Below are 72,089 nucleotides of genomic sequence, written 5' to 3' on the forward strand. Positions count from 1 at the left end.
TTAACCTTTGTTAGAAAACATGACATTGGCTCACTATTCTCCCACCATGAGTATGCCAAGATTTAGAGTTATGAATAGATTTCATTGGGTGAAAGGGAGTTCATGGTGGAATACTTCAAAGAATGATTTATGTATTGCTTATCTCCAAAAATGAAAGTAAGTAGACATTGTACTGTCAAAGGGGAACTATCCAAATCTCGTATGCTTGCATATGGATCCTTTGTTATAAGGGTGCTTTCTCTAAGCATCCCAACATCCAAACCTTTGCTGCTCATCTCTTTCTCTTTCTCAATTGACATCTATTCTTCAACATCCTCATCTCAGTAGTAGTAGAGTATGACAAAGCTGGTACAATTGGAAGGTTTTGTGATACCTCACCTATCTCATAATCATGTTCATGGTCATCTTTATCTTTGCCAATGATGTACAAGTAGCATATGATGCCGACATCCTCTCTAGCTAGCTTCTCTAAAAGTAGCTTGACTTTGTTCCAATCGTGTTATGGACAACTTTGATAAAGTAGCTTTTCTCTATCATCAAGAATATTGTACTTCTTATTGATTTTCCTCTTGTCATTTGGTATTGCTACTAAGTCAAGAGATATACCAAACAATGAGCGAGTGGGAATGAGCGAAATAAAGAATGAGCAAATCTCGTCAATACATTCCCAAAAAGAAAAGACAATGCCATCTGTTGGAGAGAGTAATCCATGGAAGTAACATATAGAGGCCTTGGTATATTGGCAGCATGGAAATATCTTTTATTGGTGAAGCTAGATTTGGAGAGAATCTAGATTGAAAATAATTGAAAAAACTTTGCAATATTGTTGACCATACATTGTTTTGATGCACGTATAAGCACAGGTAATGGACACACTTTTACACGAGATCACGTCACTTTGGCACAAAAAAAGGTTGAGATTTCATTTACTTAATTAGACCAACATTCCATTTATAAATGGCATAAGGAGCCACAAACCAACTACGATAGTGCAAACATAGCTACTAGTTAATTGCTTGTGCTCCATTGGATTACACAGTCGCACTCATCATCAAACAAGTTGCATTTATGTTGGTGCTCTCAACATCCCTGATCGTATGGAGGATCACCTACCAAGCATCTTGTAATTATCTAAGCATACTCTAGTGGCAACATACTTCACATAGACAAAAATCACAAGAAATTTTAGGCCAAGTCATTGTCTATGCAAAAAATAACAAGAAGAAATTGTAGGCCAAGTAAATGAAAATATACATCTCCCTTCAAAGCATCTTTCCATCAACCACCAACCAAAAAATGTTGATATATAAATCAACGGTGAAAAAACAAAAAGCATTCAAAAGTGCCAAACACAATAAAATATCACAACTACACCTAAGACATAGTAGCCAATATTCCCATGAAATTCACAAATCCATACCAATACAGTCACGGTAATCCACCCAAAAATATCATATAGTAAAGAAATAGTAATAATAGAGCCAATGAATACAAGGTGAAGGTTGAGCACTCACTAGTCATACGGATTGTTCCTGCTACTGGTACATCCACCATATCATCGCCAATATGTGAAGTATTGGCCTTCTCACCTCCAGCTTTATTATTGCTATATGAAGAAGAGGCTACGCATAAGACGTGATAACCCTATCGCCCACATCCATCGAAATACACATGCAACCAATGTGAAGGCATGCCCTCAAGATTAGGGCTATGCCGCAACCCAACTCCACTGCTATATCACCATGATGGCACAAGAGATCCAAATAGAAAGCCATGAATGTATGGCAAATCTCCATGCTCCCATGCCACTTAGCACCATCAGGTCCCCTAGCCCTTGACTGCTGTGCACGTGGCAAATGATGGTATGCAACGGACTCCAATGGCCACATCTGAAGGGATTCAAATAGAGGCATACTGTCTAACAAGTAGACATGTGGATCCATCCCCCGTATGTGAATCATAAACAATGTAGATGTACTATATTGCAAGGACCTAAAACAAGACAAAAAACATATTCAATAGTGAATGTATGAAAAAGTACAAAGCATCATTAAACACGAAAATAAGAGCGGACATACCTCTATCACATCGATCTCGCAAGATCCACATAGCCATAGACAGAGTGATGCTACATCACAATAAGTCGATGCCAAATCTCAAGATCAGATACATGACAATACCGCTTAATCCACCCTATGGCATGCCCTAAAAGCAGCAAAAAGCAAAGCACCTAAGTTATAATTTGATTCTTTGAACCACACCAAGGTTCTCCATGCCAACAAGAAAAAAAGATCAATCATACCTCCACTGGATTGTTGCCATATATATATAGGCAGTGATGTGTGTGAACACACTTAGGACCGTCGGGGCACTTTTTCCCTCTTTAGGAGGTTTTTTCCCCCGGCTTGTATATACGCCCATCCTTCTAGGGCTAACTTATCTTTTGTACATTGACACAATCTAATACATTGTGTGTTGTGTGCATTCTTGCTTCTTCTTCTCCAAGCTTTGTGTGCTTTCCTGCAACCCTAATTCCAACAATTGGTATCAGAGCAGGCATCAGCTCCCAGAGCTATACCGCCAGCACCCTCCGACTCATGTTCTCCGATTGAGGTGAGCTTTCACAAGCACTTGTAGGTCCCTATACTCTACAAGTTAGCCCGTAGGCCTTCGCGCTCTAATAAATCGCATCTGAGGTCGTTTCGGGCTCCGTTTTTGCATTGCAAGTTCTGCACAAGTGTTTTTGTCATTTTCTGCAGAAATTTCGACAGTGCAGTTTTCTGCAAAACAGGCATACGTATTCTATTGTGGACCGTGCTACATAGCACGAGTTGTTCTCTGTTCAGTCTTTGCTTCATTACAGGTAGCTTTTGCATCAGTTTCAGTCAGTGGCCATGGCTGATAACAGCAATGATGTATTTCGCATGTTGTCTGCTGAAGACAAACTGGATGGAGACAGCAACTACCCACTTTGGGCATACATGATGCAGCATGTTTTGGTTGCAAAAGGAGTGTGGAACATTATGCAGGGTATGGATCTACGTCCAGGTTCTTTGGATGTAGGATCTATTGAGGATGTTGCAGGTTCTAGCAGCTCTACTGTTGCTGCTATTTTACCCACTGCTGAACAAGCTCGTTGTGGGATGGTAAAGATGCGCAGGCTCATGCCTTGATTGCACTTTTTGTCAAACGTAACATCACCCCACATATTTGTTCAGCTAAAACAGCAAAACAGGCTTGGGATATTCTAGCTGGTTTGTATGTAGGTCGTAAACGAGGCAAAAATCTCTTACCTACGTAAAGAGCTAGAATTGAAGATTATGCAGGAAGATGATGATATGAATGTTTTTCTTGCTGAGATTAAAGATCTCAAAGAACAGTTGATTTCTGCAGGTGAGATTATTCCTGATCATTCTCTTGTGTAGACTGTTCTTGATGCTTTACTTGAGACATATCAGACTTTTGCTTCCACGTGGAGACTTCTTACTGCTGATGCTGTCAAGTATGATACTTTAGTCAATAAGCTCTTGCAAGAAGCGTAGTCCAGGCAAAATAGGGCCAGGCAGCGTGCAGTTGATTAAGCATTTATTGCTGCCCAGCAGCAGTAGAGAAGAAGTGGCAAGGCAGTCCCTTCCACTGTTTCTTCTCCTATTAGTAGGTCTGCAACTTCTTCTCCTTCCACAGGTAGCAACAATAAGTTTGAGAAGGCTCTTGATAAAGGCAAGAAAAAGATCAGGTGCAACTATTGTAAGGCAACTGATCATGTCATTAAGAATTGCCCTAAGCTAAAGGCTAAAGAGGCAAAGAAGAAAGAGTCAAATGCAGCCACAATAGCGGATGCTTCTACAAATGCAGATTCTACAAATGTTGTGCAGGATACAGAATGGGCGTTTAGCGTGTATTGCCAGTATGACCCATCTGTACATGATGCATATTTGGTAGTTTCTGTTGACTCTCATGTATGGTATTTTGACAGTGGTGCTATAAAGCACATTACCTCGCATCGTGATATGTTCACTTCTCTTGAGGCTGTCCCTCATGGGAATACTGTCACATGTGCCAATAATGCTTCTTACCCAGTGAAGGGCATTGGTAAAATTATGCTTACTGCTGCAAATGGCAGCACTTTCACACTTTCAGATACTTTGTATGTGCCAGGGATAAAGAAGAATCTATTTTCTATCTCTATGCTTGCTAGACTTGGACTTGTAGTCAAATTTGTGGATGACAGATGTACTGTTCATGATTTGACTTCTGGTGATACGATTATTGTATCTGGCACCTTGTTTCGTGGGCTGTATAGGCTCAATTCTTATGACAAGTGTGTGGAAGATTCAGCAAATGTAGTTTCTGATGAAAAGGCAGTTTCAGATGCAAAACTATAGCATGCTCGTTTTGGTCATCTGAACTTTGCTAGTTTGCTGCGTTTGCAGAAATTTGATATGGTTGCTTCATTGCCCCCTCTTGAGACACCATTGAAACATGTTTGTGAAGGCTGTATTTTGGGCAAAATACGGCATTCTGCGTTTCCAAAGGATGGTTCTGTGTGGGCCAATTGCAAATTGCAACTTGTACATAGTGATGTATGTGGGCCTATGCAAACTCCGTCATTTGGTAAACACTTGTACTTCGTGACTTTCATTGATGATTACTCAAGGCATGCATGGGTATATCCACTGAAGGCAAAGTCCAAAGTGTTTTTGTGCTTCAAACAATTTTTGCTTATGGTTGAAAATGTATCCAATTGTAATGTGGGCACCCTCTGTTCTGATCGAGGGGGGGAGTACATGTCTAAAGAGTTTGATGCATTTCTGGCTAGTCATGGGATAAAACACCAATGTACAGTGCCGTATACCCCTCAGCAAAATGGTGTTGCTGAGAGGAAAAATAGGTCACTTATGGAGATGGCACGATGTATGGTCAAGAGCCAAGCTTTGCCACATGCGTTTTGGCTTGAGGTTGTCATGTGTGCTGCATATGTACTCAATAGGTGTCCCACGAAGGCCTTGCAGTCTATTACTCCATACGAAGCTTGGCATGGTAGGAAGCCTTCTATTGGTCACTTGCGTGTCTTTGGTTGCTTGGCCTATGCTTTAGTGCCTGTGCAACAACGCAGAAAATTGGATGATAAGGCTGTCAAATGTATTTTTGTTGGCTACAGTGCTGAGAGCAAGGGTTACAGATTGTAACATTCGCAATCAAGGCGTATCTTGATTAGTCGAGATGTTGTTTTTGTGGAAGATGTTGTGCAGCCTTTGTTATCATGTACCAAAGAGACAGGTGTGAGCTCACGGGATGTATTTGATACGTTGTTGCCTCTATTTACAGGTGAGAATTCAAATGTAAGTCCTAATGAGGCAAATACTCAGCTTATGCAGATTTCAAACGACATCATAGATCAGCCTATTTCTAATGCAGATTTATAGGATGTAATTCATGAGGATAGAGGGCTGAAAATGAGTAGGCTAGAGGTATGCCTAAATGGCTGGTGCAAACCTTACATAATAGTAAAATTGATGCACCTATATCTAGTCGTACTCGTTCAGGTTTTCAGTATGCTTCTTATGCATCAGATTGTTATGCTTTGGCTGTGTCTAGTATGTGTGAAGAGGAAGAACCTCTTTCATTTGATGAGGCATAAAAATCAAAAAATTGGTTGGCTGCAATGCAAAGTGAATATGATGCTATAATGAAGAATGGTACATGGTCTTTGTGTGATTTGCCTATTGGTAAAAAGGCCATTGGATGTAAGTGGGTTTTTAAGTTGAAACGAAAGCCAGATGGTAGTGTTGATCGCTATAAGGCTAGACTTGTTGCAAAGGGTTATGCTCAAGAAAAGGGCATTGATTTTGATGAGACCTTTGCTCCCACTTGTCGTATGACTACCATTCGTAGCATTTGTGCATTGGCAGCTTATAATGATTAGAATGTACATCAGCTGGACATAAAGACTGCGTTCTTGAATGGAGATTTGAATGAGGAGGTGTATGTATCACAGCCTCGTGGTTTTGTTCAAAGAGGGCAGGAAAACAAAGTGTGCAGGTTGAAAAAGGCTTTATATGGTTTAAAGCAAGCTCCATGAGCTTGGTATGAAAAGATACATGCATATTTGACTGCACATGGTTTTCAGAATAGTCCAACAGAAAGCATTTTATATGTTAAACCTGTGGATAATGTACATCTAATCATTGCTCTCTATGTCGATGACATGCTGCTCACAGGACCAAATGAGAGTCATATTGCTGATTTTAAGGCTGATTTGAATGCCTCTTTTGAGATGTCAGATTTGGGGCATTTGCATCATTATTTGGGGATACAATTTAAGCAGTGTGATGGAGGTATTGCTTTGTGTCAGACAAAGTATATTGAGACATTGTTGCGGAGATTTGGCCTTGAAGACTACAAGCCTATTGCTACTCCAATGGAGACAGGCTTGAAGTTGAGTCTTCATGATGCTGGAGATCACTTTGATGTCACACTCTATCAGACAGCTGGTGGTTGCCTCATTTATGTATGCATTACGAGGCCGGACATTCAGTTTGTAGTCTCACAGGTGAGCAGGTTTATGCATAGCCCAGGGTCTCAGCATTGGAAGGCAGTTAAACGCATCTTTCGCTACTTGAGTGGCACCATACATCTTGGGTTGTTTTATCCCAAGGGGGGATCGTTGCCGCCAGATTTACGTGCTTTTTTGGACTCAGATTGGGCTGGTTGCTATGACACAAGAGTGTCCACAAGTGGTTTTTGTTTCATGCTCGGTAGCTCATGCATATCTTGGTTGAGCAAGAAGCAACCTACTGTGGCCACTTCTAGTTGTGAAGCTGAGTACAGGGTAGCTTTCACAGCTACGGTTGAGTGTGTGTGGCTCAGACGACTTATGGCTGACTTGGGTGTTGGACAGGAGTCTGCCACCTCTATCTTCACTGACAGTCAGAGCGCATTGGCAGTTGCGCAAGAAACCCAATTTTTCATGCTCGCACAAAGCACATTGAGGTGCATTATCACTATGTCAGGGAGAGACTCTCAGAGCAGGAGAGATCAGCTTGGCCTATGTGCCAACACAGGACAACCTCGCCGATCTTTTCACAAAGGCGCTTCCTCATGAGAAGTTTGAAGCTTTCTGCAAAGCTTTGGGCTTGCTCCCCTTTTTATGGACTGATCTACTTCGGGCATGGCACTCCCCTATACATGAGTGCCAGCTCTCGTTCACACCATCACTCCCAGGGGGGATTTGTTGCTATATATATATATAGGCAGTGATGTGTGTGAACACACTTAGGACCGTCGGGGCACTTTTTCCCTCTTTAGGAGGTTTTTCCCCCTGGCTTATATATACGCCCATCCTTCTAGGGCTAACTTATCTTTTGTACATTGACACAATCTAATACATTGTGTGTTGTGTGCATTCTTGCTTCTTCTTCTCCAAGCTTTGTGTGCTTTCCTGCAACCCTAATTCCAACATGGATGCCATAATGAGTAGCCATCCATGATCAGAAAGCAAAGAGGCTACCACCACTGATATCCCATATTGCATATGCTCCTTTGTGATCATATCCCATGCAAGTTAAGGCAAAGAACCATAAAGAAATCCACCAAAGGGGAGATCAATAAAAATAAAATGAGTTACCCACCCGACAAGTTTTCCCTTCCTCACACACTCTCTACCTTGAGGCTGATATCTCATGACGTGTTCATGATTCTTTATGTACACGACAATGGAATCACTAACAATGGCTATACACTAGTGGTCCAACCCAATAGAGGCAATGAATCCATGCTATGGTTAAGAACATAGATAAGAGGGATTCTTTTCTTAGAAAGCACTCGCCGCCGCGGCAAGTGTTGTCTGCACTCTCTTCCAAACATAAAAAACAAAAGAGTCACCTCATTTTAACCTACACCAAACCTATATAATTAAGATGCATATGAGATGAAATGGCTTCTTACCAAGAAATAAACTATCATCCTCTAAATAAATAGTGTTAGATTCCTCCCCAACCTCTCAGGATGTCCAGTATCTTCCCCTATAGTCGAATCCCTCTTCAGAAATATAAAAGATCTTGTTTCTACCAATTTTGGCCTAGAGAGAGAAATCTTCTAGAGAGTGGTAATTCAGTTTTTAAATATTTTTGGATGGAAAAATATCTTTTCTTATTAAAATAAGTTCCCCCGAAACAGAAGTTCAAAAAGATTTTCAGAAGGTGCATTAGAAATCAAGTATAATCTGTTCAAGATGTCTTATCCTAAGGGTCAAGATTTTTTCGAAATTTTAAATTAAGGTTCTATGGGCCAATAAGATCAATCCATGTGTGGGGAGAAGATAAATCCAATTTGTAAAAGAAAAATACCCAAAAATGAGTAAATGCTCACATAAGATGAAGAGTTGACTATGTACAAGGGTTATTAGTAAAAAACTATGAGTATTACTTTAAAAAAATGAGATATTTTGGGTATAATGATTCCATTTTAACACATGTGTGAGGAAGGGGAGTCCCTTCAAGGAGGCGCCTACTTCACATGCTTGAATGATTTTTAAACTAAAAAATAATGTGATATTTTTATCTCTCCTCTCCCTTGGATCAAACCGAATCAAAAAGGAACCAAACCAGGTCCAAATCTAGTCCAAATTCAACCAAACTAAATCTGGAAAATTATAGAAATCAGTTGGTCTTGGTTAGAGCCTCCCTCTCCTTCTCCTATAAATAGAACCTGAGCCCTTTGTTAAAAAATAAGAGAATTATACTATGCCAGAATTATGCTGAAATAAAAAAATAGGAGAATAATGCTGAAATAATGATAATTTTTACTATTCTCAAATTCTCTCCAAATTGAAGAAATTGGAGCTTCCCTCCTTCTTCCATCTCCATTGGTGGTTCCCTCCTTCTTCAATCTCCATTGGTGGCTCCATCAACATACCAAACCAATTGATTGGTTGGGGGCCTCTACCGTGATCAAAGAATCAAGCAATTTGTAAGGTAAAGGGTGAATTTTGATCTTTTTCTATAATTTCTCAATGTTTCTCTCTTCTCAACCCCTCTCAAGCTTGAGAAGCTTAATTGGAATGGCTTTTTAATGCTATTGAAGTTAATTGATGAATGGTAGTAAGGAAATACATAAATTTCCATTTATGCTTAATTTTACTGGTTTTTATGATTTTTGTCTTCTCTAAAATGATTATGATATTATGCCTCATTGAAAAAAGGCATTCCCCTCTCTTCTTTAGTAAATCCAACCATTCATTATCCTAGATGAATGATTAATGGATAAAATCAAGTTTTTCATAATGTTTCTCTTTGATAAGTAGAAAATGTTTACATTAGAATGATTTAAATACTCTTAGTGAACTTCTAATTAATTTTAGAGAATTAAAAATTAAAAAATGGTCAGCCATATAAAGGAGGTTATGGAGAAATTTTCTAAAATTGTGTAAAATAAGTTTTATTTTTTAATTCAAAAAGAGTAATTCCCATCGTATATGTATTCTTAAAGTGTTAATTTTCATCCTAGGTATAAGAAAATGCATACTAAAAATATTTTATTAAAAAAGTGTTACTTTCTTTAGAATTAAATTCTATGCATAGAAGGAAGCATATTGAAATTGTTATTTTGATTATAAAAGTGTGATTTTCATCATAAATGATTTTTATGCATAAATGGATGCATAAAAGAAATTCTTTTATATTAAAAGAGTGATTTTCATCATAAATGATTTGTATGCATAAACATATGCATAAAAGATATTTTTTAATATTAAAAGTATGACTTTCATCATAAATGATTTTTATGTGTAAATGGATGCATAAAAGAAATTCTTTTATAATCAAAGAGTGATTTTCATCATAAATGAATTGTATGCATAAATATATGCATAAAATATATATTTTTATATTAAAAGCGTGATTTTCATCATAAATGATTTTATGCATAAATTAGATGCATAAAAGAAATTCTTTTATATTAAAAGAGTGATTTTCATCATAAATGATTTGTATGCATAAACATATACATAAAAGATATTTTTTTATATTAAAAGTATGACTTTCATCATAAATGATTTTTATGCGTAAATGGATGCATAAAAGAAATTCTTTTATATTAAAAGAGTGATTTTCATCATAAATGATTTGTATGCATAAACATATGCATAAAAGATTTTTTTTATATATTAAAAGTGTGATTTTCATCATAAATGGATTTTATGCATAAATTAGACGCATAAGAGAAATTGTTTTATTCTAAAAGTGTAATTCCTACTAAATTGGATTTATGCATGAAAAGATGCATAAAGAATTTATTTTAATCCAAAAGTGTTATTCTCATCAATTTTAATTTTATGCATAGAATGATGCATAAAGAAATCTATTTTTAGTTCAAAAGAGTTATTTTCATCAATTTTGATTTTATGCATAGGAAGATGCATAAAAGATTGATTTTTAACTCAAAAGTGTCATTCTCATTTAAAATGAATTTATGCATTGGAAAATGCCTAAAAGATTGAATTTTATTTTGAAAGTGTTATTCTCATTAAAATGGAATTTATGCATAGTAAAATGCATCAAAGATTTATTTTTATTTTGAAAGTGTTATTCTCATTAAAATGAAATTTATGCATAGTAAAATGCATAAAAGATTTATTTTTATTTTGAAGTGTTATTCTCATTAAAATGAAATTTATGCATAGTAAAATGCATAAAAGGTTTATTTTTAATTCAAAAGTGTTATTCTCCTTAAAATTAAATTTATGCCTAAATAGATGCATATAAAAGGATTTTTATAAAAGTGTTATTCCTACTAAAGTTGTCTTTATGCTAATTAGATGCGTAAAGAATCTTTATATCCAAAAAAATAGAATTCTATTACATCCTATAAATAGATGTGATGAGATGTGATAGGAATCGGATAGATGTAAATGGATGGATGGAAGTGATATGAATCAGATAAATGAAATTGGATGAATGGATGTGATGTCCTGTGAATTAGGATGTGAATGAATGGTATAAGATGTGAAGGAATGTGATGGCATGTGAATCGTGATATGAATGAATGATAACGGATGTGAATGGATGATGTGGTTTGATGTGTGAATGAATGTAGATGTGGATGTGGATGTATGAATGTGAATGTGGATGTGGATGTATGAATGTAGATGTGGATATGGATGTATGGATGTGGATGTGGATGTGGATGTATGAATGTGGATGTGGATGTATGGATGTGGATGTGGATGTGGATGTATGAATGTGGATGTGAAAATGGATGTGGATGTGGATGTGTATGTATGAATGTGGATGTGGATGTGGATGTATGAATGTGGATGTGGATGTATGAATGTGGATGTGAAAATGGATGTATGGATGTGGATGTGGATGTGGAAATGGATGTGGATGTGGATGTGTATGCATGAATATGGATGTGGATGTGGATGTATGAATGTGGATGTGGATGTGGAAATGGATGTATGGATGTGGGAATGAATGTGAATGTGGATGTGGATGTATGAATGTAGATGTGGAAATTGATGTATGGATGTGGATGTGGATGTGGATGTGTATGTATGAATATGGATGTGGATGTGATGTATGAATGTGGATGTGGATGTGTGAATGAATGTAGATGTGGATGTGGATGTATGAATGTGAATGTGGATGTGGATGTATGAATGTAGATATGGATATGGATGTATGGATGTGAATGTGGATGTGGATGTGGATGTGGATGTGGATGTATGAATGTGGATGTGGAAATGGATGTATGGATGTGGATGTGGATGTGTATGTATGAATGTAGATGTGGATGTATGAATGTGAATGTGGATGTGGATGTATGGATGTGGATGTGGATGTGGATGTGGATGTGGATGTGGAAATGGATGTATGGATGTGGATGTGGATGTGGAAATGGATGTGGATGTGGATGTGTATGTATGAATGTGGATGTGGATGTGGATGTATGGATGTAGATATGGAATGTGGATGTGTATGTATAAATGCGGATATGGATGTGGATGTATGAATGCGGATATGGATATGGATGTGGATATATGGATGTAGATATGGAATGTGGATGTGTATGTATGAATGTGGATATGGATGTGGATGTACGAATGTGGATGTGTATGTGGAATAATGAATACGAATGTGTATGTGAAATGATGTGACGATGATATGAATGAATCTGATGTGATGAGATGAAATTGATGTGATTGGATGAGAATGGGTACACATATGAATTGAATGTGGAATAAGTAATGTGGACTGATGAGGGATAATGTGGAAAGACAAGAGTTCATTATAGAAACTGTATTATGACCTGTTTGTAAATGACTGTTTTATGTCAAGAATGCTGGGGAAGCATTTTGACCGTCTTGTGATTAAGGTCGCGTAGCATGGTCGGCCAAGGTCTTGGCCAGCCTCGGCTTGATTTAAATGGTGAGCTTCCGGTATGGTGGATGAGGGACCAAGGAAGCGGCCTATGAGTGAAACACTAGGTGACCTGCGAAGGATCCTAGAGGGTGCTGACCATACGGTGCTCGGGCTCTGGGTCGCCGAAGATACCCACACGTGCGTCGTGGAAGATATTGAATCAAGGAGTAAGAGTTGTTTTCTGAAACCGGGCATGGATCTGGTTGATTGACCTTGCTGGTCCTCCCAACGGATGAGTCCATGACTCTTTTATATGGATCTGTTAGTTGATCTTGATGATCTTCCACGGAGATTCCATTTTGTTATGTGAATATATTGCCAGTTACTATGAGCTAGGAACTATCGAAAAGGCCCTTGTGTGAACAGGTGGTGAGCGTTCTGGTTGCCAATGATGCCATAAGTACACCGATGAAAGAATGATTGGAAATAAGGATTCAACCAGAGATTTTGAGGATTGTGATCAGTCACACAATGGTTTCATTAAAGGATTGTTTTAAAGATAGCTGATGCTGAGAAAAAGGCAATTTCATATTGGGTGTGTAAGTGGTGTGACTAGTTTTATGTTGCATGAACATCCGGCTAGGGGGCCTGGGAACTCTTTTCCCTAGTACATCCCCGGGACAAAACCTAACCAAATTCCTAATCGGATCCCATCACTACAGTGGTTGGGCGGTTGGCTAACCCATGGGACTGCTGGATGGGGTTAGTAGGCTGGACTGATGGATCCGTAAAATGAGACTCAATTTTTGTTTAGTTCGATAGATGAAGTAAATCCCAAACAAAAATTGTTCTATGGAAAAGAATCAACGGCTCTGCTTCTCAATGAGGAAAAAAGCGTTGGTCTCTATGATCTAAGTACAGTATTTTTCCCTGATCTGACTATGGGACTTACGGGTTCGGTCAGATGAGTTCAGTTAGTTAAGGCTTTTGACTACGTTAAAGAAAAGTTATCCTGGTGGAATCGTCCGTGCTTTCCGGGCAAGGGAAGTTTTTCCGGGTTCGGTTTTGGAAGAACCGATGGTTTAGTCTCTTGTCTGGATATCCGTGGGCGAGGCCCCGAGTGTGGGACCCTACCCCACGTAAGAAGTGCTATTTCCGCTGCTAGCACCCCAGAATTCATTGCGTAGTGGGGTCGGGGATCTTACAAATAAGCTCCCTATCCTCTGAAAGTTTAAGGCTCCTTAACTCGATGTCAACGTTTCTGCACAACCTACCAAAACCATTACATAGGCCTATCCTCAATACATATTGTCAATTTGTATCCAAAACAAAACACATTGATCCTACCATGCACTTAAGTCTATAGATGTGTCCCTCCTACCACCTCCTTTTTGAATTGTGCATGCTTCTCCTTTTCTCACTCTAGTACTTCACCACTATCCATATCAATCCACCATGGATAGTTATCTAACTCCCACTTTGAAAGGGAATGCATATAAAGAGGACACATTGTGGTAGCCTCATTATAGTGATCGACAACCATTGCCTAGCCCTTAGAGCTAGAGAAATAATGTGTCCATTCTCCTTCAAAGATAGTGAAAACCTGCATAATTTCAAACACATGCTACCCAGAGCAACTTAGAAAACAACCAACAACAATAGAGTTGCCTATACAAGAGACCACCCCAAAATAGTATACCTGTGCACTAATCTCTGAGCAGCCATCTGAATCAAGTCAAGCTTTTGTAGAGTTTTGAGATCAACTCCTTCTCTTTTCCCTCCACACACCTAACCATATGAAGCAAGAACTTTCTTCCCTCAATCCTCACCTCCTCGTATCAAGAAAAGGGTACTCGACAGGAACTACAATTCCACTAGGCACATCGATGAAATCCTTAATCACATCTTGAGCTCTCAAGAAAATCTTCTCCAACACAATCTCTCTTTGAATCCAACTACTACAAAAGGATAACATTTCTTATATTACGTGATATTTGTTTATTTATATACTCATTTCGTGTTCTTCAAAACATGACAAAGTACTCATAATAGAGAGAAAGAAAGAGGCTTACTTTTTGTAGTCATGGTCCCCTCTTGGAAGGGAAAACATGGGCTTAGTAGCCTTGTTTGCCTCAAATAGAGACAACCAGTATAACTTTGTCTCATTGGAAATATCACACATTGCAAGCAAGTTTAGCTTCTCTAATGTGGCGAAGCTTTCACCCAGCCACTTCAGCTAAGACTCTCTTCCAACCATTCTTCCCCAATAGAGGGGGATCAACAATATTCAAAATCTATCCACAATAAAAACAATGGAAAAAAAAAATATGCTAGAGCAATGAAAAAAAGGGAGCATATTGTTGAAAGACATGATTTCCAAGATATTTGTAGAAAGTTACATTTCCAATCTTGTCATTATACTTTTTTAGTCAATTCATCCATTTCCTTAATCTCTACCTTTCTCAACTATTCCTTCGATAAAGAAGACCTCATTTGGTTTCAACTTCTTATGTAAATCTTTAAGGAAATGAACCTATGGAAATCACATTATGCTCTCACCAACACAAAATATGAAATTCATAGGACACTTGATGCTTGTTACTTATGCCCTTGTCTTATTGCATATTAAAACATTTTAAATGCTAAAGTTATACACGTAAAAATGTCTTATTAAATATTAAATAACTTACATTAGATACCAATCTACACAAGTATCTCTGTGTGAGTGGAAACCAAGGCTCAGCTCCCTTAGTGTATTTCTTTCAAATTTTATAATGAGCTTGGCATCCTCATTTGGGAAAATCTTTCAAATAATCTTCTAGATTTGTCGAACAAATGTTGGTTGTGTTCACCAATTCATCCCTCAAATAGGTGGCGACCAATGTATGTAGGTTAAGGCTACATCAATCTAGAAACACCAACCCTTTAAAAGTTTTTCATCAACACTTTAATCAAAACATAAAAAGCTCTTTGTTAATACTTTAATCAACATAAAAAAAGTAAGGAATCTCAAGTTTAAACACCAAAGAAAAAAGGTAAGGACTTCCAAGTTCATTCTTTGTAAACATGAGAGAAGCGCAACTCGCTAACTCGAAGGATCAATAATGGTGTGGACAACACTCGGACATGCTTGTCTCTTTTGCTAGTAAATCTTTCGCATATTGCCTCAATCCATGCCATTGTTATGTGGTTGCCCTCCCATACATAAAGCATATGCCGTGTAAGCATTTGAGGATTAGGTTTGGTTACTATCTCTTCCTCAAAGTCCCGATTCATGTTACGCCATATCAGATCCCAGCTTGCCATTATGTCCTCACACGAACTAAAGCTTCACCTCTGTCACATGTTAACACTGAACAATGAAGACACCTTTCTCTGGCACATAACTCTCTCTCTCCCAAAAGAGATCATCAAACCAGAAATATTATCTCTCAAACCTTTTACTTTAGCAGATGGAATCATCCGACAAAGCGAAATTGGAGGACATTCAAAAAGCAACTCACTATTCTGACCTTCTTGCGAATATCTTCACCTTGGAACATGGAAATGCTACTCTCATCCCTGATTGTATCCTCTTTCAACACCTCCGGACATGAGACATAGGGCACAATTTGAAATCTTGCCTCTTGCTCATTCAACTACTCCTCTTCGTCATCATTGTTGTCTGTAGCCCCATCTTCTCTCATGCCCAGATCAACTCTTTCATTATTTTCAGAGCCTTCCATGTTATCCTCCAAATACTATTAAATCAAATCTGCCTTACTTTGTCTTGGCCCCTTCTACCTCCCCCTCTCTTTGAAGACTCAACAACATGTTTGCTAGAAAAAAAAACATCATGGTAATCTAATAAATTAGTAAAACATAGAGGGTTTAATGTTATCAAAATGCGAAGGAGAGGGTTCCCATGGTATGTGAATTTTATTCATTTTCACCACACACACACACACACACACACAACACACACACACACACACAACAACAACAACAACAACAACAACAACAACAACAACAACAACAAAATTCAACTAAAATGCCAGACAAAAAGGGTTTAATTCTAAAAAAAAATGGAGGATGCCCATTTCACTAGCAACCGCAAACAAGCCAAGCCCTGCCTTGAGCAAGTGCAAAAGGAAAACTGTGCATGTCACCATGCATTATTGTTCTTCACTCTTCTATATTATTAGATAGGCAAAGAAGCATTAAAAGAGACATGAAAGTGCTGGACAAGTGAAGTTTGAACCAAATTCCAAAAGAAAGCTTTCAATATTTTTAACACTCTTTAAAGCAGATTTTATCTTTGCGGTCTTTTCCATCCCAATCTTCTTACACATGAACATTGTTAAATTGTCTATGCACCCTAAGCAAAGAAAAAGACACTTGCTTGGAAAGAATCCACCAAGGAAAGAACACAGGAGGTATTATATCATAGCATGCTTACCAAAATTCCATAATTATATTTTTGTCGACAAACAGAAGCAACCATTCTGCTTTAATTACGATAAAGCTCCAACCCTAGATAGCAAACAATACCAACCAAAACTTGGAAAGGCACCCCCCATGCGCCATGCCCAGGCAGAAGAAAAATTTGGAGGTATAGGGTTATATGGCATCTCCTAATCTAGTCAAAGCTTGCAATCAAGGGATAATATCTTGTGGCACACTGAGGTTTGCATGGTAACAACAACCAAAAAGTTCCTAGAATAACTCTACCTTTGTCAAGGCTGCTTGGTGCATGAATTCGCAGATAGATGCATATAGATTCAAAACCTATAAGTACACATAATACATGTGTTTGTAGGGGAGGTATGCTTCATGTTTTGCTTCCCTCTTCTGAAAATCAGGACATGAGCAAGCTGGAAACTCTACGAGTGTCACCACATAATGCACCCCAGCTACACGGGACCCCTCAGTGCTCACATGAAATAGGTGAAACTCATTACATATGACAATATCTTCTCTTGCAATGGTAGAGCAACAACAAGTGAGCGTCCCTTTTGCACATTCTCCTGAAATTCTTTAGTAACCTTTGCACCTTGATACTTAGGTTGAAATGAGCTTAGGACCTTCAATGTTGATCCCACACTCGCTATCACCCTTGTACTCATTTTGGTAGTGGCTTTATTTGTTTCCAACAAGAAGCCGACCCTTTCAAGACTGGCCACCTCAACCAATGAGATATTTGTTCCTTCAGCAAAACAGGCCACAATCCAGGTGCTAGACCATGTTGTGTCCACATTCCAACAATGTGTGCTTGTAGAAGCACAAAACCATACAAACCCGTCTCACGCACTCCACTAGGTGAAATTGTGGATTCAAGGTAGTAGACACGACGCCCCCAGAAGCATGGTGCTAGTTTACCTCTCTCAGGAGTCACTTCTGAATGATTAATTAATGCACCACATCGTTGTTTTGTTTCTTCGAGCAGGCCAAACAAGTGACCTTGGACTTGGCATCCACAATACGAATAGCCCACAATGTTCTTGCTATTTCTCTCTCCTTCATAATGGTTACTGGGCTTTCTGGCACATTCACACTTTGCTCCGTCTTTTGTTCACCGTGCATGTCACATTTTATGGCCTATGGCTATCATTGTCAAAGGAGGCCATTTACATTGCACTGACTCCCAATGTTGACAAAGGAGGCCATTTACGTTGCACTGACCTCTGCTCTTGCATAGCCTTCTCACCTTTGAATACCAGCTTCATCCATTGCAACATGTGTCAAGTCAATCAACCTCTTTGCAGAGGATGACCCTGCTTGTCTCATGAGAAATCAATCCTTAATCTCTTGCACTCCAGGTCCACTTCTTGTGTACCCTCCCAGCAAGTGAGCGTTACTATGGGCACTCTGAAGCATAGCCATAGTAAGATCCACTGCACTTGCTTCGTACAATGACAACTGTTTTCTATTTCCAACAACAACTCTCATGCTCGAGTGTTTGATCTCTGCACGATTTGTTGTTGGCAAGAATGGGCCATCTTGTTCCTGAGTCAGAAACCATGAACTCCAATGTGTTTGTCTCAGACCTCCCACCAAGCAATCCATGTTTGAAGTGATGCCAATTCACTCTCAATAGCATGTCCCTTCCTCCACCACTATTGGTAGGCTGCCACTTTTGAACAAGCATTTCTCCACTTTCTACATAATGTGTGTGTGTGTGTGTGTGTGTGTATATATATATATATATATATAATATAGCAGTTTGTCTGGGCCACCATGCTTTGCTCCTAATGAAACACACATGAGTTTCCTCTGTTTGGACACGGTCTCCCTCCAAAATACACAAAGCGGACAACAACCCAGTTTGCACTTGTCTCATTTGCCATAAATCCTTGAAACACAGGCTTGTCAAAACCACAATTTTGCACCACTTCGTTCAACATCTTCCAAAATTCTATTTGGGCAAATCTGTCCTCAACTTTGAATTCATAGGTGGCAATGGTTAGCAACTCTTGTAGAAAAGGATCATAAACATGAGCACCTATAATGGACCAACCAGCAACCCTATGAACGTGGTCAAAGTGCACCCACGTCTCTTTCAAGTTTCCATAGGAGGGGGACACCCATGTTGATACACCTAGATGCATGTATGGTTTGATTTACGATGAATGCAATCCCACCTTTCCACTACAGCCTAGATTTTTCGTTCTTCCAAGACCTCACCCATGTAGAGCAGACTATCTCTTGGCCCTCTTTTCCTCTTGGGAACCCTATCTCTCTCCCTATTTTCCTCTTGGGAACCCTAGCAACTCTTCTACTCTTTATTCTCTCTCCCTTCTCCCTCCCTCTCTGCTTGTCCATCTCTACTCATCCGCACCGTGCCTCCTGCTCATCCCTGTTCATCGGCTCATTTGTCTTCGCCCCCACACCTCACGACTCTAAATCTACGCCTCTACTCTACATCCGTGACTCCATTGGTCCCGGGTTAGTGCCCATTGTTGTCTACATTTGAAGTGCTATTGTGCTCTCTCTCTCTCTCTCTCTCTCTCTCTCTCTCTCTCTCTCTCTGCTTGCTCGAAAGGACTTGCATCGGCGCAGACTCTTTCGAGCAGGCAGAGAGAGAGAGAGAGAGAGAGAGAGAGAGAGAGAGAGAGAGAGAGAGAGAGAGAGGCTATCGAAGAGAACCTCCTCCTCCTCTTTGTTGGAATTAGGGTTGCAGGAAAGCACACAAATCTTGGAGAAGAAGAAGCAAGAATGCACACATGGGACCAGTTTTCCACCCCAGGTCCTGCACCATCTTGTACAGATATGTCTACGTGGCATTCAAGTGCAGGTCTCACATAAGATGAAGAGTTGACTATGTACAAAGTTTATTAGTAAAAAACTATGAGCAATATTAAAAATATGAGATATTTTGGGTATCCAAAAAGGAGTAAATGCTCACATAAGATGAAGAGTTGAAAATGTACAAGGTTTATTAGTAAAAAACTATGAGCAATATTAAAAATATGAGATATTTTGGGTATAATCATTCCATTTTGACACATATGTAAGGAAGGGGAGTCCATTAAAGGAGGTGCATATTTCACATGCTTGAATGAGTTTTAAACTCAAAGATAATGTGATATTTTTATCTCTCCTCTCTCTTGAACCAAACCAAATCAAAAAGGAACCAAACCGAATCAGAAAGTAACCAAACTAGGTCCAAATCTAGTCCAACTTCAACCAAACTGAAATTTGGAAAATTCTAGAAATCAGTTGGTCTTGGTTAGAGCCTCCCTCTCCTATAAATAGAACATGAGTCCTTTGAAAAAAAAGAAAAAGGAAGGAGGAGAATTTTACTATACTAGAACTATGCTGAAATAATACTAATTTTTACTATTCTCTAAAATTCTCTCCAATTTGTAAGAAATTGGAGCTTTCCTCTTTCTTCAATCCCCATTGGTGGCTCCATCAACATACTAAACCAATTGATTGGTTGGGGGCCTCTACCATGAACAAAGAATCAAGCAATTTGTAAAGTAAGTGGTGAATTTTGATCTTTTCTATAATTTCTCAATGTTTCTCTCTTCTCAACCCCTCTCAAGCTTTTCATGAGGGGGAATCCCGACTCTGAGGTGTCAAAAAATCATTTTTTTAGTATTTTCTTTGGTCCTTAGTCCACTCTTCATCTTATGTGAGTATTTACTCATTTTTGGGGGGATTTCCTTTATTTCTTCAATTTACCTCCTCCCTACATTTGGATTAATCTTATTGGCCCCTCAGAACCTTAATCTAAAATTTTCAAAAAATCTGGACCCTTGAACAGATTATAATTTGTTTCTGGAGGTGACAGTAAGTCACCTCGCGAGATTTCAGTACGTCCAGTCTAGCCTGGCGAGGGTACCGTCTCTCTTCCTCTCTCTAGGCTAACTTTTTGAAGTACCCCAGCTTCACTAAGACGTTGCTATGGTGGCAAATATGGAGGTGGTGTACTGGACAGTAGGGCATAGCACGTTTGGACGTTAGGTGGTAGACTAGCTAGTAGGTGCAACATGTTTAAACAGTCTTCTTCATATCCTCAAAATGCTATTTGGGGCTTTATTGCCTTCTTTGGGTTCAACATAATTAATAAGCGTGGGCAGCCAGTGCGTGTTTCTCTCATCGTTAGCATAGTCGTACACAAGAAGCAGCGTTTACAAGAACAAGCTTAATCAAGGCTCAGTGAAATGGAGTGACCGTAAGCTGAGATTTGGGACAAATCATTATGTTGATTAACATGCAATTAGCAAGAAATCATACATAATGCCTAAGTGATTTAGCCTTTCACCAAAGGATGGAAATAGTCTTTCATAAGCCAAATTATGGTAGCTCTAGGTTCTAATGTACATTCCAAGAGTCATATGATTAAAAGTATCAAAAGGTTCCAATAGTGGGATATCCATGAGCCCCATTTTATACTTGAGCCCATGAACATGGTCTTTGACCTAATCTAAAGTTGTTGCTTCATTACATACCATCGCCTCCTATAATGATTGCATCCTCGAAATCAAAGGGTGGTCATGCAAAAATACACATAAAGGCTATATACAAACCATCCCCCTCTTATGTAAGATTCCCCCCTTCCAAAAATAGGGGAAACACTTAAGATAGTCCACTAAGTCTTATCTTGGAGAAAATTTCCTACTCATCGACACCTTGACCATGCAGAGATTCAAGGATACGATTCATTGGTAAGACCTAGTTCTATCCCGCAGGGAGAGCATGGTCTTCTAAAAATCAAATCACCCATAGGGTAATTGATCATAAATTTGGGCAACTACTAGTCTTGATTCCTAGAGACAACGCTTTTTTCCTCATCCATGCAAGGCACAGCCTAGAATAGAATTGCCCGAGAACCTATTTATCTAACGTAGGGCTTTCACTTAATATGTTGGAAAGCTACCCGACTAATCGGGTCCACCCGTCCGTAGGATGGTGCCGTCGGGGCATTCCATCCTCCCACTTTCCACCCTACTCACGCGTCAATTTGTTTTCTAATTAATCCTACCACACTGTTTGACATAAATAAACATGTTCCTTAATTAAGACCCTTTTCACAGGGTTTGTTAAAACAGCCTTTTTTCACAATACAATAATGCCAAAGATAAGATTTATAAAAAAAGTTTATACATGAATCAATTCCATACAAGCCAAACTGGCTCTCTTATTCTTTTCCTTTATACTGCCGATGATCTAGAATTTGGTCTTCCAGCCTCTACATGCTAGGCAAAACCCTACGGGACCATACACCTCATCGTCGGCCGCTGGTGAGGACTCAAGCCGGCCTGTCCCCCTCTCAGGCTCCATCGCTCGATCCTCCCGCCCCTCAGAGGGATGTCTGCGCACTAGGGTGGGCTAATTCACCACACTAGCCTGGGCCCTCAGAACTAGGCAGCATCACAATCACTTGCCTCAATCGGCGAACCTCATTCTCCCAATGGTATGAGGGATACCATGGGCCAACTCCGGGCCTTGCTAACGTCTCCGCCGTCTGGCTATACAAGCACAAGAATGGGACAGCATCAAGGCAGGGAGAGTTGTATCTGTATCTTAATTCAACCAAGATAACAATCCATTTACTCACTAAACCATAGGACTAGAATCCATGTTACCTTCTAAGAAAACAATCCTTTTCACAAAGATTTTAGCATTTCAACTTGAGATTGCGATAAGACATTCTTTATTAAGGCATAAGCTGTTATTTAAAAGAATACAAACTTTAAATAGTAAATCAATCAAATAGATCACTATAATCAATAGAGAAGCCGGGGCCATACCTCAACCCCTAAGAATGATATATAATTGAAAAACAAAATATGTATATACCTTATAGAAATTTGTCGTTTATCGTTGCCTTTGCTCGTTAACAAGAGCTTTAGAACTTGACATATGAGAATAGAGTCTTCTAATACCTTCTCTTACTATTGAAATCATTCGATCATCCCCAAGCTTCATCTCCTCTTACTGGTACTGTGACTCTTCTCTCTTTCTAAGGTCTATGGCAAAATAGCCTTCTCTTACTACAGGACTACGGCATACTATTCTTTCTCTAAAAGAAAAGCTATGGAGTTTTGGTCTCTTCCTCCGAAAGACCATAGCAATCTAAGCTTCTTTTCTAAGATATTAGATAAGAATGAAGGGATATATACATCTTAAACTCTAGGATTACCTTGAGGCTACTTGCTGCCTTCTCACAGTTTTCTCTGTGTAGAGACCCTGACAAAAGCAGCAAATTGTTTTGGCCATAACTCTCTGATAAAAACTCAGAATATGGTTATATAACCAATCAAAAGAACGGGAAGGCATCTGGTCTACAAGCTTTCGCGAGCAGAATAGGCAAAAACGTCTGTATATAGCCACAAATGCACCATCTTTAGAAACGCGTTGTTTTTTCACATTTTTAGTATGCATGGACTCTAAATGTGTAAAAGTACTCTAAATATGACCTCTTATCACCTAAATTCGAAATTCTATTTTTGGAGATACTTATCTCTTAATAGAACTATTCTTATGTTCTTATTTCTTTTAGGATTTTTGGAGCTAATATTTTTATTCTAACACTTTCCTAATGTTTCTAGCCTTGTTGTCTCACTCTTCTCTAATTACACTCTCTTTCCTTATTGAAATCTATATTAAAAGAGACACATACATACACGGCTTGGGAGGGACCTTACATCTTATAATGATTTTGTCCTTGAAATCAAAGGGTGGTCGTGCAAAAATCAAACACAAAGGCTATATACAACAACCAAAAAAAGTCACACCCATGCCACAATGTCGATGTCGCAGAAGACCCAAATATGAATACAATAGTTATATGATCCCTAGGGTCAAATGGAAAGAATAAGGAACTCTCGTCCGATGATGAGGCTAGTCAAGTATCCTCCAAGATCAAATGGAAAAGATACTAGTGTTGCCCTGAAGATGAGGTAATTCATACGAGTGTGACCATATAGATGGAATGTAAATCCAAATCATGTAGGCTCCAAAGTAATGGCTCTCAAACCAAAGCCAATGTCAGTGTCGTGGTTTGCCAATCCTCCTGGATCAAATGGATAGTCACGTTTGTCAATAATGTAACTCATTATATTTGTGCATGGGTCAAATGGATAGCCAAAGTGTAAACCATCTAACCATGGAACAAATGTATGACCACCTAGATTGAGAAGGAAGTATCCAAGCTTCTCGTCCTCCAAAGTGAAATAAACACTAGAAATATCATCAAATCCATGGCCCAAATAACTGCTCATGGGAAAATCTGGATGTAATGCATGTAAATCCACAGAATGTGCCACATAATTAGATACCATGCATCCCAAATGACATATACTACATCCAAAAGTAAATGTCTTGGATCCAAAGAAAATAGGATTGTGTCGACACTGGTAGAAGCCAAAAGAACATATCTCAAAGTCAGCATCATGCGAGGGTACGCCTCATTGATGAGGGGGGGAATCCCTATTGTGAGGTGTCAAAAATCTATTTTTTTAGTTTTTCCTTTGGTCCTTAGTCCACTCTTCATCTTATGTGAGTATTTACTCATTTTTGGGCGGATTCTCTTTATTTCTTCTATTTATCTTCTCCACACATTTGGATGAATCTGATTGGCCCCTTAAAATCTTAATTTAATTTTTTTTTTAAAAATCTAGATCCCTAGGATATGTAAATAATGTTCTTGTTGATGGTAGTTCCTTAGTTCATGTAATTTTTAAAGGGTTAATGGAAACATTGGGACTTAAGAACAATCATCTTGTAAGTCTAATGCGATTTCCAAATCATGAAGAGGACTCAAAATTCATATCCTATACTTGGAAGCCCTTGGCTGAAGAGGTTCTACGCAAGGCAATGCTAGAGTGAAGAGTGCATGACCATTTGTAAGGTTCCCCATAAAATGAAGATCTTTATTTCTCGTAATAGTGTTTGTAAGATTCCTCCCCAGCCTCTCAAGATGTCCAGCATCTTTCCCTGTAATCAATTCCCTCTTTAGAAATATAAAAGATCTTGTTTCTACCTATTTTGGCCTAGAGAGAGAAAATGTTCTAGAGAGAGAAAATTCAGATTTTGAATATTTTTGGATGGAAACATATCTCTTATTATTAAAATAAGTTCCCCCGAAACAGAAGTTCAAAAAGATTTTCAGAAGGTGCATTAGAAATTAAGTATAATCTGCTCATGAGGCCTTATCCTAGGGGTCCAGAGTTTAAAAAATTCTAAATTAAGGTTTTGATAGGCCAATCAAATTCATCCAAGTGTGTGGAGAAGATTAACAGAAGAAATAAAGGAAATCACCCCCAAAAATGAGTAAATACTCACATAAGATGAAGAGTGGACTAAGGACCAAAGGAAAAGTAAAAAAAATGAAATTTTGACACCTCACAATGGGGATTCCCCCCTCATGAATGAGGCGCCTAATTCACATGTGCAATTGAGTTTTAAATCTTCAAAATTTAAGATATTTCATCTCTCCTCTCTCCTAATTCAAGTCTAGTTCCAAAAAGTTAGCTCAACTAACCTAAAAATGGTCAAAAATTGACCAAACTGATTTGGAATATTCTAGAATCAGTTTGTTTGGTTAGGAGCTCAATTTTTCCTATAAATAGAAGCCTCCCTCTTTGTTGAAAAACAATAGTGTTTATGCACTGTTACTCTACTCCTCCCAAGCCAAGAACTGTGAATTTATTAATAATTCACTAGTTTTTGACATTTCCCTCTTCCAAAGATTAGTGGCCACTCTTGTTACAAACAAGAGTAGAACCCTCAAACCATCAAGCCAAAGGAAAGCTCCAAGAAATTATGTAAGTAGAGATCTTGTAATTTTCTTTAGTGAATTTTATGCTTTCCTAATTTTTATGATTGTTTGAAATGATAAATGGACGCTATGCCTTGATCGAAAGGCTTTTCCCCTCTCTCTTCTTAGAATCAACCCTTCTTTATCCTAGTTAAGTGATAATTGTTGGAATTAAACTTTTTATAATGTTTCCTCTTTTATAAGTGAATTTTGATTAGTCTAGATTACTTTAAATCAATTAGAGTTAATTTTTAAGACAAATTAAGAAGGAAAATTTGAAAAAATGGTCAGCCATACAAAGGAGGTTATGGCAAAATTTTTGAAAATAAGTATTATCTTTTATTATGCTAAAAGAGTAATCCCTATCATTTCTATACTCTAAAAGTGTCATTTTCATGCATAGAAGATGCATATTGGTTATTATTTTTATTATGAAAGTGTTACTTTCATAAAAATAGATTTTTATACATAAGAGAATAATTTTTACGTATAAAAGAATAATTTTTATGCATAAAAGATGCATATTGATTATTATTTTTATTATGAAAGTGTTACTTTCATCAAAATAGATTTTTATACATAAAAGAATATTTTTTTAATTATGAAAGTGTTACTTTCATCAAAATAGATTTTTATGCATAAAAGAATAATTTTTTTATTATGAAAGTGTTACTTTCATCAAAATAGATTTTTATGCATAAAAGAATATTTTTTCTATTATGAAAGTGTTACTTTCATCAAAATGCATTTTTATACTACATGAAAGAATAATTGTTTTTATTATGAAAGTGTTACTTTCATCAAAATAGATTTTTATGCATGAAAGAATATTTTTTCTATTATGAAAGTGTTACTTTCATCAAAATGGATTTTTATGCATAAAAGAATATTTTTATTATTATAAAAGTGTTACTTTTATCATTATTGATTTTTATGCATAAAAGTATGCATGAAAGAATATTTTTTATTATGAAAGTGTTACTTTCATCAAAATAGATTTTTGTGCATAAAAGAATATTTTTTAATTATAAAAGTGTTACTTTTATCATTATTGATTTTTATGCATAAAAGTATGCATGAAAGAATAATTTTTATTATGAAAGTGTTACTTTCATCAAAATAGATTTTTGTGCATAAAAGAATATTTTTTATAAAAGTTTTACTTTTATCATTATTGATTTTTATGCATAAAAGGATGCATAGAAGAAATTTTTTTATTGTGAAAGTGTTACTTTCACTAATATCGATTTTTATGCAAAAAAAAAATGATGCATAAAAGAATTTTTATATCAAGATAGGAATTCTCTTAATCCTATGACTAATTCCCATGAATATTAGTAAATGATTAGTTTTAAATTTAGTAAAGTAGTAATTGAAGTATTACCATTTGATAAAGATAGTTCAAGAAGAACCGTTCCAGACTCAAAAACCTGAATCAGACTTTGACCAAGACGGAATTCCTTCGTCAGTTTCAAGAAATGATGATGCGACTAGTTCCTGAATCTATACTCAAATCATCCACCGAATCTGAAACTAAGTTGAGACCTTTGATTTTGATCTAAGGTTAAGAATTCAGAATTCGAGGAATTCTGCTTGAGAATCCAATCTTGTGATCTAGAAATCTTGGATACGGAATTAAGATATACTCATTGTATTCAAAAAGAAAATCAAAACTGAAAACTTGCATAGAAATCCTGTTTTCTTAAAAGGACTGTCTTACGCCAGAATGCTGGAGGGAGCATTTGGCATTTATGTTTTATAAGGGAAGCTCGGTTGCAACAGTTAGCGGGGAGTGTTCAAGGGATAGCTCACGCGGCAAAGCCTGCCCAGGTCTTGACCAGCTTCGGTATGGTTAAAATGGTGTGCTTCTGGTACGATGGACGAGGGCCAATGAAGCGGTCCCTGAGTGAAGTACCAGGACACCTAAGGAGGATCCTGGAGGGTTCTAACCAGGAGATGCATTCACTGTCATAATGGAACCATTTCCTTTCGTGACCTTCACGAAAACAAAGTTCAAGGAACCAAAATTTCAAGATCCCCAAGTCTACAATTAGTAAAGGCTTCTAAGTTACTAAAAGGACTTAGAAAGAAGCAGCACATTTATCTTGTCAAAATGAATCCGGTAGACTCAAAGTTAAAAGCTAAAGAGCCTGAATGGTTAAGTGAATATGATGATTTATTCCCAACAGAATTAACAGAGATGCCTCCAATTCGAGAAGTAGATCATGTGATAGAATTGACCCCTAGAGCTCAGCCAGCAGCCCTCCGCACGTACAAAATGCCAGTTCTTGAAGCCATCGAACTCAAGGAACAACTTAGACAGCTGTTGGAACAAGGGTTTGTAAGGCCCAGTGTTTCACCTTACGGAGCGCCAGTTCTCTTTCAAAAAAAGAAAGATGGAACGCTTAGACTTTGTGTGGACTACAGAGGTCTAAATCAATTGACAGTTAAGAATAAGTATCCTATCCCCAGAATTGATGAGCTTCTGGACATGCTAAGTGGAGCCCAGATCTTCACAAAGATATATCTCAAATCAGGATATTATCAGATCAGGATTAATGAGCAAGATATCCCGAAGACAGCCATCAATACTCGGTATGGGCATTATGAATTCACTGTCATGCCGTTTGGATTGACAAATGCCCCAGCTACATTCAATCGCTTAATGCAAGACATTCTCAGAGAATACTTGGATGATTTTGTTCTTGTTTTCTTTGATGATATTTTGATTTACTCAAAGAATGCAGCTGACCATGAAACTCATGTCAGAAAAGTTCTTGAGATTCTAAGGAAGCACCAACTCTTTGCCAAAAAGAGCAAATGCACTTTCTCTGCCGACCATGTTGAATACTTAGGCTTTTTGGTATTAAAAGATGGAATTTCTCCAGATTTCGCAAAAGTCCAAGCAGTCATAGATTGGCCTGAACCAAAGACAGTGAAAGAAGTCAGAGGATTCTTGGGATTGCCTGGTTGTTTGGTATAGAACTTTTATACCAAAGTATGCTCTCATAGCTTCCCCCTAACTAATCTTCTCAAGAAGAATATTCTGTTTCAATGGTCTGCCAGGTGCCAGAGTGCTTTTGATAAGCTGAAGATCGCCTTGGTAACCAATCCCGTTCTGAAGCTACCAAATTTCTCTCTACCCTTTGAAGTAGTAACTGATGCCAGTGGTTTTGCCTTGGGAGGTGCACTCATGCAGGAAGGTCATGCAGTGGCCTATGAATCTCAAAAACTCAGAACTCATGAGAGGAATTATGCTGTCCAACGACTTGGAACTACTTTCAGTAGTATATGCCCTGAAGTTGTGGAGACATTATCTACTGGGTCAAAGATTCACTTTGATGACAGATCATCAGAGCTTAAAGTGGATCTTCACTCTCGCGTTTTTCAAGTGGGAGAGAATGTAAGATTCCTCCCCAGCCTCTCTCTCAAGATGTCCAGCATCTTCCCCTGTAATCAATTTCCTCTTTAGAAATATAAAAGATCTTGTTTCTACCTAGAGAGAGAAAATATTCTAGAGAGAGAATATTTAGATTTTGAATATTTTTGGATGAAAAAATATCTCTTCTTATTAAAATAAGTTCCCCCGAAACAGAAGTTCAAAAAGATTTTCAGAAGGTGCATTAGAAATTAAGTATAATCTGCTCATGAGGCCTTATCCTAGGGGTCCAGATTTTTGAAAAATTCCAAATTAAGGTTTTGATGGGCCAATCAAATTCATCCAAATTTTTGGAGAATATTAATAGAAGAAATAAAGGAAATCACCCCTAAAAATGAGTAAATACTCACATAAGATGAAGAGTGGACTAAGGACCAAAGGAAAAGTAAAAAAAATGAAATTTTGACACCTCACAATGGGGATTCCCCCCTCATGAATGAGGCGCCTACTTCACATGTGCAATTGAGTTTTAAATCTTCAAAATTTGAGATATTTCATCTCTCCTCTCTCCTAATTCAAGTCTAGTTCCAAAAAGTTAGCTCAACTAACCTAAAAGCCTCCCTCTTTGTTGAAAAACAATAGTGTTTATGCACTGTTACTCTACTCCTCCCAAGCCAAGAACTATGAATTTATTAATAATTCACTAGTTTTTGACATTTCCCTCTTCCAAAGATTGGTGGCCACTCTTGTTATAAACAAGAGTAGAACCCTCAAACCATCAAGCCAAAGGAAAGCTCCAAGAAATTATGTAAGTAGAGATCTTGTAATTTTCTTTAGTGATTTTTATGCTTTCCTAATTTTTATGATTGTTTGAAGTGATAAATGGATGCTATGCCTTGATCAAAAGGCTTTTTTCCTCTCTCTTCTTAGAATCAACCCTTCTTTATCCGGTTAAGTGATAATTGTTGGAATTAAACTTTTTATAATGTTTCCTCTTTTATAAGTGAATTTTGATTAGTCTAGATTACTTTAACTCAATTAGAGTTAATTTTTAAGACAAATTAAGAAGGAAAATTTGAAAAAATGGTCAGCCATACAAAGGAGGTTATGGCAAAATTTTTGAAAATAAGTATTATCTTTTATTATGCTAAAAGAGTAATCCCTATCATTTCTATACTCTAAAAGTGTCATTTTCATGCATAGAAGATGCATATTGGTTATTATTTTTATTATGAAAGTGTTACTTTCATAAAAATAGATTTTTATACATAAGAGAATAATTTTTACGTATAAAAGAATAATTTTTATGCATAAAAGATGCATATTGATTATTATTTTTATTATGAAAGTGTTACTTTCATCAAAATAGATTTTTATACATAAAAGAATATTTTTTTAATTATGAAAGTGTTACTTTCATCAAAATAGATTTTTATGCATAAAAGAATAATTTTTTTATTATGAAAGTGTTACTTTCATCAAAATAGATTTTTATGCATAAAAGAATATTTTTTCTATTATGAAAGTGTTACTTTCATCAAAATGCATTTTTATACTACATGAAAGAATAATTGTTTTTATTATGAAAGTGTTACTTTCATCAAAATAGATTTTTATGCATGAAAGAATATTTTTTCTATTATGAAAGTGTTACTTTCATCAAAATGGATTTTTATGCATAAAAGAATATTTTTATTATTATAAAAGTGTTACTTTTATCATTATTGATTTTTATGCATAAAAGTATGCATGAAAGAATATTTTTTATTATGAAAGTGTTACTTTCATCAAAATAGATTTTTGTGCATAAAAGAATATTTTTTAATTATAAAAGTGTTACTTTTATCATTATTGATTTTTATGCATAAAAGTATGCATGAAAGAATAATTTTTATTATGAAAGTGTTACTTTCATCAAAATAGATTTTTGTGCATAAAAGAATATTTTTTATAAAAGTTTTACTTTTATCATTATTGATTTTTATGCATAAAAGGATGCATATAAGAAATTTTTTTATTGTGAAAGTGTTACTTTCACTAATATCGATTTTTATGCAAAAAAAAAAAATGATGCATAAAAGAATTTTTATATCAAGATAGGAATTCTCTTAATCCTATGACTAATTCCCATGAATATTAGTAAATGATTAGTTTTAAATTTAGTAAAGTAGTAATTGAAGTATTACCATTTGATAAAGATAGTTCAAGAAGAACCGTTCCAGACTCAAAAACCTGAATCAGACTTTGACCAAGACGGAATTCCTTCGTCAGTTTCAAGAAATGATGATGCGACTAGTTCCTGAATCTATACTCAAATCATCCACCGAATCTGAAACTAAGTTGAGACCTTTGATTTTGATCTAAGGTTAAGAATTCAGAATTCGAGGAATTCTGCTTGAGAATCCAATCTTGTGATCTAGAAATCTTGGATACGGAATTAAGATATACTCATTGTATTCAAAAAGAAAATCAAAACCGAAAACTTGCATAGAAACGCTGTTTTCTTAAAAGGACTGCATTATGCTAGAATGCTGGAGGGAGCATTTGGCATTTATGTTTTCTAAGGGAAGCTCAGTTGCAACAGCTTGCGGGGAGTGTTCAAGGGATAGCTCACGCGGCAAAGCTTGCCCAGGTCTTGACCAGCCTCGGTATGGTTAAAATGGTGTGCTTCCGGTACGATGGACGAGGGCCGACAAAGCGGTCCCTAAGTGAAGTGCCAGGACACCTAAGGAGGATCCTGGAGGGTTCTAACTAGGAGATGCACGGGCTCGCTGAGTGAAGTGCTAGGACACCTAAAGAGGATCCTGGAGGGTTCTGACCAGGAGATGCATGGGCTCGCAGTGCCGAGGACATCTATGCGTATGTCGAGGAAGATATTATATGATGGACCTATGTTTATTGTAATCTATTACTGGATCTCGTTGTTGACCCGCTGGTCTCAACGGGGAGTCCAGAGTGATACTGTTTTGTGAGAAACAAGAACTCAATGGAAATTTTGAGTTATGACATGTGTAACCTTGTCAATGGATTGTTTTAAAAATTAAAGTATAAAGAGGAGTGTGTGCATATCTGTTTTCTAAAGCAAAAGTTAAGAAAGGCATTCAATTATGGGTGGGTGAGTACTTGTCTGGTTCTACTATTGTAGTGGTTGGGCGGTGGCTAACCCATGGGCCGGATGGGGTTAGGCTGGAATCAGTAGAGTTTTAATAATAAAATTGATTAATAGGAATACGATTAGAACTAGAGTAGTTAATTACAATCCTGAAGACTTCTCTAAAGGCTGTGCCTGATTCAATCACAAAAAAAGCGTTGATTCCTTCAAGATTAAGTTTGTAATAGTTTCCCCTTCTATCTGGTTTAATCAGATAAAGGTTAGTCTAATATCTTGACCTCGTTAGAAAAATTCATTAAGAATATAAAATTGGAGGAATCGTCCCCGCTTTTCGGGCATGGGAAATTTTCTCGATTTCGGTTTTCGGAAGGACCACCAGCCTAGTTTTGTGCCCGGACATTCTAGGGCGAGGCCCCGAGTGTGAGAAACGGTACCCTGCCCCGCGCATGAGGGGGCTGCTTTCGCTGTAAGCTACCGGGAGTCCGGTCCGTGGAGGGGGCAGCGGGACCTCACAGTGTTGATTTGCAAATGTTGATTTGCAAAGTGAGAAAAGTGAGGAAGAAGAGTATGTACACTCTTTAGGCATATATTAGTGAAAGTGACTTGAACACAAAAATGGATAAAGACACTGAGGTAGACTTGCATGCACTTTATGTAACTCCAAAGGTGGGGCCTCCAAATTATAGGCATTGTCTAATGAAAATATTAAGAATGATTTTGGGCTATTTAGTTAGAGAATGTGATCTCACTAACTATGAAAGGAAAAGGTTTCTTTCTCTTTTTCATTGTTATGCTCATTTTTTTGCAACAACTGGTTATAAACATCATCAAGTCACAATGGTGGAGCACTGAGTGGATTTGGTGGATGGGGCATAACCAGTAAGGCAATGACCCTACCACATGAACCCTAACTTCTCATTATTGGTAAAGTAAGAAAATAATAATCTTCTTTAGTGGTAAAGGAAGAAATTGATAAGCTTCTTGAAGTTGGGTTTATTTTTCTTTCATAAGGGTTTAATTTAATTTCTCCTATTGTAATCTTTGTTTAGAAGAATGGAAAGCTAACGATATGTGTGGATTTCAAAAAGTTGATTTTTCTAGACCATTCTTTGTAGTAGTAACTGATGCTAGCGGACATGGTATTGGTGTTGTACTTACGTACGATAATCATTTGCTTTTGAACATCCAAAATTGAAACCATTTAAGCTTAAGCATAGTACTTTGATAAAGAACTCATTGATGTTATTCATGCATTGAAATTTTGGAAACATTATCTTAAGGGATCTGAGAGTGTATCATTAAAATTGATCAAAGTATTAAACATTTACTTTTACAGCCTTTAATATTAAATAGACATGTTAAGTGTGCATCTTTTATTCAAAGTTTTTAGCCAATATTACATATAAGCCTGGACATGAAAATTTTGTTACTGATGCTTTGAGTAGGAGACCCACCATTACTAATATATCTGCTATTGAAGGAGTTTCTTTTAATACCATTAATAATATATCTGCTATTATAGACATTTCTTTTGATAACATGAAGAAACATATAAAATTTATTTTGATTTTTATGTTGCATATAACAAGATGAAAGATTATTATTGGCTATCTTATTTTGATTATTCTTATGATGATGGTTTTCTTTTCTTTCCAAAGAGATTATACATTACTAAACCATTTAGGCAAGCTATTATTGAAAAATAGCATCATCTACTTTGCAAATAGTTAACAAATACCCTAATTCCCAATGTCACATGGATGATTTGCTGTATTGTTTCCAACACCCTCCCTCAACAAAATATCCATGGCTACTAAGATGACAATGCTACATAGTAGTTACTATTTACAACTCTAGTTATGATGACCAACCAAGTGCCTGTAGGTCTTACTCATGGTAGTTTACAATGCTAGAAGTTGATGACAGATGCTAGGATACTAGTTATGTTTACATTTCGTTAGGATAAAGGGGTGACCACCAACCACAGGTGGGCAGATCCTAAATGGTTTAAAAAGCCCAATCATCTTCGATGAAGTTAGCCTCCATTGAGGCTCCTTCCTTTTTGTTGTCGTTTATGTCTTCGCTCTTGAGGTATCAGTTGTTCCTGCAAGTAGAGCTTTCTGAGATTTGTTTCTATAGAAACAATCTTTTTTTTCGTGCCTTGGTTTTCCACAAAAGTTCCATGACTTTTGGGGAACTCTTTCTTTGGATTTGATCTGAATCCTCTCCTGTTCTTCTTGTAGCTGCCTTCATTGAAGAAAGCACTATCTGTATTACCTTGAGTATTACCTTGTCTTTTCTTAATTTTTGCATCTTCTTCTAGAAGAAATGCTTGCACATCCATAAGTTTGGTGAGTGCAAGTTAGTGAGAGTGGTAACTATGTTACCATACTCCTCTTGAGGTAAACTTTTTAGGAGGACAGCTATGATTACATCTTCTTCAATAGTCTTCTTGATCCCAGCCGGCTTTGTGAGAATACTTTTCATGTAGTTCAGATGGGTCGGGAGCGACTCCCCTGAAATGAATTTTAGCTTGAAAATTTTGATTAGGAGGCTGATTTTTGAGTTCTTTGACTATGCTCCAAAAAGAGAATCTAGGGTATTCCAAGCCTCATTGGATGAGTCTTTTTCATCTATGTGACGGATATAGGTATCATTTAGTCCCAAGGCTATGATGGCCAAAGCCTTCTCATCCTTGTCAATCCATAGAGTTTTCTCATCCCTGGTGTTTGGCATTTTTTCTTTCCCATGTTATACCCCATAGCCCTTTTCTCAAGAGAGTAAATTTAACCTTTGTCTACCATGTATGAAAGTTATACCCTTCAAACTTATCTACTTTATATGTACTCCTTATGATTGGGTAGGTCTTATATCTTGGCACACTAGAGACCAAAAGACAGTGTCTAAACCCTTACGTGAAGTGGAGATGCAAGAGGCTAGAAACCCCCCATCACCATAGAGATGCATATTGGAGGACAAAACCTTGAAAACCCATGATCTCTTGCAAGATGATAGTACAATGTCCTTTTTGCTAAGGGAGCTATACCCTTCAAACTTATCTACTTTATATATACTAGTAGCCATTATGATTGGGTAGGTCTTACCTCTTGGCACTAGAGAGACCAAGTGGGAAAATACCAGCAAAGGCCTTGCATAGCTCTGGGGGAAAGGTACGGTGTCGGTTTAACAGGGAAAGGAGTGGTACGCATGCACCTTAGCTGGTCAGGGGCGGCATGGGTGTCCACGTAGCAGTACGTGTGGACCACACAGTGGGTGGCCGTCCTTTGGTTCTTGTGCGGCCATCATACGGGCACCCTGGTAAGTGTGTACGGTCCAAATTTTTGGAGCGGGGTCCGCAAATTTGGGGCACCGACCTCAATTTGCATGCCGGACTGCCCCGGGGTGATTTTTTTTTTTCGAGATGTTCTCTTGATCATTGGGGTGCAGACCGTTCATCAATCGAATGCCCGATCGTGCATTTATTAAGGTTTAAAGGTCGTCGCTTTTTAACTAAAAATGACAGAAATTTTCGTATAAGCTTGATCCGGTGTCCATTTTGGATGCTGTAAAATCCTATATTAGGGTAAAATCACGCACAGATTCTAAATTTGGGCTCAGAATTTGAAGATTCTAAGTAGAAATGACTCATTTAATAAAATCATTGATTTTTATATAAAAACTCATAAATTTATCTTTTACATGGACATTTCTTTATTAGTGAAGATGGGTATGTTACATCCTTCCCCCCTTAAAGAAATCGAGATGTCCTCATCTCGTCATGAATTGGGGATAATCCTTTAAGAGTGTAGCTTCATCTTCCCAAGTTGCATCCTCTTCAGGGTAATCTTTCCACATAACTAGATGTTCTACAAGAGTTCTATTTCGGAGTTGCCTTTCCCTAGAATCTATGATGCTACTGGGTTGTAATTCAAGGACTCCTTGAGTAGGGATTACAACTTGTTCATTATCAAGAATATGATCGAGACTAGGTACATAAGGTTTTAACAAACTTACATGAAATACATTGTGGACTTTGATATGGGCTGGGAGTTGGAGTTTATAGGCACTTTTACCTAGACACACTTGATAACTATATAGGGACCACAATACCTAGGGCTGAGCTTCTTATATTTCCCAAGTGATAGAGACCTTTGTTTGGGTCGCACTCATATAGAGAAGAACTTTGTCTCCTTCCTTGAAGATTCTTTCAAACCTCTTGGTGTCAATATAATGCTTTTGTTGATCTTGGGCAACTTTAATATCCTTTTAGATTGCCTTGGTTTGTTCCTCCATCTCTTTGAGCATTTTCCTGGATGCCTCAACTCTTATGGTCGGATCAGAGAAATTTAGAGGAGACAAGCATTCTTGCCCATAAAGTGCTTTGAATGGTGACATTCCTATGCTCTGATGATAAGATGCATTGTAGGTAAATTCTACCAGAGGAAGGTATTGAATCCACCTTCTTGGTTCCTGTCCATAATATGCTCTGAGAATGTCTTCAATTACTTGATTGACTCTCTCAGTCTGGCCATCGGTCTCTGGATGATAAGCTATGCTAAAGCAAAGTTGAGTTCCCAGGGCTTGAAATAAGGACTGCCAGAACTTTGAAGTGAAGTCAGAACCCCAGTCACTTACTATCCTTTTTGGGAGACCATGAAGTTTGAGAACTTCCTTGATGAATATTTGAGCAACATCAGAAGCTTTGAAGGTCTTCTTTGCTGGTATAAGGTGAGCTACTTTGGTAAGTAAGTCTACTACTACCAAAATGGAGTCATATCCTCCTTGAATGGGAAGACTTGTGACAAAATCCATACTAATGCACTCCCACTTCATTTGGGGAATATCCAAGGGTTGAAGTTTCCCAGGCATCTTGACCCTTTCAGCTTTGATCCTTTGGCATGAGAGACATTGCTTCAAGTACCGAAGGACATCATTTTTGAAGCCTACCCAATGAAAGCTCCTTTATGGCATTTAATGTTTTTGTATAGCTTAGGTGTCCTGCAGAGCAGGACTATCATGAGCTTCATGGAGGATTAGTTTCTTTAAAGCAAGATCCTTAGGGATACATAGCATGTGATTGAAGTAGAGGCTTCCTTCATGAGTGGAGTATCCCTTGATTAGATTCTTCTCTTTCTCTGAATTTCCCCCTTCTTCTACTAACTTCATCATCCTCTGATAATCTAGATCATGAGATGAGACTTCTTCCACCTTGACTATGGGATTATTTGGCATTGAAATTACACTCAAGAAAGATTTCGGCTAAGTGCATCTGCTACCACATTATCTTTCCCAGGGCAGAATTTGATGTAGAGGTCATATTCTTGCAGAATTTCAATCCATCTCCTTTGTCGCATGTTGAGGTTAGGCTGGGTGAAGATCTACTTCAGACTTTTGTGGTCAGTTACAAGCTGGAATTCGCTCCCCAAGAGATAATGTCTCCATAATTTGAGGCAATGAACAACTGCTAAGAGCTCCAAATCATGGGTGGCATAATTTGCTTCATATTGCTTCAACTTGTGGGAAGTATAAGCGACTGGTCTTCCTTCTTGGCCTAAGACACCACCAAGTGCTAGACTACTTGCATCAGTAACCACTTCAAATTCCTTGGTGAAATCATGAAGTTTCAGGACTGGGGCAGAAGTAATAATGACCTTGAGTTGATCAAAACTATTTTGATGGATTGGCAGCCACACTATTTTGCAATCCTTCTTAAGAAGATCCGTCAAAGGTGTAGCTACCAAGGCATAATCTTTGATAAAAATCCTATACCATCCTGTGATTCCCAAAAACCCACAAACTTCATGAACTGATTTAGGGGGTGGCCACTCCAGAATATCTTTGACCTTAGCGGGGTCCACTAAAATGCCATCTTTGGAAATGATGAACCTAAGATACTCAACTTGATGAGTAAAGAAGGTACATTTGCTCTTCTTGGCATAGAGTTTGTGTCTGCGCAACAATTGCAGAACTCTATGCACGTGCTCCTCATGCTCTTCCATTGATTTGGAGTAGATTAAGATGTCATAAAAAAAACAAGCACAAATTCATCCAAGTAAGGATGGAATATATCTTGCATTAGGCAGTTGAAGGTTGAAGGAGCATTGGTTAACCCAGATGACATTACAGTAAACTCATAGTGGCCATAACGAGTATTGAAGGCTGTCTTGGGTATATCTGCTTCCTTGACTTTGATCTGATAGTAACCAGACCTCAAATCTATTTTTGAGAAGACTTTGGTCCCATGAAGCCTATCAAGAAGTTTGTCGATGTGAGGGATAGGATACTTATTCTTGACAGTGACTTGATTTAGTCCTCGATAATCTATGCAGAGGCGGAGAGTTTCGTCCTTCTTTTTTTGGAAAAAAGATAAATTTAGGAATTTTGGGAATTATTCGAGTCCCATTTCTTATAGGATTGGTTGGAAACTCGGTATTTTTGTGTAGTTTAAGCTAACGTCTATTTGTTGGTGCACTCTTTGTGCCATTAGATTATATCTTGACACAACTATTTGGCGTATTTGTTTGTAGTTGTATAGATACATACGTCAATGCAACAATATTGGAAGGACAAGGGAAACATGACACTAAACTTAATTGAGATTATACAACACCTTTCATATGAAGAAGATAATGTTAAATACTATCTCCACTTTGAGACATTGAAGTAAAAACATGGGCTTTATTTAATTTGCCAAAAGAATTCTAAATATCACTTAAAAAGGAACCTTAGAAATGAGAGATCTCTAAAGGTGTGGTGTTAGAAACAACAAAACAAAAAGTAAATCTCAATGACAGTAACAATGTGCTAAGTTTACGATTGATCCACAGATAAAAACCCATCTTAGACACTATATCAAGATTATAAATCATGATATATATGCTCAAATTTGAGGGACATTGAAGTAAAAACATGGGATAATAATGCCAAAGAACACTTGGAAAAGGAACCTTAGAATTGAGGGATCTCCAAAGAGTGTGGTGTTTAGAAACACCAGAAGCAATCAAATTTCAATGAGATTGTTACATTTAAGTTTACAATTCATCCAAAGACAAAAACCCTTCGTAGACACTTTGTCAAGATAATAATTGAGTACAAATTGTATCTCAAACATAGCGTTTTCTCATGTATTGCTCCAATACATACAAAGTTTCTCTATCATAAGCTTCATTTACTAAAGTGTTGCAAGTATACTCCCGTTTGTTCTTTGCATAAATCCAACCAAGTAACCATGCGTTGATTGTTGTCTCCAAAAAACTATGAAGCTCCTCTATATTTTGATTCCACATCTTTGGAAAAATCAAGTAGGTTCCGGGCATATTCCACATTCATTGTAGAGGGTATCATAAAAAATTAGCGTGTTATTTCCATCTAGGTCATAAAAAATTCTCCATGCTACATCCAAGTTTTTGTGGTATACAAATCGATATCCAATTAGAAGATCCGTCTTTTGACATGCTGCCTGCCCTGCTACGACCTTAAACTTTTGATGGTGCCGAGGAAAGCACAACTCAAGAATGCGTCGAGTCCTTTGTAGTCTATTAGTACTCCAGATCCATACCTCAAACCATTGCATACAAAAATCAAGGAAAGTGAATGCATCTTTATGAATCAAATGCCAAACACTTGTATTCTCTTCCACAAGATGCATATGTTTGGCCCAGTCTGGACATACATCACCATGTTGCATCTTAATGGTCTTAAGTAAAACACCATTGAGTTCAAGTATCAATACTCTTCTTTGTTTCCTTATTGTATCTGGGGGTGGTGGAACTCTTTTGCTTCTAGGTACATGAGTCACCAATGATTGGTGCCACCTCAATAGTAAGTTTTATATGTACACTTGAAATCAAAGCTATATGCTTCAACATATCCTGTTGAAAACAAAATGTATGGTTAATGGACATTCAAAATTTTAAATAAATATATTATGTGCCAACAACATAAATTCATCCATGATATGGATGGTCTTAAAACTTCATAGACAAATGCTCCAATACCTCAGAAGTTCAACCAAAAAAATAAAAGAGTGAGTACATTGTCAATGCTAAATTTCATCAAATTTATTGAATATTATGTATAAAAGATTTTCACTGTTGAGATAATTGAGTCTATCCAAATTAAATTATAATATTCATAGCCTTACACCTTGACAAGGCAATATCTTCAATAAAAATCAAACACATCTTCATTTGCAATCGAATTGCAAATATTGACAAAAGAGATAATCAAATGACAGTAAGTTTGGAGTACAATGGCATTTGATTGCTTGATACAATAGTGTAAAGATTTGGCTCGTACAATCCAAAAATTAAACCCATCTAAGCACATTGTTTTGGCCAAAGCCTAAGTCTATCTTATGGGCTTTTAGTACAAAATGGCTCCAAACATTCTGCACCCAACAAGTCTTGATATTTGTGCAGATCCCATACTTCAAAATGCATGTTTAGACCTCAGGAATGGTTTCCTTCGACCTGCAGCAACAACTAGTATGGGTTAGGTTGGAATCTGATTATATTGTCACTCAATGTTTAATGAAACCAGACATTATCCTACCCATAAGCTCAAGTAAGCCTTTTGTAGCCTTGATATGTATGCTTTTGCTGCGACTCCACTTATGAGATGACCACGATCATATCCCAAGCGAGTAGCATAAGCAATAGCGTGTTGATCACTCAAAATCCTTGTGTTGTAACACACTTTTAACAAGCTTAGCTGGTCTTTGGATAGTAATGGTACTCCAGCTTTGGATAGTAATGGTACTCCAGCTTTGGTGGATGCCAACATTGCTAGATCCTTGCTTATTCTACTTCTCTTTTTTCCCCTCTTGATTGGACATACTTTAGCTTATCACCAAACAATGGTAAGTGTGAAGATGCACAAGATGAGTTTTCCACTTCATCTGAATATTCGTTGAGCTCTTCTCGCAAAAATTGGGAGGTGAATTGGAGCCATTCTTCCAGTACATCTTGAAAATCGATAAATAAATTATGACCATGTGTGATAGGAGATTGACCTAGCCGATTAAGCAAAATAATAGACCTAATGTCATTTGTATTATTTTGATTTAAAAGGTAGGGTAGAAGGTCATTGCACAGTACGTAGTCGTGCCCTCCTTTGAAAACTTTCAAGGAAGAGACAGTTATCTTTTATATTAACACATCGCTTGAAAGGGCTATCACCAATAAGAAATGTATTCTTCTTATTGCAAATATCTTGGCACTGATTCCAAACCTTGAGTAAAGGTTTAGCCTCAACAGTAGGCTTATCCCTATACACTTTTCGAAGATGAGGGATATAACATTCTTCTTGTCCCCACACCATAAAGAAATGATATGTATGTGCATACTGTTCAAGAGTGTTTACATAGGCACAAACATTCTTGTGTAACATGGTGGACCAAATACCAACATGAAAGTACTGGTTTGGCAAATCTCATCCAAAAATTCAACACACCCGGGGCGAATAACAACTGTGGTGCGACCAATATCAATTCGAATACAATTTGTTTGTGGATGCCTCTTCTCTTCCTTGTTGAGTAAAACTCCATTAAGATCAAGTATAAGTGCATGTTTCTTTATGGTGATTGCATGAGGAATATTTTCTGCATACGATCAGAAGAATGATAACACTTTAATGTATTTACATACTTAACAATGTTAAAACAAGTGATCCTATATTATCAATGAGAGCTAATTATTACAACAAAACATCCACAAGTTTACTTTCGTTTCATGCTCCCATACTCATCTATGATGATGGCTCCTAGACTTGATTGCATTTCCATATTGATTGGTGAAGATTGAAATACTAATCTATCTCCATCTCTCTCAAAAGAATATAAACTTCCTAGAGGCCTACTCTTTTGTGTATTGGAACGTAGCTCCGATACACGTTGCTCTATTTCTTGTGCACTTAACTTGTGATTGTTAGAAGCAGCTGTACCTACAAAAACAACTCTCGCTGAGAAACATACTTTTTAACACACAAAATTGCTGAATAAATCATCTTAAATAACATCCTATTGAAAAAGATCTACCTTTAGTTTTCTTGGCACCCTCTGCCCGCAGAGTCCTTGATTTCAACTATTCTCTCTTTATTCGTAGCATATGTAGCCTCGTCAACTTCTTCAACACCCTCTGCCACACAGTCTCCTTGATTCAACTATTTTCCCTTTATTCGTAGCATATGTAGCCTCATCAATTTGTTCGACAATCTCTTCTTGTCTCTCCTTAGTTGCAAAAGTCTCTTGAAGCTCTTCAATCATTAACTTTATCTTTATTCTCACTAACCTCAACATTAACTTGCAAATTAGGAATATCCTTAGTCTCTTTAGTCCTATCACTTGAAGGCCTTGAAGATGTTTACAAAGTTGAATCATCGATGTGATCTACCTCCACCATGTTGTCTTCATTATTTCTAGCATTTGAATCATGAGAGTTGATCTCTCTAGTAGGGCTTTCATGATGATGTTCTAGTTGAGCAATGTTATCTTCGTCTTTTCCTTCTTTGTATATATCTGTAAGATTAAAATAAAATGCTATTACTTTTAGGATTTAAATCATATACCAGGTCTAATACATGTTGAAATGTCAAGCTCGTATACAGCTGGAGGATAGCACATGGGTGCTGACAGAGTGACAGTATGGTAGATAGATATCGTGTGGTGTGTTTATGACCGCGTCCAGCTGGTCATGTGTGTGTGGACATTACATTAGGTTTATCTTGTAGTGTGGACATAACACTATGTTGTGTTCCCTTTTGTGTGTGAGAGAGAGATGGTGACTATGGCTTCTCTTCTTCTCTATGGTTGATGATTATGGATTAGGGTTTGCTTCCCTTGTGTGTGCTGCCTCCTACTTCTATTTTTTATCATGGTATCAGAGCCAAGAGCTCATTAGCTGAGTTGTGAGTGAGTGAGAGAAGAGGGAAGAAGAAGGAAAAGCTGTGAAGGAAGCCATTGGAGCTTGGAGCAAAGGAAAAGCTGTGGAGCACACACCGGCATCAGATCTGAGAGCTAAGGACCATTGCTAAGTGTAGCAAGACCCCCTCTGCGGATTGCAAGTATCAAAGAGCAGGTTCAGTGAAGATTGAAGGGCATAAAGCAAAGGAAAAATTCTGGTTTTTTCTCTAAGCTTTCATGGAAAGCTTGAAGTGAATGTATACTCTTGGCAAATGTATACACAAAGGCACATGTATTTGGGCTTGCAAATGTATTAGCAAAGTGGGCACAAGCAACATACAGAATCTTGAAGCAGATTGATGCATACAGATTTGATTAAAATCAAGAGAAAGTGGATTTATGTAAAAGTTTCTGGTTTTTCACAAAACCAGTGGACATACCCCCCGTGGAGGATCAATTGCAGGAGCTAGAGGCAAAATTGAGCTAAACCCTTCAAGAGCAAGGTAGTTTAGGTCATTGCTAAGAAGCTTGTCACTCCAATTGTGATTTCCCCTCTCTCCTAGAGCTCCTGGAGCAGGCGGCGCATGAAGATGCAGAATTCTGGACAGTTTGCAGAGATTACATCCTAATTCACTCATTTGGACACCAAATTGAATGCTTTAAAGCTTGGAGAGTTTAGCAAAGACATTGCTAAGGTCTTGTGATGCTTGGTTGCAGCTCATTTCATGTATTTGGAGCTCATTGAAGTGATTTATCAGAGGTGTGCAGGTTTGCTGAAAGTCTGTCCAAAAACAGAGCAGTTTTAATCAAGGCATTAATCCTTGTCTATATCAAATTGGCCAAATTCCTCTGGTACAAGTAGAGTCCTATGAGTTGATAAACTTTTGAATCAAAAAGTTTTGGATTTGGAGAAGATTTGAAGGAGATAGAGCATTTTTAGTGAGAGGTGGTACCTGACAGATGTAGAAAAATTCAAACCAGAGGTTACAAAAATTGGTGGTTCTCATTCCCCTTGAAGAATTGGATCAAACCCTTCTAGGTTATGTTGGAGCAATGTGTTGGGAAGCCATTGCAAGTTGAATCATTGCATTTGGACAAGATTTGAAGGATTTAGAGCAAGATCTTTGACTGGTTCTCTGGCGAGAAAAAAACCAAAAAATTTTTTGTGAAGGAGTTTCATTTGATTTCAACTTTGATCGAGTGTACATTGTTGGTGAACCATTGTGGGATGTTAATGCACACAATTTGCAAGCATTTGATGTGATTTGGAGAGATTTGGAGCATTACAGGTACTTCATACATTGTAATCGAAAGGGTACATCTACTCTATTTTTTTGCAACAATGGGAGATGGTCCGATACAGATTGTTGGCGAGAAGCTTGATCGCACTAACTTTCAAGTGTGGAAGTTTCGAATGAAGAGTTTTTTGAAAGGCAAAGGTTTATGGAGTCTTGTCTCGGAGGAAGATCCAGAGCCATACCTACCTCCTCAACCAAATAATGCTCAGTTACTGGCTCACAAGCAATGGGTAGAGCGATCTTCGAAGGTGTTGCATTATTTTTCAATATGTGTAACAGATGCCTTGCTTATTCACATCCAAGATGCAGATACACCGAAAGAAGCATGGGGTATATTGTGCCGAATGTATGAGACAGACACTGGTGCAAGGAAGATACAACTGAAGCAACAGATTCACAGTGTAACACGAAGGAATAGGAGTATACATGAGTATGTTTAGGAAATCAAGGGTTATGCAGATTCCTTGTCATCGATCCATGCCCCAATGGATGATGATGATTTGGTTGCTCTCACATTGCGTGGTTTAGGCAAAGAATACAAATCTTTTGACACTTCCATCTCAGTAAGGTTGGGAGGAATGCCAGACTTTAATGAGCTTGTGTCATTGCTCATTGTGGAAGAATTGAAGCTTGGCCTTGGTGGTATGAGTGTTACAGGTGGTGCATCCTCGTCAAGCAATGATGAGCATGCAAGGAATCAGGCTTTTTACTCATCTAGAGGCTTTCGAGGCAGGGGGAGATTTACCCCTCGAGGCCGTGGAGGACGTGGTTGGAATGACAGGTCTACTCAACCACAATCAAATCAGAATTTTCAGAATTCACAGTCATCATTTGGATCACGTGGAGGTCGTGGATTTCAATCCCATAGGGGGAGATTTGGAGCAGGTGCTCGTGGTAGAGGACGATGGCAAGGTCCTCAACAAAATTTGAATGGGATTGAATGTTACTATTGTGGCAAACTTGGACATTTGGCAAAAGATTGTTACAAAAAGCAGAATGATGTGAGGAATGGAAGACCACAACATGGAAATTATGCATCTACCAGTAACAATGATGGGAGTTCGAATCATCTTTTTGCAATGAAGCATGTTATGGGGACAATGGATTCTCAGAATGCTGGAGATGAGTCATGGTATATGGATTCAGGTGCCTCAAACCACATGACATGTCATGGTGAGTGGTTTGAGAAGATGCAACCATTGGATACAAATGGTTATGTGGTCACAGGAGATGATACTCAGCATCTTATAACACATGTTGGCAGTGTGCCTTTGAGGATGCATGATGGAAATGTGAAGAATATGTCAGAAGTGTTATATGTACCATCCATCACAAAGAGTTTGGCATCAGTAGGACAAATGGTTGAGCAGGGACTACAAGTCAGATTCAATGAGAAAGGCTGTTTTGTGGAAGATTTTAAGCATGGCTGTAGATTGATTGCCAAGGGCAAGAAGGAAGAAAGGTTGTTCAAATTGGATGCAGGCATACCAGAATTGAGCTCAGCCATGTTTTCAAAGAGCAATGGGATTGTGCAAGACATTGACATGTGGCACAAGAGGATTGGACATGTCAATATACAGAGATTAAAGAACATGCAAACAAGAGGCATTGTCAGTGGATTGCCTCGATTCAAATATGATGGACATATGCATTTGTGTGAAGCCTGTCAGTTTGGAAAGCAGGCAAGGTTGAGGTTTCCTAGAGAAGGAAACATGAGTAATAGACCACTTGAGATAGTGCACAGTGATGTATGGGGCCCAGCACAAAACCCATCTATCAAAGGAAGTCTATACTATGTGACATTTATAGATGACTTCAGCAGGATGACATGGATATATTTCTTGAGAGAGAAGAGTGAAGTGCTGGAAAAATTCATGGATTTCAAAGCTCTTGTAGAAAAACAATATGGCTGTTGGATTAAGTGTCTGAGAACAGATGGAGGTGGTGAATACACCTCAAAAGCATTTGAGCATTTCTTGCGGAAGCATGGGATAAGAAGACAGTTGACATGCAGGTATACACCTCAGCAGAATGGTGTGGCTGAGAGAAAGAATCGTGTCATATGTGAAGTGGCAAGGGCAATGCTCAATGAAAAGAGCATGCCAGATTACTATTGGGCAGAAGCATGTGCTACTGCAGTGTATATCCTGAACAAAACACCTACAGCAGCCATTCATGGAAGCACGCCAGAGATGCGGCTTACAGGTTACAGGCCAGATATTGGACATCTGAAAGTCTTTGGATGTGTAGCTTATGTTCATGTGCCTGATGAAAGAAGACGGAAATTGGATCCTAAGGCAGAGAAATGTGTATTTGTTGGATATGCACAGGATCGAAAGGCCTACAAATGCTATAACCCTCAAACTAGACAAGTAGTCATCTCACGTGATGTGGTGTTTGATGAGCTTGCTAGTTGGTACAAAGCAAGAGATGAGGGAGTCATTGACACACTTGAGGCTAATGTGCCTGTGAACTTGCCATCACAAGCAAGTTCTAGCTCTACTACTATGTCTGGGCCAGCAGCAGAAGCTGAGAGTAGTAGCAGTGTACGTCCATGGTCAGGATGATTGAGGCATGAGAGTGTGAGCACTGGGAGTAGTGCTATGGATAAAGGCAAGAAGAAAGTTGAAGGAATTGGGATCACAGGCTATGAGTCCTCTAGTTCAGAAAGTTTGGATGAGGAGCTCGGAATACCTGTTGTACGTACACCTGGTGCTAGGCAGGACAGATATGTGCCACCACATGCTCGTGTTACAGGTGTACAGAGTGACCCGCATGCATTGCGGAGATCCCAGAGAGTCAGATATCCAGTGGAAAGACTGACATATAGAGATTTTGCTATGCACTATGCATACATGACATCTATGGTAAAGCATGTGGAACCTACATGCTATACAGAGGCCATTGGAGAGCCTGTATGGGAGAAAGCCATGGATGAAGAGATGAATGCTTTGGACAAAAATGATACATGGGAATTGGCTGAGTTACCTCAAGGAAAGAATGCAATTGGATGCAAATGGGTGTATAAGGTAAAGTGCAAGTCAGATGGCAGCCTAGAGAGACATAAGGCAAGGCTGGTCGCTAAAGGATATGCACAAACTTATGGTCTTGATTATGATGAAACTTTCAGCCCAGTGGCTAAGATGGCTACAGTGAGGTCTATCATTGCACTAGTAGCACAAAAAGGTTGGGCTTTACATCAAATGGATGTAAAGAATGCTTTCTTGAATGGTGAACTACAAGAAGAGGTGTACATGGAACAGCCAGAAGGTTATGTACATCCAAAATATCCGACTTTTGTTTGCAGGTTAAAGAAAGCACTCTATGGTTTGAAACAAGCACCTCGTGCTTGGAGTGACAAGATCAACAGATATCTTGTCAGTATTGGATTTGTGGTTGGAAGTGCAGACTCTTCACTTTATGTGAAGAAGACACATGATAGTATCGTGATGATAGTCATTTATGTTGATGATTTGATTATCACAGGTGATTGTGGGAAAGGCATTGATGAGGTTAAGGCCTCTTTATGCAAAGAGTTTGATATGAAAGACCTTGGAGATTTAAGGTTCTTTCTTGGCATTGAGGTGATAAGAACAAACACAGGTATATGGTTGGTGCAAAGGCAATATGCACTTGACATGCTGGCAAAGTATGGTATGACAGCATGCAAACCAATGTTGACACCATTAGAGCAAAACATGAAGCTTAGGGCTGATTTGGGTGATGAGCTTGATGATATCACCATGTACAGGAAAATGGTTGGTAGTCTTATCTACATGACCATTACGAGGCCAGATATTAGTTATGCAGTTGGTTTGGTGAGTCAGTTTATGCAGAGTCCTCGTAAACCTCACTTGGATGCTGTGAGACGGATTCTGAGATATGTCAAAACTACCGCGCATTATGGTCTTTTCTATGAGGCAGGAAAAGACATGCATGTCTATGGATATACAGATGTAGATTGGGCCGGTAGTGCATATGACAGGAGATCTACCAGTGGCTATGTTTTCAGCCTTGGTAGTGGAGCTGTGAGTTGGAGCAGTAAAAAGCAACCTACAGTTGCTTTATCTACCACAGAGGCAGAGTATCGTGGAGCAGCCATAGCTGCATGTGAGGCTATGTGGTTGAAAAAGTTGCTAGATGATGTCAGGATACAGAGTGATATGAGAGTTGTCATTCATTGTGACAACATGAGTAGTATTCAGCTTGCTAGCAACCCAGTTTATCATGCCAGGACCAAACATATTGAGGTCCACTACCATTTCATCAGAGAGAAAGTGCTAGATGGGCATGTTGATTTGACATATGTGCAGACAGATGAGCAGGTTGCAGATATCTTTACCAAAGCACTTGGTAAGGATAAGTTCGAGTATTTTCGTACTAGATTGGCAGTCCTAGAGATGGACATGTCGAGCTTGAGGGGGAGTGTTGAAATGTCAAGCTCGTATACAGCTGGAGGATAGCACATGGGTGCTGACAGAGTGACAGTATGGTAGATAGATATCGTGTGGTGTGTTTATGACCGCGTCCAGCTGGTCATGTGTGTGTGGACATTACATTAGGTTTATCTTGTAGTGTGGACATAACACTATGTTGTGTTCCCTTTTGTGTGTGAGAGAGAGATGGTGACTATGGCTTCTCTTCTTCTCTATGGTTGATGATTATGGATTAGGGTTTGCTTCCCTTGTGTGTGCTGCCTCCTACTTCTGTTTTTTATCAATACAATACTAGTCATTTTTATATCTACACATATACTTTGTATCCAAACTTAGATTACTCAACATTGAGTGATGTACCATAATGAATTAGGAACCATATTACCTGCCACATAAGGGTCAAACTTGAGTTTGAGCCTCACTTACAAGGGCAAAGTAAAGATCGCGCGCTCAACTTGAGATTGTGCCTTGTGTTGAAAGACACCCCCAAGGTTGGACATAAGTGGAGGTATGGCTCAAACTTAAGTTTGAGCCTCACCGCCGCTACACTAGGAGATATGGAGTAAGTGTAATTTCTTAATAGTAAGTGTGCGTCATTATTTGTATTAGACTCAAACTTAATTTTGAGCCTCACTGTTACACTAGGATATGGAGTAATTTCTTAATAGTAAGTGTGCATCATCATTTGTACCAGACGTTGGCATAATTAAGGATAATTAGAATAGAAATATTCACTTTAATAGAAAAATGTTAAAAGTGAATCCAAAAAAGCCAATGTATTAATCAAAAGACTAATAATTATTTCAACAAATCCACACTTTGAACAAGACCTATGTTAATATTAGTTGTTAAGCTCCTTTCAATGATCACCATTCGTTGTACATTCATAAGCACTATCAGTGCACTTTTCTACCTTTCTTTGGTTGAGAGCTTGATGGGCTATGAGCATGGAAAGCCTTGTTGACATCTGTATCCCCAATCTTCTCAACGGCCATAGCAACCCCAACATTTGAAGCTTCCATGGCTTTTGCAGTACCCAATATATCATCACCATTCCCACCTTCATCATCATTTTCATGCCTTCCAATATCTTCAAAATTGTCTTCGGCATCCTCATTGAATAGCGCATCATTCCCTTGGTCCTCTTCATTCCTTTGCCTTGCATCTTCAAAGTCTATATCATCCCCAACTTCTTTATCATCATCTGTGTCATTTTTGTTGTCAATATCATCACCTTCGTCTTCTTCCTCTGTACTTGGTGGGTCATCAATGTGAAGATTTTAAAGGTTCTCTTTTTCTGCATCATCTAGTGTTTGCTTTTTTGTGCCGCCACTTGCACCACACCACTCTTGCAAGGACGAGCGACTGTTTAAAAGATCAGAGCACTTTGATTCTAATGCCATCGCTTCCAAATCATCTTTGCATAAAGCAATACATCGTCTCTTCTTTAGCAAGCTCTCCTCTAGCACAACTCCACCACAATATATCTCTACAACATAGCTGTGTTCAGGACAAAACCCTGTGTGATGAGACCATCAATAAAGCCTTTGTCGATGAATTCTCTATTTTGGCCACTAGAGCCTGAGATGAATACATTTTTTGTGAGAACCTTATCAATGGTCTCAAACTTGTCAACCTTGCTGATAAAAAGAATATCAGTTGCAATCTCAACTGTTCCAGATGTCCAGGCATCATCTTTTTGTGTGTGGATCACGCCAAATTCATAGTGTACCTTTGTTGACTGGCTAGAAATCCCTTTGATAAGCATTCCAATGGTGATGAAATCAACAAAACACACAAGAATATATTCATATTGTGAGTTTAGTGTGTTCAAAGCAAGTGCCAACTTGGAGAAAAATTCTGACGAGAGCTGCTACTTTGTACCATGTAGGTCCATGATTGCTAGTTGAAATGGTACATGCTCTTCACTACAGAAGGCTATAATCTTTGTCATATCAAAACCCACCCCCATAATTGTCCAAGGAATAGACTCTTGTTGAGATACAATACCCATAGATGCTCTATATAGGTGATTGAGTAAAGTTACTACACTTTTTGGAAGTGAAGGATTTTTTTTTGAACGATTGAGAGAGTCCCTACCAAAGGACTGGCTATAGCTCCTCAATTGATTATACTCATACTCCCCTAGCTTATATGTCTCGCACACCTATTCCTAAGTCATCTTTTCCCTTGTCAGATCACAATAGAAGGTGGTTATTGCATCTTTGAGCACTCAATCTGTTTATAGCTTCCAAGCCATCTCCTCCATATCCATTCTTTGATGGGTTTGCTTTCCCTTCTTAAGCAATATTCTCTTGTCAAGAAGTGCTATTTGAATGTCCAAAAATTCACTCTTTTAAAGGCCTAAAATGCACCTAAACAATGTTGGGCCTAGTGTGACTGTTCCTGGTGCCTGCTCTGCTACTGAATTTGCCCACTCTTCAAAGTTGGAAGTTTGGGATTTTGATCAAGACCTTTAGCAATCATTTGGAGCTTATGCTCAAACTTGAGTTTGAGCCTCACTTGCCAGTGCTAAACTAGTAATGGTGATGCTCGATCTCTTAGGTTTGAGTGTCACCTCCGTATGCAAATCTAGCACTTGCAAGTGAGGCTCCAACTTAAGTTCCAGCCAAAATTAGATATGCAAGTGCTACACCATCACAGAGAGGTGAGGCTTGAAGTTCAATTTCAAACCAAACTATTAAGTTTATGCAGTTTGAGAAGAAGTCTCACATGCATCTTTCTTATGCTACTGCTACACTAAAACTATAGATCCGTAAAAGATATTATGAAAAGTAAAGAAGAAGTAATGTATGTCTATGATTTACCAAGATATAGCAACAAAGAATCAAAAGAGTACCTTCCAAGACTCGTCCATCTTGGGTTGATTGACACCAGGCAAAGGTTTACTAGGACGACCGTTTGCATGCCATTGTGCTCGAGCTTGTAGAAGTTGATCGAGGAATGGCTCCTTTTGCATTGACTTTGCAACAGATTTGCTTTTGTAGTTTCTCCTTCTGGCAATACATTGCATGTGAAGCATAGGTTTGCTCTTGCATCCACATCATCCTTAGCGCCTACCACAATCCCCATATCTTCATATGATGAATCACCTTGAGACAGAAACAAATGGACTCCTTTGAAGTTTGCACTAGCATCGTAGCTATCCACAAATCATTTTACTCCTTCTTTGTTACTCAATTCGAAGGTTTTATCTACCTTAATTCTAGGAGTGACACTTTTAGCTTGAGTTGTTGTTTCGAGAGCATCCAGAGTAAAGATTGGTGCACCATGTGGTTGCGAGGTAGCAGGCACTCTGCTAGCTTCCATTCCTATGAAGCACAAAAAAAGTTTCAAAACCTTAGAAAAAAATGGATTTAAATGCTACATATCAAATCAAAACTATCAAACTTAAGAAACTTAATACATGCTACAATTATTGATGCTTCACTTAGTTTTTTTGAATAGCGAGGGCCTCACTTGCATTTACTTAATCCATACAGAAGCTCGACTTAAGTTGGAGCCTAGATCTAAGTTATGCACTCATATGCTAGGGGCACGCTAGCATAGAGAGGCAAGGCTCAAACTCAAGTTTGAGCCTTAAGGCGAAGTTCCATGTATGGGAGGCTTGAACTTAAGCTGGAGTCTAGATCCAAGTTGTGCACTCATATGCTAGGGGTACACTAGTATATTGGAGCCTTAAGGCCAAGTTCCATATAATAGGGGAAACCCGAACTTAAGCTAGAGCCTAGATCCAAGTTGTGCACTCATATGACAGGGGTACACCAGCATATAGAGACAAGGCTCAAGCTCAAGTTCGAGCCTTCAGGCCAAGTTTTATGTAGGAGAGGCTCGAACTTAAGCTGGAGCCTAGATCCAAGTTATCCACTCATATGCTAGGGATACGCTAGCATAGATAGGCAAGGCTCGAACACAAGTTGGAGCCTTAAGGCCAAGTTCCATGTAAAGTTAAGCATGGAGAATGAGCCTTAACACATAAGCTCCATGTAGGGGAGGTTCAATCTTAAGGTGGGGTCTATATCCAAGTTGTGCACTCAGATGCTAGGGGTGCACTAGCATGGAGAGCAAAGGCTCAAACTCAAGTTCGAGCCTTGAGGCCGGAGTACACTAGCATGGAGAACAAAGGCTCAATCTGAAGTTCGAGCCTTAAGGCCGGTGTACACTAGCATCGAGAGCAAAGGCTCCAACTCAAGTTCGAGCTTTAAGGCCGGTGTACACTAGCATGGAGAATAAAGGCTCAATCTAAAGGTTGAGCCTTAACACCGGGGTGTACTAGCATGGAGAGCAAAGGCTCAAACTCAAGTTCGAGCCTTAAGGCCGAGGTACACTAGCATGGAGAATGAAGGCTCAATCTGAAGATCAAGCCTTAAGACCGGGGTGCACTAGCATGGAGAGCAAAGGCTCAAACTCAAGTTTGAGACTTAAGACCCGGGTACACTAGCATGGAGAACGAAGGCTCGATTTGAAGTTCGAGCCTTAAGGCACTAGCATGGAGAGCAAAGGCTCAAACTCAAGTTCGAGCCTTAAGGCCGGGGTACACTAGCATGGAGAACGAAGGCTCAATCTGAAGTTCGAGCCTTAAGGCCGCCGGGGTGCACTAGCATGGAGAGCAAAGGCTCAAACTCAAGTTCGAGCCTTAAGACATTGGGGTGCACTAGCATGGAGAGAAAAGGCTCAAATTCAAGTTCAAGCCTTAAGGCCGGGGTACACTAGCATGGAGAACGAAGGCTCAATTTGAAGTTCGAGCCTTAAGGCCGGGGTGCACTAACATGGAGAACGAAGGCTCAATCTGAAGTTCGAGCCTTAAGGCCGGGGTGCACTAGCATGGAGAGCAAAGGCTCAAACTCAAGTTTGAGCCTTAAGACCGGGGTACACTAGCATGGAGAGCAAAGGCTCAATCTGAAGTTCGAGCCTTAAGGCCGGGGTGCACTAGCATGGAGAGAAAAGGCTCAAACTCAAGTTCGAGCCTTAAGACGACCGGGGTGCACTAGCATGGAGAGCAAAGACTCAAACTCAAGTTCGAGCCTTAAGGCTAAGGTGCACTAGCATGGAGAAGGAAGGCTCAATCTGAAGTTTGAGCGTTAAGGCCGGGGTGCACTAGCATGGAGAGCAAAGGCTCAAACTCAAGTTCGAGCCTTAAGGCCGGGGTACACTAGCATGGAGAGCAAAGGCTCAAACTCAAGTTCGAGCCTTAAGACCGGGGTACACTAACATGGAGAACAAAGACTCAATCTAGGTCGAGCGTTAACACATAAGTTCTATGTAGGGGAGGCTCGAGCTTAAGGTGGAGTCTATATCCAAGTTGTGCACTCAGATCTGTGACATATATAAACCATGTTTATATAGGGAACCCTTGTCATTTAGATTATATAATGTGCACAAAGATCAGTTTTACAGGTTCTCAACATATGTGAAGATACAAAAGAGAGCAGCAAGAAGTGCAAACAATCTACAACGAGCAACGATTGACAAATGGCACACTTAGCGTGCAATCAAGTAAGCGTTTATATTGATTATTGTAATCAATTAAAGAAGGACTTACTTGTTGCGTAAAGTATTCAATTAGATGAGGGAACACACGAAACGCAGATGGGCGCACGAAAGTCTCCGATGTTGTACAGACGTAACGGATGCTTGAAGTCTCCGATGGCATGTGGGCATGATGGTGGTTTTGCAAGAAACAGAGGTCGGAACCAACGCAGATGTGTCGATTGCGGGAGGAAAAGAAACTGTTTGAAACGCAGGAGGACACAGGGCTGAGCGAGTACTTCAGAGATAGAAAACAGAGATGATTATTGCATACGATGGCATGCGCGATGGCAATCACGAGATGACGATGACGAGCACTGTACGCTCACCACACATAATCGCTTTGGGTGAAGAATCGCGTTTAGGATTCGCAGGCCATTTGGTTTGGTTCAAATGCGAGGTCGGACACTTTGTTTCTAATTAAGGCAAGACATTATTTTTTTACATGGATGGGACGTGTCTTCACGGTGTGGGAACATGGCTAGTGCGGTCCAAACGCGAGGTCGGACACTTTGTTTCTAATTAAGGCGAGACATTACATGGATGGGACGTGTCTTCACGGTGTGGGAACATGGCTAGTGCGGTTGGGGGGAAGGGGGAAATTTTGAATTTCAAAGTTGGGGGGAAGGGAAAAATTTGAATTTCAAACGAGAGCGGCGGGGCGGGGCACCACAGCGGGCACTGTGAGCAACGCGCATGGCTGCCGAGCTCGAGGAGGACGAGCAGTGTGCGGTAGGACAGAGCGCGGCTGTCGACACGCTTGGTGGCTACGGGGCGGCTGTCGACACGCTTGGTGGTGACGGGGTGGCAAGCGGCGCTGTGTGGTTGGGAGGGAGCATCGCACTGGGCGCATCGAGCAACGCGCACGACTGCCAAGTGGTGTGCCGACACGCTTGGGGGCGATGGGGCGGCAAGCAACGCTGTGCGGTCTCAGGAGGGAGTGCCACAGCGGGCGTCGAGCAACGCGCACGACTGCACGACTACCGAGCACCAGGAGGACGAGCGGTGTGCGGTCGGGCAGAGCGGTGTGCCGACACGCTTGGTGGCAACAGGGCGGCAAGCGCGGTGCTGTGCGGTCGGGAGGGAGCACCACATCGAGCGCCGAGCAACGCGCACAGTTGCACGACTGTCGAGTGCGAGGAGGACGAGCGGTGTGCGGTCGGGCAGAGCGTGGTGCTGTGCAGTCAGGAGGGAGCATCGCAGTGGGCGTTGAGCACGAGGGGCGACAAGCGGCACCTCGTGCAGTGCAGTCGGGCATACCGCAACGGGCACCGAGCAACGTGCACGGCTGTCGAGCTCTACTTCGAGAGTGCGAGGAGGACGAGCGCGGCAGAAAGAAGGTTTCGGTTTCTTCCCCCAAGCCCAACCAGGTCCAGGTCCCAGGTCTTTTGATTATAGTTAGTTTCACTTTTGTTTATATACCCTTCTTCACCCACACCCCACTTGTTCTCTGGGATTATCCTGGTTTTGGTTTTGGTTTCTTCCCCCCCAAGCCCAAGCCTAAGCCCAGGTCTAGGTCCCAGGTCTTTTGATTATAGTTAGTTTCACTTTTGTTTATATACCCTTCTTCATCCACACCCCACTTGTTCTCTGGGATTATCCTAGCTTCCCTGTCTATTCCTACTTGCTTGTGTAATAGACAAGGCTCAAACTCAAGTTTTAGAGCTTGAGCTTGAGCTTGAGATTTCTTCTTTTCTTCCCTCTTTCCCCATACACATAAATATACTTATAAACTATGCGATTAAAAATTCAACTAAAATCTATATAATGCACAATGGCTCAAAGTTGAGTTTGAGCCTCACGAAGGACAAGAGTTTCAAATCCAATGTCCATTTGCTCATTTCCATGTCACATTCTCTTCACTAGCATATTGTTTCTCTCTATTTCTTTCTCTTTGCCTTTGCTGCTATTGTAACCACTCACCTTTGCCTTTTGTAGCTATGAAACATTGATGGCTAATTGACACCATACCTTGACTCAATATCCCAATGAAACGGTGTGGCCAGATGCAGAGGGTGATGAAGCCTACCTCTTGGGAAACTAGCATATACATGAGGTGAGGATTATCACTTCAATTGGGACCTCTTAATAGCAAACTAGCATATGAAGGTGAGGCTCAAACTTTGGTTGGAGCCTCCAAGCAAACTAGTATTTGTGGGTGAGGTTCAAACTTTACTTTCAGCTTCCTAGAAGTGAACTAGCATCCGCGGGTGAGGCTCAAACTTTTGTTGGAGGGGATCCTACCCTTCTAGCTAACATATGCAAACTAATATATTATGCAAGTGAGGATGATAACTTTAACTGGAGCCTCCTAGCAAACTAACATATGATAGTCTGGCTCATGGAGCCTCCTACTAACAAGCTAGCATATGTAGGCAAGGCTCAAGCTTTAGATGGAGCCTAGCCTCCTAGCAAAATAGCATTGATAGGTGAGATTCAAACTTTGGTTGGAGCCTGGATTGAATTACATTTATAGTTTTATGTACTACCGTAAAAACATCGCTTCAATCTTTCTTATTGAGATCTCGATTTTCGCAGGGATTGCAGGGTCTAAAACAAGGTGCTTCAGTGTTTCTCATTGATGGTTCTGCAAGGAAGGCACGCGGGGTTATTCATTCCATTGATGCATCTCAAACATGTGGTTTTCAATTCATTGGTGAGACATGTGTAGCAATACATGTTCAACAAAGCTTTGATGACACATTTCTCATTGCCACAATGGATGCAAGAACAATGTCTCAAGCAGTTGGAAGCATCATCAAATGGCCATTGGTCAACCTTGTTATGGACAAAGACATTATTAATACCAAAGAAGATAATTTTGTGGAACTTCTTGTTGATCAAGAAGATCACTTTATAGATAGGGAGAGGTGGAAAGAGAAAAGTGTCATCCTCTGGGATGACAACAGATCTACAAAACTTGGCAATGGAGTAGTATTACTGGTCCACAGACTATAAATTGTAGAGAACTAGGAGAGAGTAGCTTGGGTGTCATTATAGAAGGATCTTTGCATCCAAGTTCAACTTGTGTTTCAGGTCGAAATTTGGTTAGTTTTGGCCGATCAGGCAACTCATATTTGAGAATGGTGAACCATTAGTGAAGGACACAGAATCTTCTTCGATGAGGGTATGCAAGATCACTTCATGCAAAAAAATATTGACAGCCTAAACAATTCAAGTGATGAAAAAGAGGATGATGATGTAGAGGGCAATGATGGCGATAGTTCTGATGACAGACACCATGATGCCATGATCACTGACTATGATATCATTGAAGGGACAAATAAGAAAAGGAGCTATGTCCATAGGGTAAGGGTAATGAAAAATTATGATAAAACCCATGGAGCTAGCAAAAAATGTGATGTTGCAAAATTCACAATGTCGCAACCATTGATTGTTGCGAGAAGCGATGTTGTCAATTTGGAGATAGATCCAAAATCATGCAAGCTAGGGTACACTTTTAAGGACAGAGCTATAGTACACGATACACATTTGTACTGGATTGCATGGGCATGGCCTATAGACAAGGTCAAGATGACGAGTGCTTTGAGTTCACATTTGATGGGAAGAAGGTTTGTAGTAAAGCATGGTATGTAATGCATGGCATTGGTAAGTCAACATTCTATAGGCTCAAAAAGAAGTTCTATATTGGTAAGTCAACATTCTATAAGTCAACATTCTATAGGCTCAAAAAGAAGTTCTTGAATGGTGCATGTAATGTCAGTCATGGCAATAGTGGGATAATACGGAAGGGCATGACACATGTTGAGATGGCAAAATCAATCATACAGGGCTTCATAGATAATAATGCTCATCAAATGCCACATAGGTCAAGGACAACTATGTATGGAGCCCGCGAGACCCAACATGTTCTACCAGCAATGTACAAACAGGTGGACATATTGCGTGAAGTGAATGACACACTTGTCTCATTCGAATACCGGCCACTATCACAACCATCATTCTCAAGATTGTGGAACACAGAGTTCAAGACAGTTAGTTTATCAAAAACTAGCACCTTCTCAAAATGCGACATTTGTATGGTAATCAAGGTCAAGTTAGAATCAACAAAAAATCAAGAGGAGCGTGCCAGATACATGGCACAAAGAAGGGCACACATGTTGTAGCAAATGAGTTGTAGAAATCTATACTATGCTTGGAGGAGCTCTTCTGAAATGAACCCAAACAGGTATTTGTGTATTATACATGATAAGAGCAAGACTACCATACCACAAATTAAACTAGTTTCTAAATCTCTCAATGGGGTTGAAAGGCTTCTAGTATCCTTAACAGGAATGCTCACTCATGGACACATGGACAAATAGCTTATGGTCACTTTGCCTTGGGGTTATGGCCAAGTGATCCCAACTTCACAATTTCATCTCTCTCAAAATGTTTAAGAAACTTAGAAAGAGGAGAGCAACACATGTATGATGACTTGAGCTCACAAAACTCAAATGCAGAACCACGAACAGATCTTTTTTATTGTGTTTTGTCTACTATGGCCCTGTATCAGCATATGGAAGTGCTGAAGGAGAGAAATGCATATTGCAAGAGTAGAGCATTGAGGATGCAGATGCAGAGACACATGTAGAAATAAATGTGGATACAGAGGGAAATTGTTCTTCACATATGAAGTCAATCTTTCATACTAACACACATGTGCAGGATAGGGGTAATGGCAATGCCTCAAGTTTAATGCCATCAAATTCAAGGACATTTTTCAAGAGAATGCTAAGGACGTTGTTGTTGCAACTTGGCAATTGTGGTTCTGAAAATAAGAATTGTTATGTATTTGCCTATCTATCCCTATTGGCTGCACGAGGAGTGTTTGACATGGTGCAGCTTGGTTTTCTTATGGTTGGTCATACTCATGAAGATATTGATGCATTGTTTAGTCGCTTCTCTGAGAAGTTGAGGAAACAAACCATTTTCGCATTTCCACATTTGATGAAGATCTTTAATGAGTGTTTTAGTATGCGTCCGGTACCCTTTCTCCTACAAAAGGTGGCAGACTTCAAAGGCTTTGTCAAGGGATGCTTACATGATGGAGCCGATAGCTTGATTGGACATTCAAAGCCATTGCAATTTAGGTTTTATATGAGTGATGGAATACCTTTGATGCAATACAAAGTACACCCCAAAAATGTTGATTGGTTACCAGAAAGCGGTATAGAGTTATGGAAGAGAAATGACCAGGGAGGACCCAAGCTTCCTGAAGGTTTTCCAAAAGTATTGCCACCCTTTGAGTATGTTAAGGAAAATGAGAAGGTTGTGGAGGGCTTAAAAAAACATGTCAATTGGTGGAAAGAGCACTTGCAAGAGAAAGGATACCAAAGTGATTATGCTAAGTGGATCAATCCGGTCCTTGCCTATTAGGAGAATCTTATGCTAAACATGCAAACCCCTAGTGCAAGGGAAGACATTGGATTTCATGACTTTTGGCCAAGGAATGTATGCAAAAAAGCTGAGCCTCTTAACCTTCAAGTGGAGGATAATGTAGATGAAGGGTTTGATGTAAATGAGGACCATTATTGTGGTCCAATGCGCAACAACCAATGCGCAACAAACCTGCTGAAGAGTTCAACCCGACTCTTGATGTGTCTAAAGGAGATTTTGTGCTTGTACAACCTTGTGATGCAAATTACCCAATATGGTTGGGAGTGACAACAAGTGATGTTGATCAAAACAACAACTCGATAAACTATCTACAAGTTCAGATACAATATTGGGCCACCAATTTCAAAGAAGAAGAATGCAAGTGATGTGGAGGTTTATAAGGATTGCTGGAACAAGTATTGGCGAGAGAACAGAAATGATCCTCATCACTGGGAAGACACTAGCTGCATCATTTGGGCATGGAAGCCCAAGGGTGGACGACTTCCAGAGAAAATCAAGATTCCAAAGGCTATAATACTCAAGGCCAAATAGAATCAATTGAATCAACATGAAAGTGAGGCACCATCACAGTTGAGCAAGAATGATTTGTTAGCACATGGGCAACTAGCTTCGTAATCTTTTAACAATGTTGTATGAAGCTACCAAACTCATAGTTCAATCATTATTCAGATTGTAAGGCTTTCTTAAGCTTTTAGATTTATGGTTCACCTATTGTTCAAGAATTTTGATTCAATACAAATGGTGATCTTTTTAATTCTATCACCTAGTCTTTCTTACAACTTAAAGTTACATTGAATATCCTTTCTTTGTTAAAGTTTCTGTGTTTGATGGTCAACTGGAGGCTATGTGATATAAACAAACTTAATTCTTGGTGTGCATGTGTGTGTGTGTGTGTGCAGGTAAATTTACATCCCACCAACATCATATATACTTGTTATAAATGTACAATAGTACATAAATCATATCGCATTATTCAAATGCTTGTTGAGAACATCCAATAATAAATCTTGCATATCGCACAGTAAACATTGTATTGGATCTAACAAAGAATTGTCCCAAAATTGTGCATATTTCCCAAAATTCCTAAATTTGAGTTAAAAGAACAGGTGCCCCCCAAGGAGAGCTACTGGGGCGTACGAATAATGCTCAATGAGTTGGGAAAGTTGCTCTTTAAGTTCAATGGCTTCAGGAAGGGACATTTTATAGGGCGTTTTTGAGACGGGTTGAGCTCCAGAGATCACCTCGATTTCATGATTGACTTCTCGAGGAGGTGGTAGCCCTATAAGCTCGTCAGGGAAGATGTCAGAGAATTCTTGGAGCCAAGAGGGTTCTGTCTCCTTACTAGGTTCAATGGCTTTGTTGAGCTTGACTAAGAAAACTTGGTGACCCTTACGTGTTCCCTTGAGAAGATGTTTTGCCTTGACTACCCTAGATTTAGGTTTTCCTGTTATCCCCTGAACAGATACTACTTGGCCATGCTCATTTTCAAAAGTGATACTCCCCTAGTTACAATGAATGCTAGCTTTGTTTGTAATTAACCAATCCATCCCAAGGATTCCATCATAAATTCCTAATGGCAAGACTCTAAAGTGGCCTAAGTTTGCTCATTACCCAGCTCAAAATCAAGGTTTCCTATACAGTGGCAAGATACTACTTCTTTCCCCAGTGGCTAACTCTACAGTCATTTTTTGATCTAAGTTTAATTTTTGCAAACACCTAGGAGAAGGAAATGAATGGGTACTGCCACAATCAATCAAAAGCTAGAATGGCTTACCATGAGATGAGTGGCTGGAGTTTGGATTACACCAAATTGTTTATTCAAACCTTGGTGTTCTACTACCACATGGATGGTGGCGCGCTCTTCTTCAACCATTTCCAAGGTCGGTTCTTCACTTATAATATAGGCGGTCCTAGCAACTGCTCCTTCGCGGCCCTCTGCCACGCCCACCGCCTCTTGCACCTTGGTGGATAGGGGTTCCATGGCCTTGATTTCCTTTACCACCTTGGGAAAAGGATGTTGCCATCTTTGGACAGTTGGCCCTATAGTGTCCCGGCTCATTACACTCAAAACACAGAGGGCCTTCTCTGGAGGAAGCAGCATACGAGCGGGGGACAAAAGAGTTGCTTTGTCGCCCTCTGTTGTAGTAGGGGAGATTCTGTTGGGGTTTCTTGTAGGGTTGATCTTTAGGATTTGCCTCAGGGTAAGATCTCTTTTGAGGCTTAGGTTTGTCAGTCCTCATTTCTTTCACAAGGGGCTTTGCTCGTATGAGAGCATCTTGTAATGTGCTTGGCCTCATTGCTTCAAGGTGGGAATCTAAGGGTTCTTTTAACCCTTGGCAAAAACGAGCCACTTGCTGGGAAGTAGTCATAGCTGGGGCATACTTCCGAAGAGTGATAAATTTGGAATAGTAGTCTTCAAGAGTTAAGCTGCACTGCCTAAGACTAAAAAACTCATTCATCTTTATGGATTCATGGGATGGGGGAAGATACCTTTCCTTCACGGCCTACTTGATGTCTTCCCACGTTTGAGAATGCTCAGTGATTTCCTTGTCATGGCACCACTGTTTCCACCAGAGTTTAGCATCTCCGATGTGAGGCGAAACCGTGCAAGCATAGACTGATTTGCTACTCCAGTACCGGCGGCAGAGAAATAATCATCCATCACTTCAATCTAGACTTCAGCATTCTTCTCAATCTTTGAACCTTCTCCTTTAAAGGAGGGAGGTTGCATTTGCTTGATCAAGAGCTTCTTCTCCTGGATATCAGTGTAAAGCGCATTGGGAAGTGGAGGGTGATCGTCATGGCCATCATTGTAAAAACAATTTTAAGATTACAAGATTCATACTTGCACAACACTTATTTTGGAGAGTAAAACACTAAAATCATTTTATTTTCAAATATTTACAAGGAGGATGAGTTTTATTATAAAGATCTGAGACTAATATAATTAGTCTTATTTGCCATCAAGGAAAATTCCTAAGCTTGACTATGACATAAGGGTAGAGCGGTCCACATAGGTGAAATATGGGGGTTCCGCTGTAGTTTCTAAGACTCTAAAAACTCATGATAAGGGTGGTAGACTCTAGATTGGGGTAGGTCCCAACACAGCTACTCTATCAGCACGTAAGATTTGCATCACTTGGTCATACACCCACCGATCCTGAGGTATGCGAATCCCATCTATAGTCACAGAGGTGTCGGCCCTAGGGGTACTGAGATGAACCAAAATAAACAGATCATCTTCAACTTTTCAATCCAACGAGTCTGCTTTAGGTCGATGGTAAGGTTCCCAATTTGATCTACTACTAAAGAAATATCTCGACCCACGACTCCAGAAATCTCTACCCCATCCCCTTTTAATACGAGAGAAATGAGGGAGGGACATCTTCTCTAGTATCTGCACCATGGTGTCACGGAACTCAAAATTTGAGAAGTGCAGTCTCGAAGATGCCTTGGAAAACTAGAAACTTCGAGTAGGCCTCTTCCTCTTCCTACAATCATTCAAACATCAATTCAACTTGTTTTTTAGTAGGATGTTTTTATGAATTAGCATTATGTTAGGTAAAACATTCATTGCAAAACAGTCCTTAAATGGCAATTCCTAGGAGCTAAGATCGGCTTGATACCAATTGTAAGGTTTTCCCCCTTCTAAAATAGGAAAAACACTTAAGATAGTCCTCTAAGTCTTAACTTGGAGAAAATTTCCTATTCATTGACACCTTGACCATGTAGAGATTCAAGGATATGATTCATAGGTAGGGAGAGCGTGATCTTCTAAAAATCAAATCACCCATAGGGTAATTGATCATAAATCGGGCAACTACTAGATGATTTTTAGAGGCAATGCTTTTTTCCTCATCCATGCAAGGCACAGCCGCCCGCTGGCCTAGTCTTCTAGAATAGAGTTGCCCAAGAACCTATTTATCTAGCGTAGGGCTTTCTCTTAATCTGTTGGAAAGCTACCCGACTAATCGGGTCCACCCGTCTGTAGGATGGTGCCGTCAGGGCACTCTATCCTCCCACTTTCCACTCTACTCACACGTCAATTTGTTTTCTAATTAATCCTACCACACTATTTGACATAAATAAACATGTTCCTTAATTAAGGCCCTTTTCACAAGGTTTGTTTTCACAAGGTTTGTTAAAACAGTCTTTTTCCACAATACAATAATGCCAAAGACAAGATATATATAAAAAGTTTACACATGAATCAATTCCATACAAGCCAAATCGGCTCTCTTATTCTTTTCCTTTATACTGCCGATGATCTAGATTTCGACCTTCTAGCCTCCTCTACATGCTGGGCAAAACCCTACGGGACCGTACACCTCATCGTCGGCCCGCTGGCAAGGACTCAAGCCAGCCTGTCACCCTCTCAAGCTCCATCGCTCAATCCTCCTGCCCCTCAGAGGGATGTCTGCACACTAGGGTGGGCTTATTCATCGCACTAGCCTGGGCCCTCAGAACTAGACAGCATCATAATCTCTCGCCTCAATCGGTGAACCGTATTCTCCCAATGGTATGAGGGATACCTTAGGCCATTCTCAGGCTTTGCTAACGATGCCGCCCAGCTACACAAGCATGGAAGCGTCGAAGCCAGGAAAAACTTGCACTCTTTAACGATGCCTCTTTAACGATGCCGCCCGGCTACACAAGCATGGAAGCGTCGAAGCCAGGAAAAACTTGCACTCTTTAACGATGCTGCCCGGCTACACAAGCATGGAATGGAGTTAGCATCGAAGCCAGGAAAAACTTGCACTCTTTAAGATAACAATTTCAATGCAATTCATTGAATACATTATCACTTAATTCGTAACTTTATACAATTTATGTCATTATTTTAAAAGAAAAAGATACACATTTATTAACACTAATATTTTAAAAAAACTCTTCTTTAAAAGATGACCAAGCTAACCTAGCCACGATTTCCTTGAGGAGCTTGTAAAGGGAGGGTTGGTGCATCGGGAGCATCTTCTCTAATCTCATTGTTGCGTACTCCTCTCGAGGCAATATTTGATGTTTTTGAGAAGGGGCCATCTTGGAGTCGTCTTGTAGGGCTCGCTGTCGCGGTCGAAACGCTCCAGTTAGATCTCAATTCTGAGATCGTTTGCTCACCGTATGAGCAAAAGACCACAGTGCATAAACCCTCTCTTAAGGCTAAAACCTCTTACTAAAGTCCACCCAAATGGGGGGGATTGTGAGATGTCCTTAAGACAAAAACGTTTTGCTGAAGGAGAGAAGGCTGCTGTAAGTCTCTTCACATGGGGGGAGGGGGGTGTAAGATGTCCTTAAGACAAAAACGTTTTGCTGAAGGGGGGAGAAGGCTGCTGTAAGTCTCTTCACACGGGGGGAGAAGAGTTAAGGACACTGTCTCCTAGCAAGAGGGGGATAGAGGAAAATTGCCTTATCTGCTGAAAAGTGGCAAATGAGGGGGTGTGGAGAGGGGTGGCTATAAGGGGCGGCTGTACTACAGCAAGTACACTGCACAGGGATAGACGGTGGTACGGACGACGGCACAGCAGAGCATAAGCTACGCAGAAATGCGTGTTGCCCATGGAGCACCCCGAGGGTTTATATAACTGTGGGGTATGGGTATGGGCGCTGCGCAAAGCAAGGACGAAAGGACGGTGTACCAGCAAAGGCTATAGATCAGTGGCCTGCATGGCTTTGGGGGAAAGGTACGGTGTCGGTTATTAACAGGGAAAGGAGTGGTATGCATGTACCTTATCTGGTCAAGGGCAGCATCATGGGTGTCCACATAGCCGGGTACGTGTGGACGACATAGTGGGCGATCGTCCTTTGGTTCTTGTGCGGCCATCGTACGAGCACCCTGGTAAGTGTGTATGGTCCAAATTTTTGGGACGGGGTTCCCAGATTTAGGGCATCGGTGCCTCAATTTGCGTGCCAGATCGACCTGGGGTGAATTTTTTTTTGTCCGTCAGGATGTTCTCCTGGTGTCATTGGGGTGCAAACCGATCGTCAATCGGACACCCGGTCGTGCATTTATTAAGATTTAAAGGTCATTGCTTTTTAACTAAAAATGACTGAAATTTGCGTATAAGCTTGATCTGGTGTCCGTTTTGGAAGCTGTAAAATCCTATATTAGGGTAAAATCACACGCACATTCTAAATTTGGGCTCAAAATTTGAAGATTCTAAGTAGAATTGACTCATTTAATAAAATCATTGATTTTTATACCATAAAAACTCATAAATTTATCTATTACATGGACATTTCTTTATTAGTGAAGATGGGTATGTTACATCTAGCCATAGGAGGAGGTTGGGATGGAGTGGGGCTACATGGGCGGTAGGGACTATGGTGAAAAGATGCAGGGGGGAAGAGAGCTTGAGCTCTTGCAAGTACACACACACACTCACAAAACCCTAATAGAGAACACACAAGGTGAAAGGCTGAAAATCTTCTTCTTCTCTACTCAACACTCAACACACCATATACAAGAATAAGAGTACACATAATATGAAAGGTACTCAACCAATACATACACGGGTTCTCTATAGTGTGAACCCGACTAAATGAGCTGGCGCTATAACTATGCCAGTCTCTAGAATGGCTGTCACACAGCCTGTCATCCCACTGGCCGCATATCACCCAAGATCTCACCAACCATGCCAGTGGTGTAAGTGTGGGGCCTATCCCCCAGGCGGGTCATCACTGGCCACCGCCTCACTAGATGAGCTCGATATCTCAACACTCCCCCTCGAGCTCAACTCCATCTCATGTACACCAAGCGAAGCCCTGAATCTGCGGAGTTTCTCTGTACCCAATGCTTTGGTGAAGATGTTAGCTACCTGATCCTCTATGCTGACATAAACAAGGTCAAGGTCTCCAGGCAAGACCTTCTCTCTGACAAAGTGGTAGTGGATCTCTATGTGCTTTGTACGAGCATGAAAGAGTGGGTTCTTGGCCAACTGTATACTGCTAATGTTGTCACAGAAAATGACAACTTGTCTATCCACTGATAGACCCAAATCTGCAAGTAGCTTTCTCAACCAAGCTACCTCACATGCTGCCATAGCAGCTCCTCTGTACTCGGCCTCTGTACTGGATAGAGCAACCGTAGGCTGCTTCTTGCTGCTCCAAGTCACAGCAGCACTCCCCAAAGAAAACATGAATCCACTGGTAGATCTTCTATCTGAGATACTACCAGCCCAATCAGCATCTGTGTACCCATGTACACATATCTCTGTCCCAGTCTCATAGAATAGTCCACAATGCAAAGTAGACCTCACATACCTTAGTATGCGTCTCACTGCATCCAAATGCGGTTTCCGTGGAACCTGCATAAACTGACTCACCAACCCAACAGCATAGCTCAAATCTGGTCTGGTGATCGTCATATAGATCAAGCTTCCTACTATGCGCCTGTACATAGTAGGATCCTCCAAGATCACTCCTGAATCTGCACTCAACTTGCCATTCTGATCCAATGGCACAGAAATAGGCTTACAGCCTGTCATACCATACTTGGACAACATGTCCAAGCCATACTGTCTCTGCAGTAATCCAATACCATGTGGTGACCTAATCACCTCAATGCCCAAGAAATATCTGAGCTCCCCCAGATCCTTCATCTCAAACTTCTGTCTTAGCAAGATCTTTACATCAAAGATCTCTGCATCATGGTCCCCCGTAATGATCAAGTCATCTACATAGATGACAACAAGCACAACTCCTCTATCACCATGTCTCACATACAATGAGAAATCTGCATTGGCTACATGAAAGCCAATAGTGACAAGATATTCAGAAATCTTGTCAGACCATGCTCTTGGTGCTTGCTTTAAGCCATACAAGGCTTTCTTTAACCTGCAAACATGCTCGGGGTGACCCACATCCTCATATCCAGGTGGCTGCAACATATACACCTCTTCTTGCAAATCCCCATGCAAGAATGTATTCTTTACATCCATCTGATGTAAAGACCATTGCTTTGACACAGCCACTGCTATCACAACTCTCACCGTTGCCATCTTGGCAACTGGGCTGAAAGTTTCCTCATAATCAATCCCATATGTTTGCGCATATCCTTTGGCTACCAATCTAGCCTTGTACCTGTTTATGCTTCCATCACTGTTATGTTTAACTTTGTACACCCACTTGCATCCAATGGCTTTCTTGCCTTCAGGTAATTGCACTAAATCCCAAGTCTCATTTCCATATAGTGCATCCATCTCCTCGTCCATAGCTTTCTCCCAACACACATTTCCAACAGCCTCATCAATGCATGTGGGCTCAACAACCTGCACAACCTTTGCCATATATGCATAGTGATGTGCCACATAACCATCATAAGTAAACCTCTGCACAGGGTTCTTCACTCTACCAGATCTTCGCAGCTTTTCATTCATGGCTTCCATAGCCTTCTTTACACCAGGTGTTCTCATAGCTGGGATCCCAAGCTCCTCATCAAGGCTCATATCTGAGCCACTAGACTCTCCATCAACATGAGAATGCCCTGCAGAAATGTCAGGCATACCAAGGGGCTCAACCACTTTCTCTTTTCCTTTACGTGATGTACTAATCACATTTGCAGGACTGGTATTATGACGCAGCCTGCCACTCCATGGTCTATCAATAGACCCACTAGATGAGGACTCTCCTGGTCCACTCAAAGACTGTGATTGCTGACCTGCATTCTGTGCAACCACACTTCCACTCACATCAGCCCTGACAGCTTCTTTTTCAGCAGCATACCAGTTGCTCATCTCATTAAAAACAACATCCCTGCTTACCCTCAACTCACGTGTAGCAGGGTTATAACACCTGTATCCCTTTTGCTCAAGGGAGTATCCAATAAACACACATTTTTCAGCTTTTGGATCCAGCTTAGTTCTCAGCTCGTCTGGCACATGCACATATGCAATGCATCCAAAGACTTTCAGATGAGACAAATCTGGTTTTCTGCCAGTAAACCTCTCCTCTGGAGTTACATCATGTATGGCTGCAGTTGGAGTCCTATTCATGATATATACTGCTGTAGAAACAGCCTCAGCCCAATAGCTATGCGGCATATTTTTCTCTTCCATCAATGCCCGCGCAATCTCAGCAATGTGCCTGTTTTTCCGCTCAGCAACTCCATTTTGCTGCGGAGTGTATCTGCATGTAAACTGTCTCCGAATACCATTCTTCTTCAAAAATTCAGAGAACTCATTGGAGAAGTATTCTCCCCCTCCATCTGACCTTAGGCACTTTACATATTTTCCTGTTTGCTTTTCAACCAAAACTCTGAAATTCTGAAAGTGAGTGAACACCTCACTCTTCTCCTTCATGAAATATACCCGCACTTTCCTTGTGTGGTCATCAATGAAAGTCACATAATACCTGCAGCCTCCCATAGATATGGTCTTTGTAGGACCCCATACATCTGAATGCACAACATCTAGTGCATTTCTGCTCACATATCTGTTACGTGGAAACACATGCTTTGTTTGCTTCCCAAATTAGCATGCTTCACATATTTTCTGCATACCTTCCACTTTAAATTTTGGCAGCCCTGTCACAATTCCTTTTGTCTGCATAGACTTCAATCTCTGCACATTTACATATCCAATTCTTTTATGCCATATGTCTGTGTCTGCAACAACTCCTGAACCATTTGCAAACATCGCAGCACTCATTTCAGGCATGTCTACATTCAATGTAAACATTCTGCCCACTATGTTGCCTTTTGCAACCAACCTGCACTTGTCTTTAAAGTCTTCAACATAACAACCATCAGGGTGGTTAAACCGAACCTGCAAACCCTGCTCAATCATCTGGCCAACTAAAACCAGATTCTTTGTTATGTTCGGTACATGAAGTACATCTGCAAGGTACTTCACTTTGCCATCCTGCATAGACAATGGCACATCTCCAACATGGGCAATTGGATGAGCAGTGTCATCCCCTGTTTCCACAAAACCTGGTCTTTTTGGGTTTTTCATCTCCTTGAACCACTCCCCATGACTCATCATGTGGTTCGAAGCGCCTGAATCCACATACCATACATTATCTTTTTGTGCTGCATCAACATTTTCAGACATGGCATTCACGACATGCTGCATAACAAACAACCTTTCATTATCCTCATTATTTCTGCTTGAGGATGCATAGTTGTTTTGCTACACTTTCCCATTTTGCATGTCAGCCTGCTTCTTATAACATTCTGCCTGCACATGTCCAGGCTTACCACAATAATAGCATTCACGTGCATCATTATATTGCCTTTGCCAATTTCCATGGCCTCTTTGATCCCCCCTGCCTCTGAATTTGCCTCTTCCACATGCATGTTGTTGTTGTTGTTGTTGATTCTGGGACTGTTGTTGTTGATTCTGGGACTGTTGTTGTTGCTACTGCTGCTGACCATAATTCTGATTACCTGTTCGGCCACCTCCTTGACCGCGTCCACGGCCTCCTCTACCTCGTCCTCTTCCTGAACTCGTGTAGAAGGCTTGTTGCTCTGAACTGTTTTTGCTTTGTGAAGACTGTTGGTCTTCACCCAAGCTCTTCTCTTCGATAATCAGCATAGACACCACATCTGTAAAGTTGGGAATGTTTTCCCGAGTCTGAATAGACATCTTGAACGCCTTGTATTGTGGCCCAAGACCACGTAGACAGACCTCCACCTTATCATCATCATCTACTGACACACCAATAGATGCAAGGGATTCCACAATACCCTTTATCTTCAACGCCGCATAGTCATTCACAGACATGCTCTTTTTCTCCACAGTATGAAGTTCATTCTTCAACTGTATCTTATGTGCCTTGGTATTTGTTTCATAAAGCTTTACCAAGGTGTCCCACGCCTCCTTGGGGGACTTGGCATCCTGAATGTGCCCAATCATGGTGTCATGTATACTAATGGATAGCCAATACATAACCTTCCTGGCTCCCTGGTTCTAGTCTTTAAACTCTTTCACATCTACAGCAATCGGATTTATATCCGCGGATTTATATCCGGTATCTCCGGTGCCTCTTCATGTTCACCTTCTATGTAGTCCCAATAGCCTTTTCCCATCAGGAAATTCGTCAACCTGAACCTCCAAGCATGGAAGTTATTCTTGTCAAGCTTCTCAGCCACAATCTGAGTTATCCCATCATTTGACATCTTGCCAAACACACAATTTTACCAGAACTGCACTCTGGTTTTTCTGCACAAACTATTGTATTTTCTGCACAGCGGTACTGTAGTACTCTCAAATGTCACAACCAGTGACTTCAATGTGCATACATACACCCAATGGCAACTGTAGACCTCTTTGCAGCACCCACAGTGTCTGCACAGTCAATCTGTCTTCCTACAGTTCTTAAAACAGAGTTCTGCATAGAATCGATGACTTACCCGCAGTGCTCAAAATCGCCTGCTTTCTGAAAAACGGAGGTCCAGACGCGCCCGAAACGCGTTTTCGACCCAAAAAATTCAGACCAAAATAGAAGCAATATTTGTGTAAGCAATGTGAATAAATATTAAAAGCAAATCACTTACAACTAATGCAAAACATTAGTTCTATGTACCTTTAACATGCATCCTCGTGCATACTCCCATTCTTCCGCCGTGATATGCAGCCCCTCGTCGCTCTCTGCTCTCTCCATTTCCTCATGCAACCAATCAACATGGATATCAGTCGAAAGTGTTGCTAGATGCTTAGGGTACGCCTTATGAGAGCCATGTTGCCTCCGAAAGAGAGCTCTTTCTGCTTGCCTTTTTGTCTTTGCATCCTCATATCTTCTTGTAACCCATCTTCTCATCACATCACTATTAAGGATGCAAGTGAAATTGAGATCATCAACAATCAATGTTCTGTCAATTACTTTACTCTGTCCTTTTCCTTGAGGCAAAATAGAGGTCATCCTCAAGTCCTCTTCATTGCTCCATAGTCGTGGCAAAGAGCTGTCCACCTGACCAAGAAATTTTGAAATATATACAAGAGACTCTTGTATCAACCAACCCTCGGCCATGCTTCCTTCGGGCCTTGCACTTTGCCTCACAAAGTCTTTTAAGGTCTTCATGAAGCGCTCTAGGAAGAACATCCAGCATGCATGCATAAAGCAATTTCGTCCACTAAATGCACAATGAGATGTAGTTGACTTGTGAGAATGGTTCGCGGCGGAAAAGTCTCCTCTACCAAACAAACCACCTCCACTGCCATAACACGCGCATCATCCAATGTGGCTAGATCAATTGCTTTGGAACTAACATATCTGAAAAATAAATGAATAGTACGTTATACCTCATGCACGTTCATTTTGCAAGGTATAATGAAGGGTGATCTGACATGGGTTTTACATACCTCACAAGCTCGCCCATCTTATAAATACATTTTTTCAAACTCTTATTTACACAATGGTCGATGCTAGTATAGGTAGTATGAACTGCGCACATAAGAGCACATGTATA

This window comes from Cibotium barometz, chromosome 12, assembly GCF_041138505.1.
Source record: "Cibotium barometz isolate CiBa-2024 chromosome 12, ASM4113850v1, whole genome shotgun sequence".
Classification (NCBI taxonomy): domain Eukaryota; kingdom Viridiplantae; phylum Streptophyta; class Polypodiopsida; order Cyatheales; family Cibotiaceae; genus Cibotium; species Cibotium barometz.